General features: G+C 37.7%; 1 protein-coding gene across 1 annotated transcript; it reads left to right on the forward strand.

The window, feature by feature from the left end:
* The first annotated feature begins 33,630 nt into the window (after nucleotides 1-33,630).
* Nucleotides 33,631-53,369, forward strand: AGA (aspartylglucosaminidase). The gene is made up of 9 exons (XM_026667193.2): nucleotides 33,631-33,864; nucleotides 35,377-35,530; nucleotides 38,393-38,505; nucleotides 41,259-41,371; nucleotides 43,993-44,110; nucleotides 46,076-46,151; nucleotides 49,046-49,153; nucleotides 50,458-50,591; nucleotides 51,212-53,369. The coding sequence occupies exons 1-9, from the start codon at nucleotides 33,720-33,722 to the stop codon at nucleotides 51,310-51,312; spliced, it is 1,062 nt and encodes a 353-aa protein (XP_026522978.1). The 5' UTR covers nucleotides 33,631-33,719; the 3' UTR covers nucleotides 51,313-53,369.
* Nucleotides 53,370-60,948: the final 7,579 nt, after the last annotated feature.

Consider the following 60,948-nt stretch of genomic DNA (forward strand, 5'->3'; position numbering starts at 1 on the left):
CGTGGTATCTAATTGGTAGGCAGTACAGAGATCTCTGTGCTGAAACATGCGGATGACCAGCTACTGTGCATACTTAAAATTACAGTAGTGAAATTACTCTCAATGCCATAGCCCTCAGGAGAGTGGACCAACTGATACCTGCAAGCTGTGAATTACAGTCATTCAAACAGACTGTCACAAAAGCACGAATTAACATTCTGGTATCTCTGCAAGACAAAAGCCTCAAACTTGCCACACTTCTAAGCTAATAATAGGACTTTTCTTCTCCTAGGATGCACGTGATCTCTAAAGAAAAGCCCTCAGTTAAAGCTTATTCCAGAACAGATCCCGAGTACAGCAAAAAAATAATAATAGAAAGATGGGGACTATCAGGCACCAGGTCAACAGTACTATTACCCTAACTATGAGAATTAGTTGGAATACATCACGGTTGATATATTTACAAATGGCCAGAAGAATGAAATTACATGTCAAAAATGTAAGTAGGACATCAGGAAAAAAATAAATCAGAATTTGAAACAGACAAAACTAACATTAGCTATTAGAGTACATATATTAGAAATAACACAGAGGACAAACAAAAAACTGCATGATAAAATGGATGCAAAACTTCAAAGTAAAAGTTACAACATACCAATGGAAAAATTATGGACTCAATATTGATTAAATTTACTTCAAATTTACTACTTTGAAAGGAAAATTGGTACAAAATATTTTACAGATGGTATACAACTCTATCAATATTTTATATACTAGCATCTAAGAAGAGGAGGGACTTAAATAAGATTGTAAAAATCTGTTGAAAAAAAGATTTGAAATCATTAATACGTTGTTTAACTCTAATGGTTTTTCTTCATCCTCTCTTGCTTTTTTCTTGCACTTTATTTCTTTCTTTCCTTTCAAATTTGCCTTTTATTCTATAAAAATATTTAATATAAATTCAAAATAATATTTAAGATAGCCAGATGGTAAAGTAATAAATGTCAGAAATGTCATGAAACAGAAGGAATGTTTTATCACATGTGATGAACATGTATAAAACCCAAAAGTACTGAAAAAACAAGAATAGTATAATATAGATAATGACTGAATTTAAATTTGAAATGAAACCACAGCTTTTCTGATTAGTTGTAATTTCAGAAAAAAAATACCGTGTTTCTCCAACAATACGGCCTCCCCCAATAGGAAGTCCCAGCATGTTTTATCGGCATAAAATCAAATTAAGCCCCTCCCCCCAAATTAAGGCCTATATTAAACATGTGAAATGGGGGGGAATGGCGGGGGGGGGCTTGCCATTAGGAAGTACTTTTGTTGCATACCCAGATATGGTGCTGCCTGCATTGACTTTGGCGTTGGTGGGGCACTTTGTATCAGGAGACCTTCCGCCACCGTTGCTTTCCCTTCTCCCCATGTTGCCGCGGCATTTAGAGCAACACCGCGGTGTTTGGCGCAGCCACACGCAGCCAGCCAGGGCTCCTCCCTGCAACCGGAGCCCAGCAGAGACACTCGGCTTCAGGCGCTCCTGTCGCCGCCTTCCCTTCGCCTTCAAAGGCAAAGCCAATTCTTTTAAAAACGATGCCCTACTACCGGTACGACAAAGCCTCCCCTGCCCAAGAGGGCAGCCCAACCCCACGTGGGGAAGCGAATCTCCCTGGACCACAGTGCAGGATCGGCCCACCCCGGGAGAAGTGCCCAGCCACCATCCCTGCCTGGCGCCAGGCAGAGCATGAAGAGGTTCACCTGGGGCACCCAGCGCAGCTGACTGGCAGGCCCTCTTGCCCGGCAGCAGAGCTCTTGCCAAGGCAGCGAGTGCCTCCCCGCCAGGCCCTCTGCTTATCCCGCCAGGGCCATGCCAGAGCCGTGCAGGCTAGGCAGAGCTGGGAAAGCGAGCTGCAGGTGCACACCTGCCTGCCAAGTGAAAGAGCCGGGCCAACCTGAGCTTGGCTTATTTCCCAAGTCCCTCCAGCCTGAACCCAAAGGGGCCACTGGGAGAGGCTGCCCAAGGCAGTGATAGTGCCCAACCATCCATGGACAGGGAGGCAAGGCGACGGCCTGCGCTACGTCCTCCTCCGAGCTGAGCCCCGCCGAGTCAGCGCCTCTGCCCAATGCCTGTGCTTCAGCTTTTGGAGCTGCCAGCGCATTTGGAGATGCGTGGGGATGGGGACAGGCTGGGCAAGAGGTGGAAAGGATGGGCGACTTCGGGCTCTCTCTGCCGGACCCACCAGCCAGGGAAGCAGCGCTGCCGTCACCTCGCCTCCCTGTCTGTGGATGGATAGGCGCTATCACTGCTTCGGGCAGCCTCTCCCAGTGGCCCCTTCAGGTTCGGGCTGGAGGGACTTGGGAAAGAAGCTTGGCAGGTGGGCGTGCACCAGCGGCTCACTTTCCCGGCTCTGCCCAGCCCGCACAGCTCTGGCGTGGCCCTGGAGGGATGAGCGGAGGGTCCAGCGGGGAGGCGCTCACTGCCTTGGGAAGAGCTCTGCTGCCAGGCAGGAGGGCCCGCCTGTCAGATGTGCTGGGTGCCCCAGGCGAAGCTCTTCATGCTCTGCCCGGCCCCAGGCAGGGATGGTGGCTGGGCGCTTCTCCCGGGGTGGGCCGATCCTGCACTGCGGCCCCAGGAGATTCGCCTCCCCACATGGGGTTGGGCTGTCCTCTTTGGCAGGGAAGGCTTTGTTGTACCGGTCGTAGGGCATCATTTTTAAAAGAATTGGCTTTGCCTTTGAAGGTGAAGGGAAGGTGGCGACAGGAGTGCCTGAAGCCGAATGTCTCCACCGGGCTCCATTTGCAGGGAGGAGCCCTGGCTGGCCGCACGTGGCTGCTCCAAATGCTGCGGCGTTGCTCTAAACGCCGCGGCAGCACGGGAGAAGGGAAAGCAACGGTGGCAGAAGGTCTCCCAACACGAAGTGCCCCACCAACCTCGAGGTCAACATGCAAGCCGTCGCTGCCCGCACACCCGAGGATGCAAGGGGGGGAATTAAGTCACCCCCGAAAAGACGGCCTTGCCGTTTTTTCGGGGGTCAAAAAATAATAAGGCCCGGACTTATTTTGTGAGAAACACGGTAACAATAAACATTTAACGACAGACATGCTTAAAGCAGTAAAAATTAATTTTGCTCAATATGGGAAGGAAGACCCAATTGCAACAATATATAATTAGCAACTTAAACCTGGAAAATATGCAGAAATGGAACTGTATTTGTTCATATTTGTATGTATAGGTTGGTATGGTATCGGTTATGGGAGGGAGAGAGAGAGAGAGAGAGAAGAGAGAAATACAAGTTTAATTAAATTTAAGCAAGAACGATTCCCATTATATACAACACATCACACAGTATGACAAATATAATCACTTCTAAAGGGTGATTACCAATCAGATTTTTTCGCTCTTTTTTTCTAATTTTTTGGTATTTAATTATTGTTCAATTCCCCCCCCCCCCCCCCCCCCCCCTTCCCCCCTTCTCCCCCCCCCCCTTCCCTCCTTCCTCCCCCCCTCCTTCCCCTTTCCACACCTTCATTCCTCCCCTCCCCCTTTCCCTCTTCACCCTCCCCCCCCCCCCCTCCTCCCGTTCCCCCCCCCTTCCCCCCCCCCCCTTTTCCCCCTTCCCCCCCCCCCCTCCCCCCTTTTCCCCTCCCACCTTCCCCCCCCGCCCCTCCCCTCCCCCCCCCCCCCCCCTTCCCCCTTCCCCCCCCTCCCCCACTTTCCCCCCCCTTTTCCCCCCCCCCCCCCCCCGCTTCCCCCCCCCCCCCCCCCCCCCCTCCCCGCGCCCGGGCCCCCCCCCCCCCCCCCCCCCCCCTTCCTTCCTCCCCCCCCGCCCCCGCCCCCCCCCCCCCCCCCCGCCCGCTCCCCCCCCCCCGCCTCTCCCCCCCCCCCCGCGCCTCCCCCCGCCCCCCCCCCTTTTCCCCCTCTCCCCCCCCCCCCCCCCCCCCGCCTCCCCTCCCCCTTTTCCCGCCCCCGCGCCGCCCCCCCCCCCCCCCGCGCCCCCCCCCCCCCCCCCCCCCCCCCCCCCCCCCCCCCCCCCCCCGCGCGCCCCCCCCCCCCCCCCCCCCCCCCCCCCCCCCCCCCCCCCCCCCCCCCCCCCCCCCCCCCCCCCCCCCCCCCCCCCCCCCCCCCCCCCCCCCCTCTTTTCTTTCTTAGTTTATGTATTTCTTTTCTTCCATTAACGTGTGTCCGTCCATATATATAAAATACGATAATTTTTTTAATATTAAGTAATGTTTAAGATTGGAACCTCTATTATACAACACATACTTCAAAGTGAGTCATACTGATTTTTTTCAGTGTTACACTCAACTTTTGACGATGAAGCCAAATAATTTTATTTTTGTAACAATGACATCCTAAATTGTAACTTGGATTGACAGAATATTTTTCTTTCTCTTCCCTATTCTCAGTACTCTGAGCTATCTGCATAACAGAATGTTAGTAATATTTAATCATATTGTATAAATGTCACTGTATTGAAACACTATGATGTATCAAGATATCTAACAGCATAATTACAATTTTAAAAAGCTATTAAGGCTTATATTTTCCTTTCCTGAGGCTATTTTCAGGTACAAAGAGCCTGAAAGTAATCAGTGTGTACAAGATAGGGGGAAACAGATGCTACTACTGCTTCTATAACAAAATAATTTTAACCATTATTTCTAGTATCAATGCCAATTTTTCCATTGGACTGCCTATATCTTTTCCTTCTCATCTATCCTGTCTACAATACCAAGACAAAAATATAGTAATCCAAAATTATAAAAAGCATCCAGTGAAGGTTTCATTACTCACTATTTTTTCTAACAAAAGACAGCAGCAATTGAATTATTCAGTGAAGTCTAGACAATAATGTCACCAAAAGAACAATTATTGAAGTGATCAGTTAATAATATTTCCTAAGCAAATCTGTGTTTCCTCACTTTCTCAATCACACACACAAACTTACTAAAATGCATATACAAAGGGATGGGAAGATTTCATTAGATAAGGGAAACAGATTTTTCACCTAAATCCTCTTATACAATAATTTATGGCAGTAACTATTTGCAAAAAAAAAATTATCTGGTCACATTTATTTGGCCCCAATTTGCACAACTTGTGATTCAAACCCTGGTGTCTATCATGTTAACGATGATGTTCTAACCATCACACCATCCACCTCTATATAACAAATTTGCTTTGTGGGAAGAATGAGTCTGCACTTGAATTTTATCTCATTACCATTATTGTTGTTGCTATTGTTAAAGGGAAGGCTAAAAACCCTCTTCTAATATCTTTATATTAAGATGCTAAAATCTAGAAGCATATAAGCCCCACCCACCCACCCCAGCAACCAGGCAGAGAACCTGTAGCTAAAATTTTTGAAGCCCAGCCCTGGCCTTTACCTATGCGTAGCATACCATGTCAAGCTTGAGAACACATGCTCCATATGCAAAATATTAGGATTGTAGCGAAATTCATGTCCACACTGGGCTGTGCATCAAGACCTCTGCTGCTTCCTTTATTACCAATCCAAAAAAACCAAGATCTCTATTAGGGCTGGGGCTTTTTACCTAATTAAAAAAGATTTCAGGCTTAAAGATGATATTTTTAGGAATAGGGGGAAAATGGAAAAAGCTCCAAAAATCTCTCCCTCAACTGGGTAGACAGACAAATACTATAATATTATCTCATCTTTCTGTCTAGAGTAATGTAATATGCAATTTAAGTATACATGGGGATAGCTATCACAAAACCAGTCCTACCTAATATAGACAATGAGCCAGATGTGAGTTTTCATTTGGCTGCTTATGCTATAAGAGAAGGTATTATATAACTAAACCTGAACCTATCAAGCTCTGCTTAAGGTCTTAATTGATTTTTATGATGTTTATCTTGTCTTTTCTCCAAGACTTCAAGGCAACATTCATTGTATTCCTTTTTTCAATTAAATTTCACAACATCAGTCATGTATGGTTAATTATTCTGAAACTGGCCCAATGAGCCAGGGAGCTTCTAAAGTTGAGTATGGAATTGAACTTAGTCCAACATACTTACACTCCAAGCCATCAAGAATATAAAAAATGTAAAAGTATTTTCCCCAGATGCCATTTACCAAGCTAGGAATCCTCCAACATATACTTGTACTTGAAAGTTTGGTTCCCTAACTGAAGAAATTGTAAATCGTTTCTCTTAAATCTTGTTCTACTAGTTTCTGTTCATTTTCTAATCTATCCAGATTAAATTTAGTTTAAACCTGTTGTTTAGGTTATTAGAATTATGATCAAGTTTTAAAACACCCATATTTTGTCAGGAAGGCAGCCAAGTGGAAATATGGCCATATTAGTCTCCACTAAATAGAAGGTATATCATAGCATTCTGGCTTTATTTAAGACAACATTAGCAGTCCTCATAAAGTTTAAATCCTCTTCTCTTGAGCTTATGTTTTTTAAAAATACAAGCAATCCTCATTTAATTCACTAAGTGTCACTAAATGACATGGTCATTAAGCAAAATGTCCCCTTAAAAACAGCAATTATGGCAATCCAAGTTGCTGTCATTGAGAGAATCTCATGCAGTCATTGAGGATCTACCCAAATCAAAGTGGTTCTTGGAAAACCTCCCTCTCCTTTATCTCTGTCCTTTTGCCCATCCACTTTCACATTGCTACAATCTGACCTCACTATTCAATCCTGCTGTACCTATTGGTACAGGTGAAGACTACCTGTACCATCTGCTGTATTTAGGGCTACACCAACCAGGCCTGATGCACTGTGTGCCACTACCAGATGATCCTTTTCAGCTGCCTTTCTTTTTTTTTTTTTTGCCCCAACCAACCTCTGTTTGTGCACTGGTTGAGTCCTTCTTTCATACTTGCATAGCCAGGGCTTTCTTTCATAGCTAAGACTTATTTCATGTACTGGTTGCATCTTTCTTTTGCAAAAGGAGGCTCTGCCCAGCATGTGAAAGGAAGACTCAGGTGACATGTGAAAGAGGTTTGTGTATGAAAGAAGAATCTGTAGTGACACTTGAAATTGTTACTGAATGAATGGACATTGAGTACCTGTACCAACTGCTGTATTTAGGACTTACAGACAGAATCCATACTAAAGAGTTATGTTTCAGAAGAAGCACTTTAAATATATGATTGCCATCAAAAAGGAAAAGCTGCTTGTGTAGCCTGGGCTCAGCTGATAGTGGCAGGTAGGGTGAGATTCTGCCAAATATCAGAGGACAAATTGTCGTCATCATCACCACCATAATGGCACATTCATCCTTTTGACTGTACTGTGGAGAACAGAGTTTTCTACAAAGTACTGTTAAATCTTTATGCTATTTTCTCATTATTTTTTATTTATTCTTTTATCTGTCTTATTGTATTTAATCTGATTGTTTGGGTATGAATGTTGGGTCTCTGACCTATAATAAAGAAATTGAATTGCTTAACTGGTTAGTTCCCTTGTGGGTCATTTGCACATCTGCTCAGCTTTTCATCTACCAAATGATCCAAGTCATTATTAAAAAAATATTAAATAGTACAAATGGCCATCTACGAGCATGGGAATAGAGGCTCCAGCTCCTCAGCAGTTGCTCATCATTGAGCAAAAGACATTTTCCACATAGTGATAAAGAGCTGCTGAAAGAAAAAAGTCAAGGAGCATAGCATCCCAATGGGTGATTTTCTCCGTTCAGTCCCACCCTGACTGAATGAGAAAATAGAACAATGGAGGGTCAATTCCAGACAGAGTGAGACCTCTTTCTTGCAACAGTATGAAAAAGGACCAAGACGAATACTAGGACTGACTTTTGTTACTGATATTATTGGACTGTTGAAAAAGACTAATCCTGAGTTTTCTGAACCCAAAGGTAAGGTACTCACTTTTTAAAAAAATTATTATTATTATTATTATTATTTTATTGGTTTTTAAAACAAACATAAACAAACAAAACATAAAAACATCAAGCCATCTTCCATATATATATACATACAGTGTGCCGGTTGGTTTACAAATTGTTTTGTGCTTCCATTTCGTAGTCTTCAATTACAATTACATTGTATATAATCTCGTATTGTCAATCAAACATTAAATACATTAATATCATTATTAATCAATCATTTGACTATATTTTTATTCATTCCTGTTTTACATAATCATATTTTACTTAATTTGTTTTATGACAGTTCATATTATCATCCCAAATCTATTCTAGAATCATTTTGTAGATATAATAAGAAAAGAATACATCTTTATATATTTATTATTTTTTAAAAGTCATCCGCACAAATCCACCACATATGGTAATATGAGCCAGGTGTCTGATGACATTTCCAACATTTTTCGGATTTATTCTTGAACATTTTTGCTATTCTTGTTGGGGGAAAATGCCACCTGTAAAACATCTTATACAAATTTTCTTTATATGTTGTTGACATTGTCATTTTATAATTTTGAGACCACAATTTTTGAACATTTTTGCTATTCTTGTTGGGGGAAAATGCCACCTGTAAAACATCTTATACAAATTTTCTTTATATGTTGTTGACATTGTCATTTTATAATTTTGAGACCACAATTTTTGCCATTTCTCTAGATCAATCCCATATCCAAAATTCTTCCCCCAAGCAATCATAGTTTCTTTAACATGTTCTTCTTCTAGTTTAATTTCTAATAGATATCCATACAATTTTTTAATCACCTTTTCATCAGTACCTGTCAAAATCTTATCTAAATCGATCAATTTATCATAGAAACCTTCCATTATAGAATCTTTATCATACCTTGAATGTATTTGCGCATATGAAAACCAATTCATCTTTATACCTTGTTCCTCTAGTTTTTGTATAGATTTGAGTTCACCCCTTTCATTCAATATTTCACCATATCTAACTGTTCCTTTTTGTATATTATAGGATAAGAAAATGCTTCAATAGTCAATAGTCAGACTGGAATTTTCAAATAACATTGTCTTTTAATCTTCTCCCAGTTTAACCACAGAGACTCCCGTATATAATGTCTTCTAAAATACCCCTGTGTTTTAGTTCCTTTATACCATAGAAAAGCATGTCACACCAACAACAGATCATGTCCTTCTAATGTCAACAATCTAGTATTTCTTAATGTTATCCATTCCTTAACCCACATCAAATTTGTAGCTTGGTAATACAACTCCCAATTAGGCAAACCAAATCCTCCTCTTATTCTAGCATCTTGCAAAAGTTTTAACTTTATTCTCGCTTTCTTACCTTGCCATATATATTTCAACACAATTTCATTTAAATCTTCAAAGTAGTCTTTTCCAAGCCTAATTGGAATTGTTTGAAACAAATATAAAATTCTGGGTAATATATTCATCTTGATTGTTGATATTCTCCCTATTAATGACAGTTCTAGATTTTCCCATTTCGCCAGATCTAGCATTATCTGCTGTTTAAGTTTGATATAATTATTCTCTTTTAGTGTACTGCACCTTGCTGTCAAGTATATCCCCAAGTACTTGATCTTATTTGTGACCTGAATTTTCAATAGGTCTGCCAGTTCTTCCTTTTGTCTTGATAGCATATTCTTTGTCAAGATCTTTGTCTTATCTTTATTTATTTTCAAACCAGCCACCTTTCCATATGTCTCTATCTTTTCTATCAATTTTGATGTTGTTTCTCGTGGGTCTTCTAAGATGAAAACCAGATCACCTGCAAATGCTTGCAACTTAAATTCTTCCTTTTTAATTTTCATAATATTCATAATATTCTTTAATATTCTTTTCATCTCTAATATTTCTATTTTGCACTTCCAAAGTTAACACAAACAACAGAGGTGATAGTGGGCACTCTTGTCTTGTTTCTTTTCTTATATCGATAGAGTCTGTCAGTTCTCCCTCTATCATTACCTTTGCCGTTTGCTTATGATATATAGCTTCTATTGCTTGAATAAATTTTCTAGCAAAGCCCATCTGTTCCAGCAGTAATAACATGAATCCCCAATTCACATTATCAAATGCCTTCTGTGCATCTAGAAATATCAGAGCCATTTGTTTTTCAGGATGTGCCTCGTAGTATTCCAAAGTGTCCAAAATTACTCTCATATTATCTTTGTCTCTTCGGCAGAAATCCATTTTGATCAGGATGGATAAAATTCTTTAAGTTTTTTTTTAAAAAAAACAAGTTTTATTTTCAAGACAAACAATACATAGATACACATAAAACAAAACATAAAAGCATAAAAAATCTCTTATCTGAAAGTTGATTAGTCCCGGGTTAAAACTCTTGGTACAGACACAAATTCAAATTCATATTCATTTTACATACCATTTCATATCTTATTAACATTTTCAGTTTTCTATATGTCTTCTCCTCTCCTTTAAATTTTCTCAATTTTATTTTATTTTATTTATCTCCTCTCAGTTCATATCATAATATTTATTATTCTTTGTCTGTTCTATTCCAACCAGCCCTTTATTTTCCTTCTTTAAAAAAAGAAAAAACTTCTCCTGCACACTATATGGAGTATGATGCCTTTATCTCTTTCCCTACATTTATAATACTTAATATAAAACACATAACATATATTGGGATTCTGTCTGGTACATTCTAAAATTATACTATATTATCAAAAATAATACAAATCTATTCATTAGTATTAATATTCATTCATATCTTAAACATTTAAATCATTACTTTTCAGTTAAATCACATACTTTTATGGGAGCCCTATTTTCCATAGTTATATATTATATCCCTCATCATATATTATAACTCATTATTTCATTAAAAAGTACCTCCTTCTTCTACTTCAATTCTCATTTCACAAAAAATTTCGCTAGTATACCATATTCTAATCATTAATATTAACAATCATTTATATCTTAAACATTTTATCCATTTCAATTAAATATCATGCCTTTGTGGGAACACTTATGCTTTTCAAAGATTATTACCCCCCACATCACAATCTTGAATTATGTTTCGTTACAGTACTCCCTTTTCTTAACCAAAAATTTCACTAATTTATGTTAAATATTTTATCACATTTTAGGTTACATATTGTTTCTAATTTTCTGTGTTTACTTCTAAATACAAGTATAAAAATGCAGTCTTATGTACCTTTCTAGAATCCCTTTAACCATAAAGCTTATCCATTATCTCTAAAAAAAATTGCTTCTTAACATCTTGCTCCCCACCATTAGGACTTCTCATCCCTTCCTTTCTTTCTTGTTTCTTCTTCTCCTTATCCTCTTTAACCCCTTGTCTCTCCACCTCCCTTTTATTCTGCTTTCCCCCTTTCTGTTGTTTCTTAACATAATATCCCCTTTTCACCTTATTCTTCTCTTTTTGGGCTATTTTTCCAGATCTTAAAGACCTTTTCCCCCTTTTCTCTTGCTTTTTCTCTTCTCCAGTCAAAGTAATTCGTTCATCAAAGATGGCTTCTCCTTCTTCTTTGTCCCCATCATCCTCATTCTGGTTCACATAAATATAAACCGCCATTTCCAAGTATTGAAAAATAGTGTCAAGACCATCTTCCCCTCCTTGTTTTTCTCTTTCAAATTTTTGATATATAAGTTCCAATTCATCCATAGATGATGCCATTGTGTAGAGAAAAAGTTTTTCCAAACAACCACCCAGATGATTTAATCAGAAGTAATTTCCAAAGGTTCCAAAGTCACCAAACAATCCAAACAGACTATTTCTTTTAGATACCTTCTTCTTCTTCTTCACTTTCTCTTTCTGGGGTTAAAGTAATCACAAATCCTTTTCAAATATATTTTTTGGAAGTTTTTAAACTCTTTGTAATTCTAGGCAATCTTCTCCTTATTTTCTTCTCCTTAAGTATTTTTTAAGTCTTTCTGCCAATATTGAAGCAAAAATTTTATAATCTGCGTTTTGTAAGAAAATAGGTCTATAGTTCTTGATTTGTAATGGATCAGCCTCCTCTTTTGGGACAAGTGTAATATAAGCTTCTGACCATGATTTAGGTATCCTCTTCTTTAACATAACTTCATTCATAACTTCTAACAATGGAAGGTTCAACGATTCTTGTAATGTTTTGTAAAATTCTGCCTGAAGTCCATCTGGGCCTGGTGCCTTTCCATTATTTTGCTTCTTGAGTGCTTCAGTTAACTCCATCATCGTTATATTGCTTTCTAATATTGTTTCAATCTCTTTAGGTATCTGGGGTAAATTAGCATTCTGTAAATACTGTTTAACTCTTTCCTCATCAATATTCTCTTGTGTGTATAGTTTCCCAAAATAGACTCATATGATTTCCTTCTTCTCTTTACTACCATAGCAAACTTGGCCTTGGTCATCTATTAATTGCAATATTTTCCTTGATTCTTTCTCCTTTCTCAATTTATATGCTAACCATCTACCTGGTTTATTTGCATCTTCAAAGTAGTTCTGTTTAGCACCTCTGATTTTCTGTGCTAATTCTTCTTTTTCTATTAGACCCTTTCTCAATTGAGTCAATTCTATATCTCTGTTCTTGCCATGTGAACATTAAACCTTCTGGAATCATCCATCTATAGTTCACCTCTTTTTTAAGTAACAATTTGGTCAAGAATCGGTATTCTCTTCTCATCTCTCTCACTCTTCTGGGTACTTGTTTCAAGACCACAATCTCCTTATCTTTGTATTTCAATGTTTTCTCTCTTGCCACTTGCAATATTTGCGTTTTAATGGCTTTCTTTGTAAATCTGATGTGAACTTCTCTTGGTAAGCTATTTCTCATCACATATCTTGTGAAGACTTGATAAACCTCATCTATTCCATCCATCATCTTCTCTTCAGTTATTTCCAAGGCTTCAGCTAATATTTCTATCATTATCTCAGCTAGATTTTGTCCTTTTTCTTCCTCTATGTTTTGGAATCTAAGATAAAATTCTGATCTGTCCATCTCCCATCTCAGCATACCACTTTTATCTTGTTCAACCACAGTTAATCTGTTATCAATGTTTCCAATCTTCTTGTCTCTTTGTTTATCTTCTTCAATTTTTTGGAGTCTCTCATCATACTTCATCATCATTTGTTGGATCTTCTCCACTTTTTCATCGGTTTTCCCTGTTCTTTGTTCAATGATTTCTGTTCTTTGTTCAATGTTCTCTATTCTCTTTTCAATATTCTCTGATCTTGTTTGAATATTTTGAATTCCTTGCATAATCATCTGCAGGGTCACTTTTTCTTGTTCTTTTTCTTGCCTTAACATTGTCTGTATTGAATATTGTCCTCCAGATGGTGGAGAGGAAGAAGTGGAAGTTGAAGAACCAGGAGCTGTTAATTTCCTACTCATTTTGAGGAGTTCAAGATCTTCAGGTTCTTCTAGACCTTAATCCAGTTGTAAAATAACCAGTTGCAGTTCCAAATAAAAATAGTAGGAAAAAAGTAGGAGAATAGTAAGAAAAGAGAAACCAAATAGTAATAATAATAGAAAAAGAAAAAAAATCTTCAGGTTCTTGTATACCTTAATCCAATCGATTGGTTAGATAACAGTAAAAATTCAAAAATGAAGGAAAAGACCATAAACACACACAAAAAAGAAAAAGTTGTAAAATCCTAAAAAAAGGCAGAAAAGTGAAGAATAAAAAGCTAAAAAAAGAAAGGAAAAATTATTCAGGTTCTTCAACACCTTAATCCAATTAAGAGGTCTCAAATATAAAAGGATGCATAAGAGAAAAAAAAGGCCAGAAAAATAAACAAAAAAGAAACCAATGTGGAAGGTAGATGGAAAGACAAAAATACCAGGAAGGGAGAGAGAGAAAAAGGCTACTCCCTTAAAAAGAAAAGGGAGGGAATCATTAATACTAAAGCTTTTCCTTTAAAATAAAAAGCAAGCATAGAGATTTAACTTCCAAAAACAAGAAAAAAAACAAAGACAAGTTCCAAAGAGCCAAAAATCCAAATAGCTATTACAAAAAGTAAACTGATGAGGAGGGGTAGTGCAGCATAGAAAAAATAAAAAGAGCACACTGCACTTTGTTTAATTATCCAAGGCTCTTGTTATAACTCTCTTCTCCAGAGACTTATCACCTTTTCTTTTCCTATAAGCTTCAACACCAGACTCCAGCTGTTGATAGAAACCCAGAAGAGCACCTGCAATAATACTCTCCCATGCTCTTCCCTCTATCTTATCAAATAGCAATGTCCTTGAAAAGAAGTCTCAGTTCTTTCTCAGCTTTGTCTGGTCAAAAGAGAAATAGAATATTTCCAAGTGTCTAGTTGGCAGTGTTACAAAGTTTCTTTTGCTTTCACTTTCCCCCTCCTTTTCCAAGCAAAATATAATAAGAATTAATTAAAAAAAGAAAAAGATATTTTTTAAAAAATAACTAAAAGGGAATCTCTGGCCTAAAATATTATAAAATCAAAAAGGAGAAAAAGAAGAGATGAAAGAAGAGAAAAAAACTAATCCAGTTTCAAAATATAAGATCATGTGTAGAAAATCCAGCAATGAGAAAAAAAAATTACTTTGACATTTCTGTTTAAAATCGCCGCTTAATCACTTCTGTCATAACTTTTACAGATTCTTTCTTTTCCTTAGGGTGTCCTTTCAAAACTTAGAATAAAGAAAAAGTTCTCACCAAGCTGGCCCACTCTCTCTTTCTGTTCCCCTCCATTTCGGAGCTGTCCCAACTTCAGCAGCTTTAATGGCTGCCTCTTTGCCACTGGCAAAAAGAGCTTCTCCCGGATCTACCAGGGACTTTGCAGTATCCCTGGGATCGACAGGGTGCACTCTTTACATTCACCATCTCTTCGGGACAGTTTAGATCCAATTGGACCGTCCAGGAGCAAAGATATCGGCAGCGATCTCAGACCTCCAAGATCGCATGCCCTATCGTCACGAAGCCAGCTCCGCCCCACGGTAAGGTACTCACTTTTGGAGAGGAAGAGTTTCCAGAGTGGAGGGGGAAAATGCTAGGTATCATTTTAGTCATGCACAAAATAAGGCAGATGCTATTGTGCATATACACAAAGAATAACTAGTCTCTTTATCCTACACCCCCTCCATCAATCCTGCAGATTCTATAGTTCACATGAAGTGGAAATATGTTTGTGAAGTCCTAATAAACCTTTTAAAGCTACTTTTCATGATATTGGACATTACTGGCAAAAATGTTAGGGGAATTAAAATCCAGAATACTCAGCAACTGCACAACTTTTATAAAAGGTTAAGTACAAATAGCTTTAAACCATTATATTTCTAAAAGAACTGATCAATAAGCACTGGAAACTTGATCATGTATCACAAGCCTAGTCTAACAGTAATTAACGGGCCAGACACATCAAGGCCACTGAGGAATTAAAGCTTCATTTGACAATTGCAATAGGGACTCAATTCACCAATGTAATATAGGCCTAATGAAACAATTTGACAAAGCATTAATTCCAAACTAACACTGGGACAAGCAGAATGGAAAACCAATGTTGTAAAGTCCCAAAATAGCTTCTAAACATAAACACTATGTTTGTGTTGTCTTAGAATCAGAAATGTGTAATTTAAAACAACCGTTTAACCAGCAAAATCACATATTTCAAAAAAAAACAACAGAAAAATAGTTACAGAAGCATAACCAATCATTTATTTTCCTACAAATCTAAATTTAAAACAAAAACAACCTGCAAACAATTTTTACATCTGTTGCTCCTGCAACATTTTATATTATACATAATATCAAAAAGGAATCTTGGAAAATAAATCTGCACTTTAATGCAACAGTGTAATGATTTGGGTTGCTACAGAAAAGCTCATGATGTTGAATCATTGCAATCAGAAGAATTCAATATAATTAACTGAAGTTGATTTCCAAATGAGCACATTATAATTATGGGATGGAAGCACACTTATAATTGAATTACATTTTAGCCTGCTGTATTTCTTTTTCAGGATGTTCCTTTCACTTTACCCACAGTTTATCATTTTTCTTCCTAACAGATACTATACATGGTGGCTACCAACCATGTGCAGCCTTCAACAGGTTATTTCTTTAGCTTGAGGCTGTTCCTTAAATATTACATATTTCTCTCTTGCCTCCCAGGAAGTTTTTGTCTAAATTGCAGTTCTTTAGCTTCAAAAGGGTTAGGGTTGCTCAGGGTTGAATTGTGTAATTCCTGGTGCTTTCTGAGTTTGGTTATTTGTTTGCAGACATTTCATTGCCAGGTAACATTATCAGTGTGAGTATGTATGGAGTTTACACTTTGTTTTTATAGAATTGCTTACCCTACCAGTGTTGGTGGGAATGTGGTTTATTCCTTGGTAGATTCTTGATTAAAGTATTGGTGCCCTGTTCACCGAATAAGAATTGATTCATTGAAAGGAGTACATTCTCACACACTGATAATGTTACTTGATCAGGTAGTGAAATGTCTGCAAACAAACAACCAAGCTTAAAGAACGCCAAGGATTTCACAGTTCCTTTGGTTCTTCTCAGCTACATTTGTAATTAATGATAAGGCAGTATAAAAGGTGAAACATAATTGCATAATCCAGGGATGATCAAAGTCCTCAAAGGAGTCATGCCCACGCCTCATCAGTCTGGAGCATTATGGTGGCTCAAATGATGGACTTGGTAGAACCTATCTAGAAGTACCAACAACACAAGTCTTATATGGTCCACTGATAGAGGAAATTCTGGAATTATAGCAGAATATTTTTATTTCAAATGCTATTTGAACCAACAAAACTAGGGAAAAATTTCTAGAAAAAAGAGTAATATGCTATTTGATAATAAATGCAGCAGAAATTGACTGAAAAAACTGCATAGAAGTGTAATGACCTTAATTATATCATACAGCATTCTACTGCACTATATATGTATATGCCATTCAACATAGCATTATGGTTATATCGATTTGAATGCAAATCAGTTTGATATCCAAATAACTTGTGCATATATAGTCTTTATTATTTTCATTAATGTAAACTAAAATGATTTTTTCTTCAGCAAGTTTTACCACATTATATTATCCTCATATTTAAATAATCTAAGAATCAGTTCCAATTCAGAGAAGTTACTCTACAAAAAAAGTGAATTTCCCTCCTTCCCCCTAAATAAAATTTCTGGAGCAGAGTTGATTACTAAGTTTTTTATGAACAATGAATGGAAATATTCAGCCAAGCAGAGATGCACTTTCTGTTCATATTAAAATGCCACTCAATGAGAAATCCCAGTGGGGTGATTTGAGTGGAATAATATGCACCCCTCTATTTTAGTTGTCAGGGGTAGATATGAATTCAAACTCTCCAGCTGAGATTTAGTCAAGCAGAACCAGGCACCAGATGGTTATCTGTGTAATATCCTGACATATGTGTTCCTGGTTACACAGCTGTTCTTGAAATTTGAAAGGAATATTTAAAAAGCACAAATATAGAATATTAAAAAGGTAACTAAAGAGACAGAGTAGTGGCTGTCTTCAAGTCCTCAATAATAATATACCTACTGGTCCTGTCTACAAGGCTTTTTCCCATCGTAGAAGTGTACTAAATCTCAGTAATATACTACAGCTTCCATTTGCAATGGTCCCTCTGGGTAATCATTATGCTATGGTTTTCCCCACAGATGAATGAGAAGAGCGCTGCTTCTATTTTAAAGCCTGAGTCTTTTGAAAATGAATCCTAATAGATTTCAAAGCCGAGCGTGAGTGATGGGATTTTTCAAAAGCAGCATATAAGTTATCTTCAATGATTCTGACAAGCCTGTGGGCTTTTTCTGAATCCCACATGCTGAATACCCAAATATGTATAGCATTATATTTAACCATTTTTAATCAATAGATTTTCTTGACCTTATTTGTATAAGAAAGTAGTTACAGACATTGAAATCCATTTCTAAATAGAAACAAATTCTGTGTGGTTTCCTTCAGACACATCCAAGACACTTTCTATTCAGAAGAAAGCATATTCAGATGGCAAAGTATGTTCTATACAGCACTGTAACTGGCATAATAGTAAATAAGTACTGTATGTTTCTCTGATTCTCTATGTACACACACAAACACTTCTATAGAGAATGGATCTTTCTAGAAGATACTTCAGAAACATGGTGCATAGCAAACTGATGTGATTAAGCCTAAGGCTGCAATTCTAAGCATAGTTATTTATGAATATTCCTATGAACTCAATGACACTTAAAGAAAATATGCCTAGAAGAAAATTGTATCATTATGGAAAATATGTTTTCCAGTCTTAAAGCATTTTCTTTACAATCTATAAGCAAGAAAAACAGGTGCCAAACCAACTTATCAGTATCAGTTTAAAATACTTCTATATGTCAATCAGATTTAGCCTTTTGATTTTTGAGAGGGCAGAAACAACCAAGCCCTATGAAACTAAATATTAAATATCCAACTAGGGATATGAAGATACTCTCCAAAGAAAGTTTTTAAAAAGCAGGGGCTTCTCCATTTGGCCTCTTTCTGCCTTTTCTCTCATGAGAGGGACTTAGCATATTTTTCCCTTCCAACTTACAGGCAGAAAAAGCAGTGTCCTAGTCTCCTGGAATCGGAGCATAGAGATCTGTTAAAAATATAGCAACTAGGGAATAGTAGAGTAGATGTGCAATACACTTGGGGGAATGGGGATTTTTATTTTATGGATATGGTTTCAATTGTATGCTTTTGTTATGCATTGTAATTATTTATTTGCTCTGCCATTGTTTCCCTACAAGTCATATCCCTGATTTTCTCCAATAATAGATCTTGGTTGAAGTCTCTGAGAATTTCATTAAATATTAAACAGGCTCCAATTTTATAAAGGGGAGCTGTCCTTTTTGCCTACTATCATGCTACTATAAAAGAGCAAGCTTCTGTTTTCAGAAGAAATTAATGAGATGAAAGTTTGTTTCACCAGTTCAAATAAAAACTGGCTGGATCAGTCCAACTGTTTATTGTGACACATTACAAGTTTTATTAGACCCACATTATTACCAATAGTACAGCCTCAGAAGAAAACAGACTGTGGCCATTATAACCTCTATATATCGCAATTTGCTGTACAATGAGATTTATCTGTAGAATTGCCTGGGCAATGGAAAATAGAAGATATCATTCTTAGAACTTGAAATAAGTCCTAAGTAAATATTTACATAAACTTCTAACCACAACACAAACAAGTCCTTTTCCATTTTACCTTCTATTTCTTCATGACATGTGCCTCATCTTATCACTGTCTCATACTCCAGCCAAATCATCTTCAGATGCCCTGCTCTTAAAACTTTCCCCCCTTTTGTCATGAAACAAGCAGAATAGCAGAATAACAGAGCTGGAAAGGACCATGGAGGTCTTCTAGTCCAAACTCCTGATTGGGCAGGAAACCCTGTGCCATTTTAGAGAAATAGTTATCCAATCTCTTCTTTAAAAATTCCAGTGTCGGAGCACCACAATTTCTGGAGGCAAGTCATTCCGCTGATATATTGTTCTGTCAGGAAATTTCTCCTTAGTTCTAGGTTGCTCCTTTTCTTGTTTCCAACCATCGCTTCTTGCCTTGCGTTCAGGTGCTTTGGAGAATAGGTTGACCCCCTCTTCTTTGTGGCAGCCCCTGAAATATTGGAACATTGCTATAATGCTAGCCCTAGCCCTTCTTTTCACTAAACACGCTCAATTCCTGCAACCATTTTTTATTTGTTTTAGTCTCCGTTCCTCTAATCATCTTTGCCACTTTTCTCTGTACTCTAGGACAGGGGTCCCCAACCACCTGGCCCTGGACCGGTACTGGTCCGTGGATCACTTTGTACTGGGCCGCAAAGAAATAAAAATAAAAAATAAAATAAAAATGGCGGCTTTCTTTTGCCTTCGGTGAATGCTGCTGGGATCAGGGATCAAGAACACAAAGGAGAGAAGGAGAGGGAGGAAGCAACCAAAGCCTGTCCTGCTCTCCGGCTCAGCGGCCGGTTCCTCCAGCCTCGTTCCTCTCTCAGTCGCTCTCTCGCTCCTCCACCAGCCCAGAAAAAACAGGGTGGCTTCCTGTTGGCGCAGCTCCTCCGAAGCGCCCGTTCACCCACACACAGCCGCCCGCGGTTCAATCCATTCTGCCTGCCTGCCTGCCTTCGTTTCTGGTTGTTTCGGAGCAGCTTTGGCTGAGAATAATAACTATTCGCCTCTTTTTCTCAGCGAACGGGCTGCTCCAAAACAACCAGAAACGAAGGAAGGCAGGCAGGCAGAATGGATTGAACCGTGGCGGCTGTGTTGGGGTGAACGGGCGCTTCGGGAGGAGTTGCGCCGACAGGAAGCCACCCTGTTTCTTCCTGGGCTGGTGGAGGAGCGAGAGAGTGACTGAGAGTGGAACAAGGCAGACACCTGAGGGATGAGGCTGAGGGAGGCAGGGCCGAGAGGCGGGGCTTCTCAGCCGTCCTGCAGGGACTTGTCCTGAGCCGCGGAGACAGCCGTGGGCCACCACCGCCCAGCGCTCAGTTTTGAAGGCGCTCCTCAGCCAGGCGCAGTTCCTGAATCTGCAGCTGAAACCCTCCGTTTTAAATGTCCCAATAGAAGAGAATATCTGTCGCTCAGGGTTGCAATGAGGAGGCCTTGGCGCTCCCTGAAAAGAATAACTAGTCTCTTTATCCAATATCTTTTTACATGGCGAGTCCCCTCCATCAGTTGCAGCACACAGCTGGGTCATATTTCCATTAATCCTGCAGATTCTATAGTTCACATGAAGTGGAAATATGTTTGTGAAGTCCTAATAAACCTTTTAAAGCTACTTTTCATGATATTGGACATTACTGGCAAAAATGTTAGGGGAATTAAAATCCAGAATACTCAGCAACTGCACAACTTTTATAAAAGGTTAAGTACAAATAGCTTTAAACCATTATATTTCTAAAAGAACTGATCAATAAGCACTGGAAACTTGATCATGTATCACAAGCCTAGTCTAACAGTAATTAACGGGCCAGACACATCAAGGCCACTGAGGAATTAAAGCTTCATTTGACAATTGCAATAGGGACTCAATTCACCAATGTAATATAGGCCTAATGAAACAATTTGACAAAGCATTAATTCCAAACTAACACTGGGACAAGCAGAATGGAAAACCAATATTGTAAAGTCCCAAAATAGCTTCTAAACATAAACACTATGTTTGTGTTGTCTTAGAATCAGAAATGTGTAATTTAAAACAACCGTTTAACCAGCAAAATCACATATTTCAAAAAAACAGAAAAATAGTTACAGAAGCATAACCAATCATTTATTTTCCTACAAATCTAAATTTAAAACAAAAACAACCTGCAAACAATTTTTACATCTGTTGCTCCTGCAACATTTTATATTATACATAATATCAAAAAGGAATCTAGGAAAATAAATCTGCACTTTAATGCAACAGTGTAATGATTTGGGTTGCTACAGAAAAGCTCATGATGTTGAATCATTGCAATCAGAAGAATTCAATATAATTAACTGAAGTTGATTTCCAAATGAGCACATTATAATTATGGGATGGAAGCACACTCATAATTGAATTACATTTTAGCCTGCTGTATTTCTTTTTCAGGATGTTCCTTTCACTCTACCCACAGTTTATCATTTTTCTTCCTAACAGATACTATACATGGTGGCTACCAACCATGTGCAGCCTTCAACAGGTTATTTCTTTAGCTTGAGGCTGTTCCTTAAATATTACATATTTCTCTCTTGCCTCCCAGGAAGTTTTTGTCTAAATTGCAGTTCTTTAGCTTCAAAAGGGTTAGGGTTGCTCAGGGTTGAATTGTGTAATTCCTGGTGCTTTCTGAGTTTGGTTATTTGTTTGCAGACATTTCATTGCCAGGTAACATTATCAGTGTGAGTATGTATGGAGTTTACACTTTGTTTTTATAGAATTGCTTACCCTACCAGTGTTGGTGGGAATGTGGTTTATTTCTTGGTAGATTCTTGATTAAAGTATTGGTGCCCTGTTCACCGAATAAGAATTGATTCATTGAAAGGAGTACATTCTCACACACTGATAATGTTACTTGATCAGGTAGTGAAATGTCTGCAAACAAACAACCAAGCTTAAAGAACGCCAAGGATTTCACAGTTCCTTTGGTTCTTCTCAGCTACATTTGTAATTAATGATAAGGCAGTATAAAAGGTGAAACATAATTGCATAATCCAGGGATGATCAAAGTCCTCAAAGGAGTCATGCCCACGCCTCATCAGTCTGGAGCATTATGGTGGCTCAAATGATGGACTTGGTAGAACCTATCTAGAAGTACCAACAACACAAGTCTTATATGGTCCACTGATAGAGGAAATTCTGGAATTATAGCAGAATATTTTTATTTCAAATGCTATTTGAACCAACAAAACTAGGGAAAAATTTCTAGAAAAAAGAGTAATATGCTATTTGATAATAAATGCAGCAGAAATTGACTGAAAAAACTGCATAGAAGTGTAATGACCTTAATTATATCATACAGCATTCTACTGCACTATATATGTATATGCCATTCAACATAGCATTATGGTTATATCGATTTGAATGCAAATCAGTTTGATATCCAAATAACTTGTGCATATATAGTCTTTATTATTTTCATTAATGTAAACTAAAATGATTTTTCTTCAGCAAGTTTTACCACATTATATTATCCTCCCATATTTAAATAATCTAAGAATCAGTTCCAATTCAGAGAAGTTACTCTACAAAAAAGTGAATTTCCTCCTTCCCCTAAATAAAATTTCTGGAGCAGAGTTGATTACTAAGTTTTTATGAACAATGAATGGAAATATTCAGCCAAGCAGAGATGCACTTTCTGTTCATATTAAAATGCCACTCAATGAGAAATCCCAGTGGGGTGATTTGAGTGGAATAATATGCACCCTCTATTTTAGTTGTCAGGGGTAGATATGAATTCAAACTCTCCAGCTGAGATTTAGTCAAGCAGAACCAGGCACCAGATGGTTATCTGTGTAATATCCTGACATATGTGTTCCTGGTTACACAGCTGTTCTTGAAATTTGAAAGGAATATTTAAAAAGCACAAATATAGAATATTAAAAGGTAACTAAAGAGACAGAGTAGTGGCTGTCTTCAAGTCCTCAATAATAATATACCTACTGGTCCTGTCTACAAGGCTTTTTCCCATCGTAGAAGTGTACTAAATCTCAGTAATATACTACAGCTTCCATTTGCAATGGTCCCTCTGGGTAATCATTATGCTATGGTTTTCCCCACAGATGAATGAGAAGAGCGCTGCTTCTATTTTAAAGCCTGAGTCTTTTGAAAATGAATCCTAATAGATTTCAAAGCCGAGCGTGAGTGATGGGATTTTTCAAAAGCAGCATATAAGTTATCTTCAATGATTCTGACAAGCCTGTGGGCTTTTTCTGAATCCCACATGCTGAATACCCAAATATGTATAGCATTATATTTAACCATTTTTAATCAATAGATTTTCTTGACCTTATTTGTATAAGAAAGTAGTTACAGACATTGAAATCCATTTCTAAATAGAAACAAATTCTGTGTGGTTTCCTTCAGACACATCCAAGACACTTTCTATTCAGAAGAAAGCATATTCAGATGGCAAAGTATGTTCTATACAGCACTGTAACTGGCATAATAGTAAATAAGTACTGTATGTATTCTCTGACTCTCTATGTACACACACAAACACTTCTATAGAGAATGGATCTTTCTAGAAGATCCTTCAGAAACATGGTGCATAGCAAACTGATGTGATTAAGCCTAAGGCTGCAATTCTAAGCATAATTTATAAATATTCCTATGAATTCAATGACACTTAAAGAAAATATGCCTAGAACTAAATTGTATCATTATGGAAAATATGTTTTCCAGTCTTAAAGCATTTTCTTTACAATCTATAAGCAAGAAAAACAGGTGCCAAACCAACTTATCAGTATCAAGTTAAAATACTCCTATATGTCAATCAGATTTAGCCTTTTGATTTTTGAGAGGGCAGAAACAATCAACCCCTATGAAACTAAATATTAAATATCCAACTAGGGATATGAAGATACTCTCCAAAGAAAGTTTTGAAAAAGCAGGGGCTTCTCCATTTGGCCTCTTTCTGCCTTTTCTCTCATAAGAGGGACTTAGCACATTTTTCCCTTCCAACTTACAGGCAGAAAAAGCAGTGTCCTAGTCTCCTGGAATCGAAGCATAGAGATCTGTTAAAAATATAGCAACTAGGGAATAGTAGAGTAGATGTGCAATACACTTGGGGGAATGGGGATTTTTATTTTATGGATATGGTTTCAATTGTATGCTTTTGTTATGCATTGTAATTATTTATTTGCTCTGCCATTGTTTCCCTACAAGTCATATCCCTGATTTTCTCCAATAATAGATCTTGGTTGAAGTCTCTGAGAATTTCATTAAATATTAAACAGGCTCCAATTTTATAAAGGGGAGCTGTCCTTTTTGCCTACTATCATGTTACTATAAAAGAGCAAGATTCTGTTTTCAGAAGAAATTAATGAGATGAAAGTTTGTTTCACCAGTTCAAATAAAAACTGGCTGGATCAGTCCAACTGTTTATTGTGACACATTACAAGTTTTATTAGACCCACATTATTACCAATAGTACAGCCTCAGAAGAAAATAGACTGTGGCCATTATAACCTCTATATATCGCAATTTGCTGTACAATGAGATTTATCTGTAGAATTGCCTGGGCAATGGAAAATAGAAGATATCATTCTTAGAACTTGAAATAAGTCCTAAGTAAATATTTACATAAACTTCTAACCACAACACAAACAAGTCCTTTTCCATTTTACCTTCTATTTCTTCATGACATGTGCCTCATCTTATCACTGTCTCATACTCCAGCCAAATCATCTTCAGATGCCCTGCTCTTAAAACTTTCCCCCCTTTTGTCATGAAACAAGCAGAATAGCAGAATAAAGGAACTGGAAAGGACCATGGAGGTCTTCTAGTCCAAACCCCTGATTGGGCAGGAAACCCCGTGCCATTTTAGAGAAATAGTTATCCAATCTCTTCTTTAAAAATTCCATGGATAAAGGAATGGGTGAATTTAACTAACAAAAGAACATTAATATTAGAAGGCCATGATATGCAGAAAGGATGGCATGCCTTTCTGTGGGAAACTGGGAAACCCAGGCAATCATATTTCCATAGGCATCTTATCAGGGACTCTCTATTAACCAATTGGAAAAAAATACGTAAAAAACTTTATCTAAAAATACCGATTTGGCTATCTCCAATGGAAGCGATAGTACACCCTAATAATTTGGATATAACTAAAATGATTAAGTACGAAAATTTATTAGACCCACAAGGAAAACTGAAAACCCGACAAGAATTACAAGAGCGAGGATTTAAAATTGATCAGTGGGTGTACCTTCAAATTCATAGTAGATATAAACAAGATATTAAGGAATTTGGAATCTACAATAAATTACAGACTTTAGACAAAATTCTATTAGGACCGAGCAAAAGAAATATATCTAAATTTTACAAACATTTATTAGAAACTGAATTAGAACAAGAAATTGTCAAAGGAAATATGATTGCGTGGAGCAGAAACGTGGGACGGAGCATTACTCTAGCAGAATGGGAAAGGATCTGGAACAGGAACATTAAGATCACGAAATCAGCAGCTTATAAAGAAAATGCATATAAAATGTTTTATAGATGGCACCTGCCCCCTTCGAGATTGGCGAAGATGCACCCCAACACGAGCCCCAATTGTTGGAAATGTCAAAGCATAGAAGGTACCTTCTTCCATTTGTGGTGGTCATGCAAGGAAACTCAGAAGTACTGGCAAAAAATTAGGCGCTGGCTAGAAGAAATAACCAAGGAACAAATAGAGTACAAACCAGAGTCCTTCCTTCTAGGAATTTTCGATAAACAAATACCCAAAAAATCAAAGTATATTGTAATTCATATCTTAACCGCAGCCAGACTGGCATTTGCCCAGTGCTGGAAATTATCTTCCATTCCCACTGAACATATGGTTATTCAGAAAATTTTACAATGCGCCGAAATGGACAAACTAACCCAAGCACTAAAAAATAAAGAATCCTCATCCTATTACAACAATTGGAATCCTTTGTATAATTGGCTAAACCAAAGATAGATCACCTCTAGGAAAATTATGGCCGAGGGCCTCCGAAGCAGAGATAAAGAAAAGCACCACCGATGATACTTTTGAAGAAGAAAGGATCTTACAGACAGTCACAAAATATGGTTTTATTTTAACTGTTTTCCCTACTCTATCCTTCCCCTCCCTTACTCTTCCCTTTCCCCTCTCTTAGGCTTTCCTCTCTCTCCCTCTTGGTCTATGCCAAGGCCTATTTGTTTTTTTGTTGTACATAATTTGTAGTTGTGTTGTTCTTTTAAAGGTAAAACTAATAAAGTATTTTTCCAAAAAAAATAAATAAATCCAGTGTCGGAGCACCACAATTTCTGGAGGCAAGTCATTCCGCTGATATATTGTTCTGTCAGGAAATTTCTCCTTAGTTCTAGGTTGCTCCTCTTCTTGTTTCCAACCATTGCTTCTTGCCTTGCCTTCAGGTGCTTTGGAGAATAGGTTGACCCCCTCTTCTTTGTGGCAGCCCCTGAAATATTGGAACACTGCTATAATGCTAGCCCTAGCCCTTCTTTTCACTAAACACACTCAATTCCTGCAACCGTTTTTTATTTGTTTTAGCCTCCATTCCTCTAATCATCTTTGCCACTTTTCTCTGTACTCTAGGAGTCTCAATATCTTTTTTACATTGTGGCGAGTCTGGTGACCAAAACTGGATGCAGTATTCCAAATGTGCTCTTACCAAGGCATTATAAAATGGTATTAACACAATCTTGATTCTATCTGCTAATGCAGTCTAGGATTGCATTGGCTTTTTTGGGGGGGTGGCAGTTGCAGCACACAGCTGGGTCATATTTAAGTGACTGTCCATTAAGACTCCCAAGGTCCCTCTTATAATTGCTACTTTTTTTTTTTTTACTCTGGATTCAATCAGATGTACTTCACCAGACATTTTGGGTTGGGGCAAAAGAACCCACTAGGTGGACTCAGCCCAGCATCAATTAGCCATTTTAGGCTGGTATAGGTAGATATACACTTTCTCCTTTCTGGTCTCTTCCAGAGTGATTCTGTTGTAGACAGTGGAAGTTCAGCAGCTGTCTGAGTTGGTAAGGAGCCACATTTATCTCTGCCACTTCATGGCACCACTTCCCAGGTTTTTGATGCTAAACAAATTATAAAGAAACCTGAGACTGATAGCATTCCTGTGCACAGCTATGGCAATTCCCAAGTTCTGTTCTTTTGGTAAGTTTATGTAGCATTGCCAAATAAACAATTCCCTCCCCCCCCCTTTATTTAAAATTTAAATGCACTCATCATTTCCACTAGGAATTTTCTATTACTCATATTTCAGTAAAGCAGAGATACTCAGTCATAGGATGGATACAGATGCAAATTCCTTTTATTTGATTCAGAATCTTACTCAGATTATACCATAAGGATACTCATTTGGCAGTACATTGCGTACATGACATACATCGATCGGCATGGGGACCAATACTAGTCTGACCATGACCTGATCTCAGCAATTGGTGATGGGACGAACAAGGGTGAAGCGGTGGAGTGGACTACCCAACTGACTGCGCAATTGTATGCCCAAACTCAGTTGAATCCTTCATTTGGCAGAAAAAAAAAAGAAATTAATGGGTTGACTAGAAATTTAAATGTATTCCCCTAAATATTAAAAAATGATTAATTAAAAACACATGTCCACCAGAATCAAGAGTAAAAGAAATAGCCAAAATATTGTCTGGTAAGTTTACAATGTACTGCAATTACCCATGTTTTCCCAAAAATAAGACTGTCTTTTTTGCCATCAAAAAAGGCACCAGGTCTTATTTTCAGGAGGGGATATCTTCCACTGACTCACCTCACTTGTGGACATTGCCCCTGGACTTTTTTGCTGTGAGAGACCTTCAGGAACTTCTTCTGTGGCCAGCAAAGCTTTCCCGAAGGCATCTGCAGCTGATAACAGAGCTCTAGATCGATCTGGAGCTCTGTTATCAGCTGCAGATGTCTTCGGGAAAGCCTTGCCTGCTGCAGAAGACATGGGCCAGCAAGGCAGGTGTTGGGGTGTGCTAGGCCTGGCTGCAACTGCCCAAAGGTAAGTTGTAGGGCAGCTCCACAAACCCCATCCCCACCCTAGCTTAATTTTTACCTGTGCACCCTGGAGTGGGTGGGGTCTTAATTAGGGCTTATGTTGAGAGTAGGGATTATATTGGATGTATGTGTAAAAATCAAGCTAGGACTTACTTTTGGAGTAGGTCATATTTTGGGGGAAACACAGAATCAAAATTTCTTTAGTCCTTGGAGACTATTAAAAAGAGTGTGTAATTTTTGTGGCCATAAAAACATTTTCCCAGTCTAGAGAAAGGCTATGAAAATTGTATGCACAAGAGACTTAAGTATGGTTTGGATACTATATATAATACAGTGGAACCACGCGTAGCGACCGTAATCTGTCCCAGGACTACGGTCGCAACCCAATTTGGTGACCGGAAGCACGATTGTCTGTGCATGCACAGACAAAAAAAATGGTGCCAAAGGGGAAATCGCTGTGGCAGGAAAAATCGCTGTGGTCACCACCTGAAGATGTGTTCGCGACAAAACTTTTCTGAAAATTCTGGTTGTCACCCAATTTGGTGTTGGACAGAAATGTTTGCGACCCAAGGTTCCACTGTACATAATTTTATATTGGGACAATGGTTTGCTGTGTCACAGTTACTTTCATGGATAGAGCTTTATAAGTCTCTGATTACATTGCAGGTTAGTCTTAGAAGAGACTGTTATAAAGCTTAACTACCTGCTTTAAGCAACTTTGTATTTCAATCAGATTTCAGGCAATACTTAAAACTACTTTCTTCATTCAAATACTATAGGAAAATAGCTTAACAAACCAGAAGATCTTAATGGCAAATGTCCAAGGGTCAGAAGGAAAACTCAGCTTCTACTAACTGGTATAAAATAAACTTTAAACTTTCACTAAATATTCAAAATGTCTTACAAATATGAATGTATAAGTTGGGTGATTTAACTGGAAAGATCTTCTCCAACTTGAAAAATAATTTTGAAGTCACATAAGATGTTATGAAACAAGTTGCAGCGGCTATCCAAGTTATTATTATTATAATGGATGACAAAAAAAAATCAATTGCAGCAGTATAAAGTGCTTGTTACAAGCTGGGTATGAAAACTTTGGAGTGGGCTATTCTTACAATTATTAAAGATAAATATATTAAACACTCTTGAAGCAAACAAAAGCAAGACACATTAAAGTACTATGATAAAAACATATTTTTATGAATATGTAAATCACACAGAATGATTCTCTATATGAAAAACACCAGTATATAATAACAGATACAAAGTATTATTCTTTATTGCAGTTCCAGACTTTTGGCTACAATTTTGTATTCACTTCCCTGAAACAAAATTATGTTGAACTTATGACTTAGTGAACATTACAAATTTTATAGTAATAAATATTCCAGTTATAAAATAAATCATGTGGCAGTACTTTCAGAATAAATAGCTGAATGAATTTAAATCATGTAGTCTTTTCTAATTACCAGCAAGGTAGAAATCAATGTCCCTGATACTTCTCAAGAAAAAGGTGTTAATATAGCATATTATTGCTGAAAAGCTCTTATCCTAATGAAGATCAGTCTTGTTTTCACAAATTACTATACCTGCACATATTCTTATATAGAATGAGAGCTAAAGTCTACTGGTTAATGAGAAGACAGGAGAGACTGGCCTAAATATTAAATTTGCTTCACCTCCCCCATTTTCCGTGACACTAGTTAACTTGTGGATTTTTTCAAATAAAAAAAATTATCCCCACTTTTAGTTTAAAACAGTGAAATTTCCACTGAAGACCCTAAGGCAATTTTATTCCTTTGGAATAAATTATACCCAATATCTATCACAAAAGAATAAGCTAATATCAAAATACAGCTGGCATGACAATAATTCTCAAATATGAATTGGATTAAGTTGCAGATTTGAATAACTGCTTATTGCTTAGAGAGTCAAACCTTACATTTTATGTTTAAAAAGTATTATTTACAGCTCCTATTATCCATTAGTGTTCCAAATTTTGGAAATCCTGTAATAAATTAAAACACATAAAACCATATAAATAGCATATATCTTGAAATCATTTCTTAAAGAAAGAATTTGGGGCGGGGGGAGTATTTTTTAAAATTAGTAAAACATGTGATAGGTCTAAGTGCTATTGTATTGCTATCTCCATAACCTGGACTGTAGTAGGCTATATCAGAGATTAGCAAACAAAATCCGCACTCATTCTGCAAATTGTTGCACAAATGCTAACAAAACAACTGTAAATAATTCATAGCAAAATATGAATCCAGCAGCATCAAATATATTAAATTTGAAGAAGATGATTTAGCTTGTGCTCATGAAATAACATATGAAAAACCCAGTGTTTTCGATTGGCTTAGGTTCCCTGCTTTTAGAAAAGGCATCTAGAGCTATATTTGCAGATGATTTTTCTGGTTCTTCAAACTAGAATGAACTACAAGCTTCCTTCCCAAGTAAAAAGGTTGTAAATAAACATTGTACTACCTATTCAGTAGACTTAACTGAGAAAATAGGAATGATTCAAAGGTCAGATATTATATACACATAGCCCTCAAATTATGCCCACTATTAGCCTGAAATTTCTGTTGCTAAGTGAGACATTTGTTAAATGATTTTTGCCCCATTTTACAACCTTTCTTGCCACAGTTGTTAAGTAAATCACTGCAGTTAAGCTAGTAACATGGTTGTCAAGTGAATTTGGCTTCCCCGTTGACTTTGCTTCTCCGAAGATCGCAGAAGGGGATCCCAGGACCCTGAGACACTGCAAGCATCATAAATGGGAGTCAGTTGCCAAGCACCTGAATTTGGATCATGTGATGCTGCAATTGTAGAAAGTGTGAAAAATGGTCATTTTTTTCAGTGCTGTTGTAACTTCGAATGGTCACTAAATGAACTGTAGTAAGTCTAGATCTACTTGTATGCTATCCACCAAAGACCACAGAAACCATTACATTTGTATTTATGAACTTTCAGGAAATCTTGGAAAGGTAGGGCGTCTTCTTAAGTAGCATATTCTTTATCTGTACCATGTTCAAACAGGAAATATAAACAAGGTTTTGCTGTATTTTTAGTGCCAGTTAATCAGCAATTAAATTTATTTTAGAGTTGGTTCAGATTGATTTCTGTAAAAGGTATCTAACTATTTCATCACATAGACCTTTGGTGTCTTCTCAATAATGGTTTCTGTTGAAAAGGGTAGATAATTTTATTTGGTAAATGGTATCCTTAGCTAAAATAATGTTTGAATATAACAATATAAACAATATATAAACAATATATCTTTTTATGTTTGACAGAAATCACAGCATATTGTAAGTCCTTTTTAAAGACCAAGACTAGAATACAATGGATTAGTACAACCAGTATATTTACCCAAAGGGATAGCAAATTATTCCAGACTCACATTAAGGCAAAATATAAATTATATAAATATATAAAATATAAGTAACATGCAGGTAATCCTCATCGAGCAACCACAATTGGAACCCACAACTTGTTCCTCAAGACACACTGTTAAGTGGAAAAATCAGCAACTGTGCTTAGGATTTTACTCACTCAGGTGCTGGGATAATTCGCAAAAAGGGAAATAATGCTTGTATTTGTATTCATTAAGAGAAAGCGATCACAAAAGAGAGACACACACACTGATGGTCGTAAATGTAGACATTGGCCATAAAATTATTTTTTCATTACTATCTTAACTTCAAATGGTTGCTGTCTGGGATAGTCACTAAACAAGGTAATCAATAATCATTAATAATCAATATAATTATAATTTATTACAATAACAAACATGTAGAATCCATCCACAAGTGATTGCAGGTGGCTTCAAAATAAACCAAAGCCATTTTTCCATATGCTTTTCTCTTTATAGGGATTGAAATTATTTCATCAGTTCTGCTTTAGCTGTTGTAATTGGAAGCTGACTGTTGAAACTGCAGTGTTATCTTTTGAATTTTCCTCTCTAGACCAGTTCAATTATAGTCCTATTGCTATTGCTTAGGTCTTCAGATGACCGACTAAATAAATGGCCATCCTGTAACTCTATGTGCCAAATGCATTCATATGCACAACACAATTTTCTCAGTAGGTATGCAGCTTTACAGCCTAACAGAACACTATTTGGTTCACAGATCAACTAAACTGTAACTTATTTTGGTTGATATTGGCTTAGCATGCTGTGTGGATTCAGTCAGAATTGATGTTTTAGTTATTCAAAGGTGGTTAATATAAGGCATAGTTGAGCCATTATGGCTTAATTAGTAGTGCATCAATTCAATTACAATCCAATCTTTGCTCCAATCTGCAATGGTTGTCAGTCTGTTTTCAGGTCCAATTCAAGATGTTGATTTTAATGTTTAAAATCCTTCACTGGGCTATCCGAGACACTGCTTCTCTCCGTTTATTTCAGCCCACCTTATTAGATTGAGCAGAGAAGGCGTACTGTAAGTACTAGCAGCTGGGGGTCTACGCTTGGTTGATCCCAGGAGACTGCCCTCTCTGCTGTGGCACTCACCGTTAGATTAGCTCCATTCCTTTTGATAGTCCTGAAAGGAGTCAAGATCTGGCTATACCATTAGGCCTGAGGCTCCCAGGGAACCAGAGATATCCTTGGATGTCTCCATCACTTAGAATGGTTGTACCTTCTCTTTGCCTAGTATATCGTATATATCAGGGGTCCCCAACCTGTGGACCATAGCCCAGTACTGGACCACGGCCTATTCGCAAGCAGGCTGCATGAGAGCCTGCCTGGCATGTGCGCATGAGTGTGCATGCACAGCCCCACTTGTGCAAACATTGCAAGGGTTCACGGCCCCACTCACATGAGCATTGCGGGCACCTGGGGCCTCACTTGTGTGAATGCCACAGGGGTTCATTAACCAGTGGAACGGCTTGCCTTCAGAAGCTATTGGTGCTCCATCGCTGGAGGCTTTTAAGGAGAGACTTGTCTGGGTCTCCCGCTTGAACAGGGAGTTGGACTAGAAGACCTCCAAGATCCCTTCCAACTCTGTTATTCTGTTATTTCCTTATAAGAAATTGAAATTATAATACAAACTTCAAAGATGAGAAATGTAATTCATCCTACTGATAAGAATACTGGTACTTGTACTTGACTCTTAAGAGTAGATTGTACTCTAATCTTCCGTACTCTGATTCGTTTTTTCTAAGATATCATTCACCCCAGAAACTGCTACGGTACTGGTTCAATCACTCTTTGGACCGAGTTAAGCAAACCACGATTCAATTAAACAGGAGATGGGCCTGCAAACACAGCCAATGAGCTCTACAAATAGTTTAGAGCCGCATTCTCTCAATTTCCTACCCCCACCCCCACCCCGTCCCTACAATCAACTTCTTCCTTTCTGAAAGCTTGCTTGCTTGCTCGCTCCCACGACCCACTTCCGAACTAGGCTTCGCACAACCTCAGCCTGAGAAACATCAGAGGGAAAAAACCAGGATCGCTTCCGCCCTCCGTCCGTCTCAGGCTCGAAGCGGCTGCCGACGTTAACATCCCAACGCGCAACTCTACCGCGAACTCTTCCTGGTCTATTCCCCGCGCATGCGTCCCTCTTGCCCCTGGTCACGAGAAGCGGGAGAAAGGCGATAGGAAGCCGTTTGTCGCTGCGCGGCCGATTGTCGGTTCAATCCTCGGAGTTGGTTCTTTGCCATGGGAAGCGACGGCCGATGCCTGGAGTGCTGCTGGTTCTTAGTGTTGCTGCACGGGGTGGAGGGCCTGGCCGCAGCAAGCGCTGGGGCGCCTCAGCTGCCTTTGGTCATCAACACCTGGGCATTTAAGAATGCTAACGAAATAGGTGCCACTTCTTTTTCTTCTGTCCTTGGTGGCGGGGGCATCAACGTGGGTCTATTTGTCACCGTAATCTGGACTCTCCGAAAGTTTTGTATCCTCGTTTGTCTCCTTCCTACTGCATTTAGGTTCCCTCTGGGCTGATGCAGTTAATAGTGTAATATAACGTCCTCAAGCTGCCTCATGAGTGACTTACCCTATACTTCAGGGAGAAAGTTTTTTTTTTCTTTTCCGTATTACTTGGCATGTGTTTGGTTTGCACTGAAAATAGATTTCATGCTTAAACACCTGCATCTTTATATGCTGAGCAAAATGCTACTGATTATTGCTCTCTTTAGAGCCTGTTTGATTAGTGGTTAAGATACCTGGCTAGAAATTGGGAGACTGCCAGTTCTAATGCTGCCTTAGGCACAAAGCCACTGAGTGACCTTTAGCTAGTCATTTTCTCTTAGCCCTAAGAAGGCAGCAGTGGTAAATCACTGCTGAATAGCCTTGCCAAGAAAACTGAGGGAACTTTCCAGACAGTCTCCGAGAATTGGACACAATTGAAAGGAGAGGTTTAAAGTCCATCAATGTAATACATATTGACAACTCTTAGGGATAATGCCCCCATTCCCTGGCAGTTGCTAAAACAACTAGTGATGAATACACTAACTTGTACATTTGATGTGTGTATCTTTTGGTGAAATAAAATTGACCTTGGTTATTCTAAAAAAAGATAAGCAGCAGCATAGAATCTGCTTAATACTTAAAGGAAAAGCTATTAGAAAATCTGATCATTGGAAGATTTTAAAACACATCTCAGGAGATGATAACGGCAAGCCATTCCATATATTGTTGCCAAGAAATCAAGTTGTCGGGAATTGAGTTTCAAGCTTCAAGAAAACTTCTTAAATAAGATTTTACATTTTGATGAATTGAGCATTTTGATTTGCAGTTGTTGCTAATAGTAATTAGCAGGAAAAGCATAACTATCTTTGTAAACCTTAATGAATATATGAGACCTACTTTGGAGTGAATATCTCAAGGATTGTGCTGTTGTTAATATGAGTAATGTTGGGGTGTTCCTGGATCTAAATTTAGCTTAGCATGTGTTCTGTAACAAAGCTGAAAGAGAAAAAAAGTGATTCCATAAAACCAAAAAACCCTTTTTAATTCTATTTTACTAATGCCAGATTTTAAAGAGAATATAGTATAAGTAGCCAACAAGTTATAAAAAACTTTCTTTAATTAGGCTACTTTTTTATGACATGAGACTGAAGTGCTTTGAAATGGTTATTCCTTAGAATCAGAGTATAAATTTGTGCTTACTTACCTTGGAATAGTACTTATAAGAAAAATCCTGCACATTTCTATTAACAACTTTTGATGAATTCATATGTTTGACATGTGCACATATTTATATTGAGCCAGTCGAATGTTGTAAGAATGGGTGTGAAATTTGCATGTACTTTTCTTGTTGGAGAAATGACATGCATCCAACCAGCTGTAATAGGTGTTTATGTGCTTTTGATTGCAGCTTGGAATACCTTACAAGCAGGAGGTTCTGAACTTGATGCAGTAGAGAAAGGTTGTGGGCAGTGCGAAATAGAACAGTGTGATGGAAGTGTAGGATATGGCGGAAGTCCAGATGAACACGGAGAAACAACTTTGGATGCCATGATTATGGATGGGTAAGACATCCTACAAACAGTAGAGATTTTTTCCGAATCCAGCAATTTCTGAAAGGAGGAAAGGAGAGCCTGAGGGCTTTAGACTCTTCTGCATGATGAAGCAATTTCTTGCCATATCTCGATTTTTAAAAAAATGAAATTGTCCATGCCCATTATCCATAAGAGTGATATGGTCCTACCTACTTCTGTGGTCTTCTGTAAATACTTATTAAGCAAATCTCTTGCTTGTTTACCAATAGGTTTCCCATTCCTTTTTTACAGTTTTAAAACTGAACTGTAGATAATACAGCAACCAATTCTATATTAATGGCCAACTCCATTGAACAGTATGGTAGCAAAAGCTACTGAGATCAGACATTCTAGTATGCATCTAAGAATCAGGATATTGTGCTTGGTATTATAAAATTAAAAGAAAAATAGAGGGCAATTGGATGACTGAGACATGCTGCTATTTATTGACATAGCTCATGGTGTTCTGCTTATGCAAACATGCCAAGGGGAGTATTTAGATTTGATTTATACTGTATAGTAAATCCCTACTCTTTACCTAAACTTTGATTATGTGCCACCAAGTTCAGTGTAGAGCCTTAATAACCACATAGATTTTTTTCCCCCATGATAATCTGTTCTTAACCTTGTCTTTCCAACAGTGCCCATCACAATAACTGATTTGGTCTTTGCTGCTGGCCATCCTCTTTGTCCTTTTACCTTTCCCAGCATTATAGCCTTTTCCTAAGTAAGAATATCCAAAGTAGTATAACTTGAGCCAGGTTTGCTTGATGATTCATTTGCTTGATGATTCTTTTTTTTCCTTAACTATCCATGGTGTTATGATGAATTTCCCCCAACCCCCAGATTTTAAAAGCATTGGTTTTTTTTGTCCTGCTTCTTCAAAATCCAACTTTCACTTCCATAGTGTTACAAGGAATATCATTGCCCATAATATGATTTTTGTAGACATAAACACATCACAGTATCTATATATTTTTCAAGGCCTTCATGGCTATTGTACCAAGTGCTAGTTTGCAGAATATTTCTGGACTGCTTGTTCCTTTACTGTCAATAGTTCTTCCAAAAACTCAGAGGTTTTGTACCTGCTCAGTATCTTTGACAATTCTGGTTATTTTACCTGTTTGGTCTTTATATTGTAGTCTCACTTATTCACTGTCCTGCTTGACTTTAATGATGCTGCTGATTATCTACAGAACTGAAGATTCTTTGTATTTTTGGCTATTGGGATAATCTGATCAGCAAAGTTTCTGCAACTTTAAACTATGTTCATTTTTTTCCAATCCTGCTTAATGTATATGTTCAGTACATAGTTGAATAAATAAATGTTTTTAGGCTCCTTTTTCAGACACATACATAATGTATATGTTTAGTACATAGGTTGAATAAGTAAAAGAGTATATATATCTAGGACTCCTTTTCCAGAATATATCATTGTAATGCAAAACAGGTCAGGAACACCTATTATGGGCAGACCATGGTGAAACATGGCCTCCAGATTGGCAAAGTTTTCTTAGTAAAAATATAAGACTGATTTATCATTGACTGTTTCCAAACAGTGTGAATTGATGCCAATGCAATTATGATTAGATGTGAAAATCTGTTCCTATATTGTTGCTATGCTGTGCTTTAGATGGTTCCTTCCTTTAGCAGTGCTGCTGGATTGACCTCATGCCTTCATGATTCTGCTGGGATTATATATTCTTGGCATGTACAACTGGCGTTCTTCACTCATCCTTCCCAGGAGCAGACCTCCTGCAATGATGAAGTAGCACAGCAGGACTCAGGGAAGGGAGGTGCCCCAAATTAATCATTCTTCAAATCTATATTCCCTCATGCTAGCTACGCTTTGATCTGTGAAAGTGTAACAAGAATTTTTTTTCTTAAACAATCATACAAAACTATATTCAAGTTATTCTCCTCAGCCTTTGCTATAATAAAGTGATTCAACCATCTTTAACTTGTATCTTTGAAAACTGTTTCTACAAAAAGTTTCCTAGTAACACAGAGTCACACATAAATATTTAGTAGCACATTATGTGGTTTTAGATTGTGGTTATATTATGTACTGCATTCCATTACCATGCATGTTGGAACAAGATGGTTTTTCACTACAAAATGGTCCTCCCAAGTACCACATTACATAGGTACAGGTAGTATAATAATCTGAATTCTTGTTTTTTGACCCAAATATTCTTAAATTCTCTGTAAGTATTTTAAGAAATCCGAATAGTACCCCACAGGGCAAAAATCTTAAGTATCTTAAGGAGATAATCAACCAATAAGAGTATCTAGTTTAGAGTGCTTTGAATGGATATTACATCTTGGGTGGTAAAATTATATGTGAGAATACATGTGGTGCATAGCAAATATTTCTTCCTCTGATATATGTACTGGTGAGTTTCTATAAGGTATTTTAGAGAGGAGAAAGATAAACTTGTTTCATGGATGGCAGTCTTGCAGTTTTGAAAAGATCAAAGAAACCTGCTGCTGATATTAGCAAAATACTTTTTAATTTAAAGTTTCCAATCCAGTGTGGGATTTGTATACTCTGCTATTAAAACTGTTTTGGTTCTGGTTTATCCAAATGCTGCCATTTGGTTAGAGCTCCTAAACATGTTTTTTACTTGTAGCAAATGTCTGTAGCATGCAGTTATCCAGATTGCAGCCTACAAGCATAAGCTATTTATTAGCAGACTAGTAGCCTCAAAATGATTATTGAATATCAATATATCTATATACATTTTTGCATTAATACCTGTGGTTTGACATAGCTGATTTTGTTTTCTGTATTTTGAGGGTAGCACTTTAAATATTTGTTCCTTCTTTTTTTTGTACATGTGTGTGATCTAGTAACACAATGCAGGTTGGAGCAGTAGCAGATCTCAGGCGCATTAAAAATGCTATTGGTGTCGCACGGAAAGTGATAGAACATACTAAACACACTTTTCTAGTTGGCGAGTCAGGTAATTATTTTTGTTTTGTTTTGTTATCCTATTTGTAAATATTAGTTCCCGTGATAGAAACTCAGAACTGGAGCCAAGAAGGCCTCAGAACCCCAGTGGACAAATGAATTGAACATAATGATCATGATTCTTTCATTTTTGTTCCAGTTTTCTGGCCAGATGACACACATAAAATAATAACCAACAGTAAAATATTTGTTCTTCTAGGTGAAAGCAAAATAACGAAAAAGAGGCCAGAAGCTACATGTAGCTCAGTTTAGGCTACTAGTACCTTGTTACCATTTCTGTTTGAATAATATTATTAAATTATATTATTATATAATTTGGAGGTGGAGCTTACAGAAGAGGCAAGTTTTGCCTGGTCTTTGTCGGCAGCTGGATCTGTGGAGCGTAGCAGGTTTCTGCTGGGATTTTCAGGAGATTAGATGACTTATGGGAGCTTTGAACTGTTTGAACTGCTGCTGGTCTCTATGTGCTGGCACTTCAAGAGATATTGTGGGACTGGACAGCTGCAAGAATACTCAGCGCAGCATAGCATGCCTTTAGGCTGCTCCTGTGCCTATTCCTTGAAATCTTTGGAATGTTTTATTATCTGACCTTGGGAGGGTGCTTGGGGGGACTTTGGGGCTGTGGGGGTAAAGTTGGGTGAGAGTCAGATGAGTGTGTTAGTCCCTTTTCTCTGGGTGAAAGTGGGGTGGGGGAGAGTCCCTGCTAGGGAGGAGTTAGAGCAACTGGGCAGTGTGCCTGTTTGTGTACTAAGTATGTATTGTGAGTGTTAGGGGCAGTTAGGGGCAATGCGTGTTTGAGGGCGCTGAGAGCAAGTGCTATAGTGCTTGTTGAGCTCATCTACTCCTGACTATAAGTTGGAGGAGATTCCCTTTTTATATCAAGAAAGAGTGTAGAAGATAGAATGGTTTGTAGGGAAGGCAGGGGAGAGCGGTTTATTTCAGGGTAGTCGGGTAATGGGAGACAAGGGGAGGCTACTCACAATCTTGGTATTTAGTACCGGTTTCATGTTCTGACCCCTTGCAGTCACTTCATTTACCTGGCCAGTAGATCTGTGGGAGCCCTGACTTCAGTCTGCTGCTTTTAAATATCAGATCGGCTTGTAAGAAGGCTTCCCTTATTGCTCATTTGATTTTTGAAGAGAAGTCTGGCCTAACTTATATCATTGAGACCTGGCTGGGTCCAGAGGGAGGTGTTCCCCTCTCAGAAATGTGCCCAGTGGGATATCAAGTATGGCACCAGCCTCAGGGCCAGGGAGGGGATGTGGCTGTAGTTATCCGAGATTCTCTGGCAACCTCTAGGGACATGGTTCTACAAGGGCCCTGCTGTTTTCTTAGGTTGGGCTCAAGGGATCAGGTGGCATTGCTGCTGCATCACAGCTTCCCTCCCTGAGTTCCTGGACCTTACCACAGGGCTGGAAGTAGGCTACCCCAAGCTTATAGTTCTGGGGGACTTATACCTGCCATTCCTGGGAGTGAAGTCAGCGGTAGCCCAGGATTTCATGGAAACCACGACTTCCATGGGCCTGTCCCAGGTTATCCAGGGCCCAACTAGAAAGTGCGGTCGCACACCCAATTTGGTGTTCTTGTTGGAGCAGTGCCTGTGTGACCTGGAATTGGTTGACCTGTCTTTGGTTCCCCCTGCCATGGTCAGATCATAATCTGGTGGCAATGAGTTTCTCAAGAGCTGTACCTCCCCCTACAAGGAGGCAGATTGGTCTGCCCCCAGTGAGCTAATGGACAAGGATGGGTTCCAGAAGGAACTGGGGGCTATAACCATGGATCTACTGTGCAGTCTTCCTGAGCAATTAATGGGTTTAAATTGGCAGCCATGGAACCTCAGGCAGGAACTTGTATGGTCTGGGTCTGTAATAGCTCATTACCTTTTGTTGTGTCTTTTCTGGGAGATAGAACATATAGTCTCTCAGCATCCATTAGTTTGTGACCAATAAATGAGAAGAAAATGTGCAACAGTATAACAATTTAAAACTCCTATACCAGTGGTCGCCAACCAGTGGGCTGGGGACCACTGGTGGTCCGTGAGAAAATTTTGGTGGTTCTCAGAGAAATGTCACCCCCAAAGCAATTAATCCAGGCTGCATGGAAACACAAGGCTGCAACGCCCACATGGCCTGTGGAAACACAAGGCTTGTGTCACTTGCATTGTGAACAACACGAGATAGTGAGGGGAGATGGGGAAAGGGCAGAAGGAGGGAACTTGCCCCACCTCGCCACCTCGCCACCTCTTTCCACTTCTTTCTTCTTCTGCTTTTGGCTGCACACAAGAAAAGCAGCAAAAGTCTTTCTTTCTCTCCCCCAAACTCTGCCAGAAATGAGTCTTTGGGACCCTGCATCCTGCTCCAAGAGGCTGTGCTGGCAAAGACTCATTTCTGGTGGAGTTTGGGGAGAGAAAGACTTCTGCTGCTTTCCTTGCATGAAGCCCCAAAAGTCTCTTCCCCCCACCCCACCCCCCACCCCCAAGAATGGAACTGGAGACTGTATTCTGCTATCCCAAATAAGGAATGATTGATCTGTAGGAAAACAGGGTGGGGAATTTTCCTGCAGACTTTTTTGGGGATTTTCCCAGGGTCTCTGGTCCGCAGGATTTAAAATTATGAGTTTGGTGGTCCCTGAAGTCCAAAAGGTTGGTGACCCGTTCTATACTATGGTTTCATATGCTGTACATTATGATTGTAGTCAAATGTTAACTACCAGAATACTTGCACATGTGTTTTTTTCCCTATAAAGCTTCACTTTTTGCAGAAAGCATGGGATTTCCAAGTGAAGATTTAACTACACAGAACTCTGTTTCAATGTATATAAAGTGGCTCAATCAAAACTGCCAGCCAAACTTCTGGAAGGTAAAATATTTAAATATAAATCTTAATGACTTGTTTGTCATAAAAAAAAATTCTTCATATTTCAAACCTCATGATCATCACTTGAAGACAAGATGACTAACTACAATGCACTTTGCTGAATATATTTCTGACTCACCAGAAAAGGCCATGTTGATGATATAATTTAATATTTTGTAGTAGTTTTTAAAATTTCAAACACTGCATATAGGAAATGAGAAGTCGGTGTAAAAGTGAAGCCAGTGCATTTAATATTTCTCAACAGCCATGTTGTATCATATCACAAAATCTATTTTGTATTTTTCAATGGTAGAAGATCAAGAAGATGAGAATAGAAGGGGGCAGGGACAAAAGGTTTATTCATTCAAATAATTGTGTATATGACTATGAAATGTTTGCAATGGTTTGTTGTGCTTGGTATGAACCAAAAGCATTTCTGCTTTGTTTTCTTTAATAGCAAGAAAGAAAGAAAAGAAATAAATTAAAAGTAGACTTTTTATCATAAGAGTAGTTCCAGAGTATATTGGGAAATTTTAAAGACTGAATGTGTAGAAGATTCCTACTGGATCAAGCAAAGGCCCTACGTTGATTTTCTCTTATCCTTGCACTACATTTTCATACTTTGAGCTATCATGCTTGCTGATGATTTTGATCATTGTAATTCAACAGAATATGGTAGAGATAAGAGCTGAGTCTGTCCGGGCATTATCTTTCTCACTAATAGGTAAAACACAAGGAAAAATTAGATATAACCCAGTTTTTCTTTCCTGCAATTGGCATTCAGAGTTCTTTTACCTTTGCTATTAAAGGTACAGTGTTAATTTCTTGACTAGGATCATACAAAGTTAAGCCAATACTTTAAATTGAGATACAAATAGTAACTTAAGTTTAGGAATGTTTCTGTACCTGCTCCATCTCCAATGAGCAGAACAACAGCAGGGTTATAAAAACACAACAGCATCAGACCATTTCAGCTGCCAAAATAAGGTTGCTTACAGAAATTCTGTTTTCTTTGGCAGGAGTAAACAATATAATCACTGGATAAAAATATGGCAAGTCTGTCTGTGTTCAAGAATGAGCAAACACTTTATTACCACTTTAACATGGAAACATGTAGAGTTAAAGCAACAGTATCTTGATTTTAGTTTACTGGAAGCTTCTCTTCTGATTGGTATTTTAATCTATTTTAAATATTCCCTGGAGTTACTTTAGATCACGGGTGTCAAACTTGTGGCATCATGTTGCTGTCATGTGATGTTTCATGACGTTTTTCTCTGCGGAGCTGGTGTGGGTGTGGCCTGGACATGATGCATCCGGCCCGCAGGCTGCCAGTTTGACATCCCTGCTTTAGATCCTGGATTTTATGATCATGTGGGAATGAGTGGAGGAGCTTTAGATGGCCACATATATTACTTTGCTAAAATGACTAAAATGACCAATCATTTCCAAGTAAGGTTGCACTTAATTGACTTTTTGTTTACTCAAAAAGGAGGGCTGGATGCTTTTAATATTTGAATGAGAAACCAAGATGCAGCTAGAGGGTTTTAAAAAATCCAGAACAAATCAAGGAAATTCACTTGTACTGCTACCCAGAAAATAACGTGAACATTTCTGACTTTTTATATCCCATCTCTTTTATTCTGAATGGCTGTTGCAGCAGGGCCAGCTTCATTAGGCCCTTGTAATGCAAACTCAGACTGGGTAGTACAAGTATATGCTATGCTGTACATGTATATGTTATAACTATGTTTAATGGATGAATTTTGACACCTAGATATTACTAGGATAGTCAATACCCGAGGGCCTTTTATGATCTTGAATTAGATGTCTTGCATCTAATCAGCTCCATGGGTAGTCTTGGCCAATATTGTTGAGTGTAACAAATGTCACATTGAGGCCATGTTCTGTAAGTTGCCCTTCAAAAAGCAGAAAGCAGTGCTGTATAGTGGAAATCTAGGTCGTATACTAAGGAAGTTAAGACACAAGAGCTTATAAATGTTGCAAGAGAACTTTGTGATTAAGCTAACCTCTTCATTATCTTCCTTATGAAAGCAGGAAAGTGGGGTATTGTATTTTGCATTTAGTACTTGAAATGCATGTAAAGTGGGAATAAAATATGCTGAATTATGAGGTTTAAATCTTACAGAAACTAGCACTATAGTTATATATGAAGTTGTCTCATCACAATCAGTAGGGATGCTCATAAGGTCTGGAAGGAGCTCATCTTAAATTATAGTTGTAGGGGCAAGACATATTATGCGGAGGTTTTTTTGCACATAGAATCTTGATATATTTCATTTCTCTTCTGGGTATTTGTCTTAGGACATATTTGCAAATCACAAAGCAACATGAGATCTGAACATTTTTGTAACTGAAGTGTTTTTAGTACTGAGTTGCTCCAATGGAGATACATGCTTTATCTGTTCTTTGTTTAATGCCTCTGAACTGCAATAATTTGCTTTAGATGAAAGTTCTTTGTCCTTGGCATATACAAGCCTATATTTTTCTTTTAGCAAGGTAATTTAGTTCTTTTCTCTTTTTCAAAGTCTAGGAAAAAATGCCATAGGTTTCTTTGAAATACCTCTTCATTAAAGATATTAATGTCAATAAAACTTTGATTACAGAATGTTACACCAGATGCTTCAAAATCATGTGGTCCCTACAAACAGACTGCAGAGTTGAGTAAAAAAGGACAAAGCACTTCAGTCAGAAGAATTGAAGTTCATGACCACGATACTATTGGTATAGCAACTATTCATACTTTTATACTTGTGTTTGTTGCAGCTAAAATCCTATGCACAATTAAATATCAATTATGTATAAAGTAATGGACATAATACAAAGGACACCTACCAAGAAATGGATGGTATTACTGATTTTGCAATTTATGTGTTGAAATCTGCTTGGTACTTATTGTAAGCATCTGGCATATTCTTCTCTAATTAGTTTTAGAATATTATATAGTATTTGGTTTTCAACCCTTAGCCTTCCCTCCTCAAATATAGTGATAATGGACTTTAGATCCACTTATTGGGGCATACAGATACACACAGCCTAAAGAGAAGCTTTTAGCAAAACTGGATTGTGGTCTTGAAATGTGAAATGTAGGTTCATTTTGAAGAGCAATTTTGTTGTTTTTGCCTGCTTAAAACATTCAACCAGAGTATCCTTTAAAACAAAATGAAAGATTTCTTAATGGGTATTCTCACACTCTGCAGCTAAATGAAACTTGGGGATTTGGACAGAATTAACCTCACATTTTAAAAAATTTCCTCAAATGAGTAGGAGGGGAACTATCTGTGTATTTGGCTTTAGCCTCTGCCATCTGCGTAGCAATTAAATATGAAATTTACAAAAGCACTGGAGTGACTTGGGAATGTACATCCCATTGCCAGACACTTAAGGCAACACTTCAAGTGTGATGATTACACTCGTCATCATTTAGCAATCAGCATTTTTAAAATGTCAAATGTTAAGTTTCTTACCAAGTAAAAGGCATGACCTCGTAAGCACTTCCACTTTGGCAGCTTACTGAGCCAGACATATTTTTCACTAGGCAGAGTGAAGTGTAGGAAAAGTAGCAGAAATAGGGTATCTTAAATTAGATGTTTTGTCTACTTTAGGCGAGTTGCCCACTTGGCAGATAGGATGTGATTAGATTCTTGTATTCATTCAGTAGTTTGACATGATGCTCTCACTGCTTGTTATATGAGCAACATATTAGTAGAAATGAAGAAAGTCCCTTAAACTCTGTATTTTCACAAAGAGGTAAAGCAAATTATTAGAATTATTCCTTTAAAAAATATCAAGCTTTAAGTCTACTACAGGGATATTGGCCACAATGTGAATTTAAGTTGTTTGTTAGAGGGAAAAAACATCAAAGCGTTAGATTCATCATCTCGTGTGCTCCTAAAAACTAAGTGTAGAACTAAAATAAGAAATGTCAAATGTATTTGAATATACGGAAATACCAGGAGACACATTAGAAACCGAAGCAGCTCTACCTATAGGGGGATAGTAAATTATAAATCAAAATAAGTTACAACAAAAATAAGTTAGATCCTACAAAGCCTAAAATATATATAACACGAAATTATGCGATATACATCAAAGAAATCCATCATCCAGACAACACCAGAAATTATAAATCCCAATTCAGTTTATTAAAATTTAATAATTATTTCAATCTTCTCCCCCCAGCCCTGGATCATTTCTAGAGCTACCTCCAACATTTCCCAATTATTGGAGCAGAATATATTAGGTGATTTATTTAGAGAATGTAAAATCATCTAATCATTCCATTGTACCCATAATAAAAAAATATTGTAAGCAGAAATCTATCTTCAGATAATCTTGATGGAGTTAAATGTTTCTAACTTAATTGGGCAGAACTTGAAGATGAAACAATCTTAATGGTCATGTGTCTTCTCTGATGGAAGATTCCCTTTTGGCTAGAGCAAACCTATTTGAAAAGTAAAATGTCTTTTGCATCATTTTTCTTAGAAGCCTCTAGAAGAAAGATAATTTCCAAGTGTGATCAATCCAATCAAGCATTTTGAAAAAAATTGTAGCTGCAATCTAATGTTCTGTTATATAACTCGAAAAATAATGGAAATCCTCTCCAATTTGAAGGATTGACAGCTTAGTATCCATATTAAATGAGGAAAAGCTTCAAAATGCTTCTAACCAATTCTTTTTCATTTGTAGGTATGATTGTAATTGGTCAGAGTGGAAATATTGCTGCAGGGACATCTACAAATGGTGCAAATCACAAAATCCGGGGGTTTGTATAATTGTCTATAAATCTTGGCTCTATAAATATAAAGTATGTTTTATTTAGTGTGATGCAAATATTTTCCAACAAAGTGTTTATCAACTATTAGTGTAACAGGGATCACTTTTATTTGGTGATCTAAGCTAGAGGTTGGGTTTTTCCTATGTTGTCATCTTTTATTTACTTGTTATTAATACATTTTAATAGTGAACGCTTTAAATAAAACTGCTACTCCCTAATGATGAATAAATACTTGAGATAAACATCTCCAGTTCTCAAACCTTGATATTATTAGATCAGCATGACCATAGAAATGTTATGTTTTTAACTATAGACCATCCACCTCAACATCCTTTTTCTTGAAATATATATTTAAAACTTATAAAACTGTCATAAAACTTACTTTATGACAGTTGGATTTGAAATAGAAGTGTATTCCTGTCAAGATTAGGTAATACTATTGTAAATAAATTGTGAGATATAGTCAGATGATGATACGTTATTTATTTATATAATTTATTGGCCACCCATCTTACAACAGAGTATCTCTGGGCAGCTTACAATTACATCTAAGCTAAAACATAAAAAGCTAAAATCAAACCTTATAGCCAAAGGCACATAGGTGTGAGGGGAGGTGGGATCTGTTATTTCTCAATCAACCATCTCCATTGCGCTTTTCCCTCACTGGGGCCCCAAGTCATAGTTACATCTTTTGGCCCTTACAAGAAGTTAGGACTGTTGGGGCAAATCTCATACCAGGGGGCAAGATATACACCAGACATGTCAAACTCAAGGCCCATGGGCCATATCTGGCCTGTGATTAATTTAGATCTGGCCCATGGGGTCGCCCTGGAGATGGTGAGGCACCGGCCCCCACAGCCTCGGCTCCAGCCCACCCCAACCTGGCTGAGTTCTCCCCCTGGACCTCTACACCCCACCCCTTCCTCAACAGCCCCACTCCGCCAAATAAGCTTGGAACCCCACTTTATTTCCCCCTGACAACTGTCCCGATAGTGCCTCTCCTGCTGGTGCCTCTGTGGGGCGGGTGGATGCATTGACAACCCCAACCACTGCTGGCCTGCCTGCCTGCTTTACCATCTCCCTCAAGCTGGGCCAAGGCTGCTGGGGGTGGCTTGAAGAGGAGGAGGAACAGCTTGGCAAGGTGTCTGAGCCCAGCTCCTGCAGGACTGGTGGTACTGGCACTGCTGCTGGGCCCCCAAAAAGGGGAGTTGGAGAAATTGAGGTCACCGCAATTTTTATCCCTTCCCCGTCTTAGCCATGTCTTGGGATGGTGGCAGCTGGGAAGAGTAATGAGTGGTAGCCAGAGAGAACCAGATGGGATGCCAAAAGAGCACCATTGCCATCCTTTTAATCTCTTCCACTCTCCCTCCAGCGAGCACTTGGCTCCCTAGGTGGCCCTGCTGAGGGTGTTCAACCGCCACACAGTTGAATGCAGAGGTGTCAACGGGGAGCGTAAGCAGGGCATGTGTGCACTTTCCAGACCACGTTCCATCCTTCATTCACCAGCCTCCTCCATCTTCCAGCCTGTCCCAGAATGGTCTCCAGGTCTTTTGGGCTGCAGATTTTTCTTACCCCCACCATCCCCATCCCCAAGCAGCAAAGCTGACTCTTGCATGCAGGTATTCTTAAACGCTTTCCATGTTTATATTGCAAAATAAAATGGCATCTCCAGGTGTCTGCCTCAGCTCCTTCCTTCTTTCCCTCCCTCCTTCTTTTCTTCCTTCATTTCTTTCCTTCTTTTCATTTCCTTTCTTCTTTTCCTACTTCTTTCCTTCCTTTCTTCTTTCCTCCCTTTTTCCCTTCCCTCTCCCAACAACTCTCTTGTTCAGCTGCTGCGGAGAAAGGCCCCACCATACGCCTCCAGCCCGGGAAGCCCTCACACATGCACCCACCCCATTCCAAGCTTGGAGACTTTTATCCACATCTGAGCTTGCAAACTGCCAATCATGCCTGGGCTTGGGGAGAAGGACCTCTCCTTTCTCTGTGGATAAAAGTCCTCAAACTTGGAATGTGGGGTAAGTGTGTGTGTGTGTGTGTGTATGCTTGCATGCGCTTGGCTACCAGCAGTTTGGATAGGTAGGGAACTTGTGGGGCAATGAATTGTCCCCACATTGAGTTAGTTAGCCAATGAGACTTGTTCCATTCCGGAACATTAAGGAAATGTCCTTTAAAAAAATCTGTATTTTAGAATATACTGTACATTCTAAAATGGGTTGGGGGGACGAGCGGTCTGCCACCTTCAAGTGGTGTCCCCTGGATGCGCGAAGCCGTTAAACGCTGACCGTAACTGAGAGCAGACCCTCCGACGACAGGCCCACGCGACAGGCCGGCTGGAGTATTCAAATGCCGCATCAACATGGTGGAAACGTCCACTACAGAACACACGCCCAACATCGATCGCGTCAGGAACGAAGAAGTTCAACGTCGTGCCCATCCCCACGGTCATGAGGCAGTCCGGCTACGATGGTTCGGCCATGTGAGTCGCGCCAAGGAAGAATCCATCATCAAATCTGAGATGAAGGTGACTGTCGGAGGCGCAAGACGCGTGGTAGACCTAAGCAACGCTGGATGGACACGATCAAGGCCGACCTAGAGATCGCGAAGGCAGACCCGACATACGTGGCAGACAGAGAGGCGTGGAAGCAATACTCAGGACGTTAGCGGACCTCGCCAGAGCACGAGACAAACGCTGAAGAAAAAAAGAAGAAGAAGATTCTAAAATGGGTTGGAATAATATAAATAAATATCCCCAAGTGCTTTCCAAAATCCTTTCATCAAGGCCCCACCTATGATTTTTCAATAAACTAGTTGTTCCTTTGCTCAGAATAACGCTGCTTTTATATTTTAAAAATTAACGTATTGCATGATATTTTCTTCCTTAGTCGTGTAGGAGACTCCCCAATAGTTGGAGCAGGGGCATATGCTGACACTACAGCTGGAGCTGCAGCTGCTACTGGTAATGGAGATATCATGATGCGCTTCTTGCCCAGGTTTTTAAACATTATTAACCTTTGAATGTAGTTTTGAGTATGCTTGAATACTTTGCATTTGCTACCTGTGTAAAAAAAATAAATACAAGTGGAAAGGAATCAAATCACTTTAATTTATAAATTTAGAACATTTTAATTAAGAATTAATAGATTGCTTTTAAAATAGCATTCTTTCTTGATCATGTTTATATCCTGCCACATCTAAATTGACTTTGGGGCATGTTTTAAAGTGAAGTCAACCTAAATCAGTTTGTTATAGTGCTGCCTCTGTGCTGAAGATCTGGTTCACTATTCTACAGTATCTTACTTTGGAAAGAGGCATATTTAATAGCAATAGCATTTAGATTTATATATCGTTTCACAGTGCTTTACAGTTCTCTCTAAGCAATTTACAGAGTTAGCCTATTGCCACCACAATCTGGATCCTCATTTAATATTTGTGATAGTTACAGCACCATTCTTTTTCATATTATATTGAATTATTCCTTCATTTTCAGATAGGAAGTACAGAAACAAACTTAGATCAAATTGTAGCAAAATTGAATTGCTGTCATCATTAAACATCAGTCAATTTAGAAATATTGGGTGCAGTAGTTACTCTTAATGGGGCCCCATTAAAAGAGTTGGTTTAGGGTTTGTGATCCACCTAGAAGGAAACTGCTGAAGCAGATAGAAAGTGAGGCCAAAGCTCCCTTGCCCAGCTTTTGCTGGTATGCCAATTATGATCCTACCTGGACTACTAGACTGGCAATAGTATTTAATGCCATGATTGCCAGTCAGCTGCAGTACTGTAAAAGTTGCTCTGTATAAAATTGCCTTTGACTTGGAACAAGCAACTAATAACAAAATGTGGCAATGGACACCAGGTTCTCAGCAAGCAATGAAAAATGAAAATGTATTATAAATACTTCAATAACAAAAACTAGTACAATTATACTATTCATATCCTTAAATACGATAATGTTCAAACAGTTACACTGAATGGTTAAAAGCAAGGCAGATAATTTAAATACTGTTCACAATAAGATGTTAGTTTATTTAAAAATAGTTTTAACAGATATAACTATTTATTTGATGTCAAAATGGGTGGGTTCCAAAGATAGAATACCCATGCAAATTTAGGTGTAGTTCTGGTTGCTATTGCTTCATTTGTCAGAAGAGGAGAGGATTGGAAGAATAATTTCCTTGTTGTAGGGGGAAATTCTCAATGAAGAAATATTTGAAAACATTCTTTTCTCAGCTAAAATGCACTTATTTGTACACTAAAGGATGTGGATTGTCAGTTCAATTTTCTGTCTTTGTAGTTATCAAGCAGTGGAATATATGCGACTGGGACTAGACCCAATGATGGCATGTCAGAAGGTTATTTCTAGAATCCAGAAATATCACCCCTACTTCTTTGGTGCTGTTATTTGTGCCAACACAAGTGGAAGCTATGGTACTACTTTTAGTTTTTCTTGTATGTTTCTTTTAGCATAGAAGAATTTCTAAGTTCATATAGGTATGGTTGTGTTTACAATATCTATTGGTTATGCTAGCTTTGATATGAATAAGTTTCCTATGAAAATGGCTAAGTGAAATGTTCTTTTTCAGAAAGTAGCATCAGACTGAGGCCCACTTCAAAGCAATCAAAGATCAGTCATGCTGGGTGTCTCATTAATAAACCCTTGGATCACTGAGAAGAGTAATTTTGCTAATCAGTATGGCCTGTTGGGCTAGGTTGCTTAGTGCAGTTCTTTTATCTCTGATTTCCCGCAATTCATATTTGAAAGATTAAATATACAAAGGTTCATTAAATACACCAATATTAAGATGTAAATTGAAATAAAGTTGCAATTATACTTTAAAGAGATATGAAGTCTGTCGAACTGCTTTGAGGCAGATTCCTTTTTAAAAGTGAAAAGATTTATGAGAGAAAATTCAATAATGGTATAACTAAGTCTATAAAGACATCATTACAATAGAAAAGTAGAATCCCTAAATGTTAAAGATACCAGGAGGCAGATTAATGCAATAGCCATTGTTTATTCTCTCAACTTTTTTTTTTTCCTGCCACAGGCGCTGCATGCAATAGAGTCCCAGGATTCACACAGTTCCACTTTATGGCTTCTAACCCTATTCTGAAGCAGCCATCTGAGCAAATAGTAGACTGCATTTAACCTTTTTTTCCTCCCTTCTCTTAATGGAAGTCCCTAAACTCAACCCAGTGGAAGAAATGAAGACTCGCAATTTAATCCTAATATACTCTTGGAATTAAACTGCATTCAATAGAAATTATTTCTAAGTTTGTTATACAAATAAATGAATACATTAGGTTCAGTCAAGTTGAACAAAACCATAAAACAACTTTTCTCAATGTCTTTCTGAGCTACTTTTTTGCACTAATATTCATTTTTAAAGATACTTTGCAAAATTAGAAGCTTAATGATTTTCCCTCTAAGTTAACTCTCAGTTCTCTATTTCGCATAACATTCTAATGTAAGAGAAGCTAATCCTCAAATAGACAAAATGTAGCCATTGCTTAAATTGTGTACTATTTTACCCTTAAAATAAATTCTTGATTTTATTTTCAATAAACAAGATTCAATAAATTCCATTTTTCTTTACAATATCGTAGGAAATATTTTTCTTCTATTGAAGTTGGACCATGAACCCCATATCATCCTACCTTATTCCCATGCCTCTCAAATAACTACCAGTGCTTTCTTTAAACATGGTCTTGCCACAATCTATTTAATTACCATAATTTGTGTTGAGTAACCATGAATCAGTAATTATTGCTCAGCCTGATCTACACTGCAGTAATGGGCAAAATCAATGATGTTGGCTTGTGGCTTTCAAAAGAAAAGTATGGCCTGATTGTGGGAAAACCAGAAAATCTGGGAGAAGTCAATTGAGGGATTATATCCTAAGTGGTAAAACTTCTAGAAGATGTCTGGGGAAAAAAACACTCAAAGACATTCAACCATAATTCCAGGTTGATTAGAAGATGTCTGATCACTGTCATCCAGATGAGAAAGCCAAAGTACTAGCTTTTGTGTCACTCGCTGATTATGAGCTGAACCTGAAGGATCTCCTTTTTTCCAGAGTTTCTACCCATCAAACTAACATGCTGCAGATCCCAACAGCCAGAGAATGTCAGTCTGATGGGGACTAGAAGACTTTTTCTGCAGAGTCCTCTGCTCTATGGAACATCCTCCTTTTGGAGATTAGAATAGCTCCAACTCTGTTAACTTTTTATAAAGATCTAAAAACCTTGCTCAGCTTCATGCACCAAAGGCTATATTGTTAATGGGCCAGATATTTTGCTCTTTTACACACTTTGAATTAGATCTTTAAATGTTCTCTACTGTTTTTAATGTTTTTTATTGTTGTTGTTTTTTTTTAAAAAAAATTAGTAATATATGTTTTGAATTGTAAGCTACGTAAAGTAATTTACTGAGACAGCTGTAGAAATCAAATAAATAAAAACACTAGATACACTAGTGGATTTTTGTTTGTTTGTTTGTTTTGCCAATTGGTTGAATTATGAAACACAAAAAATAGAAAAGGACTGCATAAGCATCTTGTAGGATTTTTTTTTTCTCTTCAGCGCCTCAAATTGATCTTTTAAGAGTAGGCCTAACAATATTTCAATAGAAGAAACATTATTCAAAGGTCTTTGGGGACTATCAAAACAGATGCTTAGTAGAAACATACCTGCTAAAACACATTACAAGATTTTGGCCCAGCTATATCAATGGGATAATTATTTTGATTTTTTTTTTAAAGTAGACTCGTGCTTATAAATAATTGTCAAATATTGAATGAGATCGTAAGTTATAAGTAAACTGCATGCTGCTTGTTAGGAATGTAAGTCATCTAACAGTTGGGTTGGAAATATATAAACCAGGATAGACATTTTAATACTGTCTCTTTAAGGGAATGCTAAAATTGTAATTGGGTGTGGTTCCTCAAACGGCCATAAGATGGAGCCAGAAACCTAGTTTCCCAGAGAGTGTTGCCGTTCCTGCATTTCCCTATTGACTGTTGCTGATCGTCATTATTCTTGGATTTGATGTGAGTCTATTACTGAACTGTTTTTGATACTGGACTTTGTTATTGGATTATCCCTGGACTGAAAACTGACTGCTATAACTGTATGACTTGGACTGCTTGTTGGACTTTGCTTAACCATTTATTGGAAGTAAAAACCTACATTTTACTATACAGTGTATCTCTGTGCTGGTTGTGTGCTATTCCTCACCACTCTCACTATGTCTCCCTGTGTGCACTCATTCTCCTAACGGGGAATTACCTCAACACTGCTTTTCTTGGTTCTTTCCCATTAGTTGTTTTTATTGGAGTTCCTATTGCTTTAAGTGAAAATACCTGGATGATACCCTGTTAACTGTCTATCTTTAAGACTACTAATTTGGAGTTGGAAATGTGGCTTCTTTATAATTATATCCAATTATATATCTAAATAGTTCCCACTAATAGTCAACATTAAAAATGTATTAAATGTTCACTTTAAAATGGCTGAAAAAAATCACTTTACAATTTTAAAGAAAAAGTTTAGGTGATTTTTACATTTTTCCTTTTGTTGGTATGTTTCAATGAGACAAATAATTTTAACTAGAGTTTTTCTATCAGATAAAGGGCTTCAAGTGAGTGATTCTACTATATAGCTAATACTTGTATCTTTAAAACAAATTATGCTCTAACTATTATTCACAAAGAAAACAGTATAATAAATTGTAAAGAATGAATAGAGAATGATACTTCACATAATTATTATTTAGTAAGCCAAACTCATGTTTTCCTGAAACAATTTAACTTAAAAAACTCAAATTCTTATAATGAAAAGGTTGTTTTTCCATTTGTTTCAAAATTTTAATCAGGTCGTGAGCAGCTAATCACATTTTATTACACTAAACCTTAAAGCAGGTGTCCCCAAACTTGGCAATTTTAAGACTTGTTGCTGGACAATTCTGAGAGTTGAAGTCCGTAAGTCTTAAAGTTGCCAAGTTTGGAGACCTCTGCCTTAAAAGATACATTCAGATTTTAAAAACAAAAAACACCAGGGTTCAATATATGTATATTAATACTGAATGTAATCTTTCCCAACCTCACATTTTCTCTCAAGTATTGAGAGTACACTTCATTTGTGTTAATCTTTTGACTAGGACCTGATAAATCCATCGTTTTCAATGATTTTAGACAGCATTGTCTTATCTTGTTCGAAATAAGATTCTGTAATTTTGCTTTTTTTTTTTTGGTTATGATTTTATAGTACTTTGCCGGGGGTGGGGTGTCAAAAAGGTAATTTTTAAATATTTTTAATCGGTATAACCATGAATGTTAGTGAATGTTAGCACTTTAATAGAGACATTGTAGAAATAGATCATAATAGCCTTTATACATTTCTTGGAATTTTTTCTTTATGCACTTATGAACAGCAAACCTATTTGTAATTGTAGGTAAGCACATTCTTTTGAATTCACTGTATGGATTTGCCCCAAGGAGCCAATTATGTCAGTTACTTTGAATCTCCATTTTTATCTATTGTGGAATGGAAAAGGTTTAGGTTCTCTTGTATTAAAAAAGAAAAAGAACAAAATTGCCCTGTGTAAAATACTGAAGAAAATTATTGTTCATGAAGGCTTTTAAGGATGAGAAACTACCAATTTTATTATTACCCCTTATTCCTTTTAACCTTCCTGAAATAAGTACTTTTCAAGTAATACTTCATATTGTGGAACAATACAAATTTCTGTATCTCTTAATGGACTTTATGCCACAACTTTCACAATGCTACATTCAGTGATAATAATTTTGTCTTTGAGCCATAATTAATTACATTAGAATTTTGCTTCAGTGTGTTTTAGGGAACCAATTAAAGGAAAATAAGAATGGCTAGTGAAGTAAAGTTGTAATTTGTTTTTAATACTAAAGAAAAGCAAAAGTTTTATAACTAAGTGGTAGAATAGTTTGTATAAAAGAAATGCCACCCTCAATTTCTATTATTCCCATACTGGACTGGAAAAAATCTCCAGAAATGAACTTATTTAATGTTGCCAAGAAAACTTCAGGGACTTGTCCAGATAATCATCAGGAGTCAAGCCTGGCTCAAAAATACAATCAATGATTCAATTTCATTTAGTGTACACATTGGTCTAACTTAGTGTGATATTGATTTTCATAGTGAAAATATTTAATACGTATCAAGCATTGTATGCATATGTAGTTGATTTATAAATACATTTTTAACATGTTCTTCAAATGTGCATAGTATTTCAATCCTATCCACCATAACAAAATAAGATTGTGCTCATGGCGGCTGTCCAAGGTTTATGTTAAATCTGAGAATTAATGGAAATTTGAACCAGTTATTGTTGGTCGTATTCCGACTTCGAAAGGCATTGCCAAATATCATGTAATTGAATTTAGAAAGTGAGTTATTTGATGAAGCAACATGCCACACAAACTTTTTTATATTCATTTCTGATTTTGAATTCCATGTATTCAACACTAATACCTACTTATATAGATTTCCCTTGAATCCAGTGAGACTGAGGTTTAAGAGTTGGGAAAGCTTGTGAGCACAAAAGGTCTACACATAAGGTTTCAATTATGCATGACTAAAATTGGAGAAGTCACAAGGTATTTGGAATGTAATACTGGATCCTTTCATATATTGACTGCAGGTAAAATCATTAACATGAGAGACAAGATTTTTCTTCAGTTGACTTTTCCTCAGACTGGGGTCTTCTAATTTTTCTGAAGCTGTTGACATTTCTAAACTTCATTGCTATTTGAGGAATTTGGAGGAGCGAGATTGGAAAAAAATATAATTCCTATTTTAATCCTTATAATCCCACTACTATAGAGAGTATACGTTATAAAGCTACTGTATCATTGAATTTCAACAAAAACCATCCCAGCTGCCTCAGATACCAGAGGGAACCCATACTTTCATAGATTTTTTTGTTTGTTTGGTTGTTTCATTGAACTTAAATCAGTGTTGACTCTGGACAACAGTTTGGCTATGTCCTTGCAGTTTTTCTTAGCAAGATTTTGGAAGTTTCTTGCCATTGCCTCCTTTTCAGGGCTAGAGAGACCAGCCCAAGCTCACCCAGTGGCTTTGTTTCAGGGCAGGTTTCACGCTGTCCTGACTAATGTTGCTTTAACAACTCTACCAAACTGTCTCACATATATTTCTGGATATCCTGAATGGCTAGATATTATGAAATGCAATTGTATGTGTGGTGTTGAAGGAATGACATTACCTCAGACCTCTCTTCAATTTAAAGGCATAGTCTGTGGGATGCAAGAACCAATGTGTATTTTAATTCCCCTGTACCTTTCAATATTGAAGCAAAATAGATGTTTTGTCAATTGTGACTTCTATGTCTTTACCAGTGATTCTATGCAGTCCTTTTAAAAAAAAAAAAAAAGTTACACAACTGGATAAAATCTGTATTGCATCCTACCTCTAGTTTTGGGTAGCTTTTCTAAATTATTCAGCTCCAAAATGAATTTGAAATTAATATAACTTTTGCTGGAATGGATGTCCTTTATTAAGCATAGTATGGACTTATAGTACAGACTATCAGAGCTTAAATTCAACTTGTTCCTACAAAATTGGAAGGGACTTCACAGTTGTTTCCTGGTTAGTACAAATTGCACTTATGGATGAATGGCATGCTTAGCATGTCTTATTCACATTTTTAATTATACTTGTTGAGTGTTTTTCATTTATGATAGTTTTATTACATTTAAAATAGCAATTTAGGGAGACAAGCTTACATTTTCTTGGCAATAGATTCCTTCACAGGAAAAAAAAACCTAAATGAAGGTTAGAAATATTCTATAATTGAATCAATTATTTTTCATAGATAAACAGGCATTTTAAGCACAAAAATTGAAAATGGTTATATTTCATGCCAAGAATTTCATTTCTAGCAGTGATTCTTACTATTTGGGTGGCCATGGTTAAAATCATACTGGTATTTTAAGATGCACCATTATGGACAGAATGCACAGGTTGATTGTACAAAAATAAGATACTGTTCTCCTATAACTAAATTGCTCCACCTAAACTATACATTTGTAAAATTCTGACATTTTTTTAAAAATTCAAGCCATTTATAGTAATAGAACTCAAAAAGCCTCAAGGCTGTAATCTGGAAATTCAAGTACTGATAGTCCTCAATTTATGACTATTTAATAGTTTAAAATTATGACTCCTTGGAAAAATTGACATGATCTATACTTGCACTTAATGCACCACCTTTGTGGTCACATGATTGCAATTTGGGAGCTTAGCAATCCTGCTGTCAGCTGATTTTGCCCATTTCTGACAAAAAGAACAGCAGAAACCACTTATTGAGAAGAAGCTGGACTGGCTTAATGACAGTGGTGATTTGCTTAATGTCCACTATCAATTTTGTAAAATCAGATCTGACTTAACTTACAATTGCAACAAATTATGATGGAAATTCCAATGCCAATTGTGGTTGTAAATAGATGATCACCTGCACAATAGACAAATATGAGCATTTAAGATTATCTAACAATTTCTGAAATTTGTCTGTTTGATACAAAGACAATACTCAGGAATTTATATTTGTTTTAAATTCTTTTGTCAACTGACAAAAGTGATTTACAATAACGTCAAGCGTTTTTGCAAGTTTGATCTGTAAGTGTTTGAGCTCTGCATAAAACAAATACTAAAATGGATACGCAAGTAAAATAAAAGTCAGTCCCTGCCCTGGATAAAAAGGTGTTAAAGCAAATTAATTTGGCTTTGAGGTGTGCTCTATATGTTTTATTTCCCTTCTTCGATTTTCCTTCCTAAAAGAAAATGATGTGTCTAAAACAATTTGAACATAAGTAAATACTCTTGCAACCTGCTTTTCTACCAATAGTGTTGAAAAATGGCTAACATGCATTTTTCTGCCCTTTAAGCCACCGTATATAACCCAAATACCAGCAGGACTCCATGAGCCTTGAAAAACTTTGAAATTTGTTCCCAATCCTTCTAAAAATGGTTATAAAACTTATTTTAATATAGAAATATTGAATACATGGAACATAATCATGTTTGTTTTATTAACTTTATTCAATTTAAATCATAAATTTATTTTACATAGTTTTTGGCAGGCCACTATTTTGTAAATGGGGCTGTTGACCTGAAATTCCTTCAATAGCATTTATTTTATAACTGCCATATGAGAACAAATTATGCACTGTAAAGATCACTTGGAGGTGGGAGATATTTCCAATGAAATCTACCAGATCCCCTGCATGGGTTGTCCCTGTGACTGTGTAGAGGAAGAGGAGAGGAATCTGCTAACTTAGATAGCAGGAAAAGGAGAGCTCAGGTATTCTGTATACTGGGAAGATGGCTTATCTTATTTATTTCTCTGTGAGGAATACCTTTCCTGGAGAGCTGTGGCTGGCCTTCTCTTCCAGTAATTAGAATAACTTGTAGAATATATGTAGAAGCTGTTCTAAAATTATTTCCTCTACTAATTTTTCTTTGCTCATTTTACCTGGCTTCTATCATTTCTTGTTTAAGTCTTTCAATCCACAATTCACAAATCCATGTTTGTCATATGTGTAAGCTCCTGAACCTAAAAGCTCTCAAAGCCTTTCACATTAAAACATCGAGTTATTCTGGATATCCATTCACTTTCATGCCATTTACAAGTGGTTTCAAACATAATTCTGTGTCTTAAGGATTTTTATGTCTTTGGAGCCCCCTTCTCTCTATATATATTCTGAAAGTTTAGAGCGTGCGACTTCTGGTGACTGAACCCCCATAAGTGTTCTATCAACCCTTCAAACTGTTCTCTTCTTGCCTCTCTTTCACTCTTCTTCCATTCCAGCCTAACTTTCCTTTTTCTTTACAAAGCCACTCTTTTTCCTCTTTATTTGAAGCCTTTTATCCCTCTGTTCCTTTAATATTTTTGCAATTATATTTCCCCTAATATCTGAGTCTAGCCCCTTTTCTGGCTGGTCTATTATTTTCTTTGATTTTACCAGGGGCATAAGGTAGATAGCTGTGTCTACCAAAGTAGTAGTCTCTTTTGGGGGAGAATGTCTCATCTTCCCTTTTCGTGTCAGATTGTTCTCTGATTTTTGCAGGCAAATGTTGGCTATTTCCTGCAGAGTCTGAGCTCTGTAAGGGTCAAACTCCATTCCCTTTGCAACCAGGGTTTGTTTTCTTTTCCTGGAGTGCTTAATGAACTCCTTGAGTTTAAAGCACCTCAATTTGTATAGTTGCCACACTATATTGGATGTCCCACTATTGCCAGGTTCTTTTATCACAGGTTCTTTTACCTATGAATTACCTAATTCAGTGGGCTCAAGGCACAACAGAGCCAACACAGGTATTCACAAGCTACCACTCTCTTACTCTTCTCCACCGCCACTTCTACTGCTGCTACTCTTTGTGGGTCCTACTAGTTCCATTCATTGTAAGTATTGCTATTATCTCTTTCTAACTACTTCAGGCTGCTTTATTTTCCACCACCACCACACCCAGCTCTCTCTCTCTCTCTCAGCACAGCTTTTGTAGCTAATATTGTCATGGCTTTAAGAGGCCTTAAAGAGACAGGACAACAGCACAGGTGCTGGCCATTTTCTGGGCAATCTGTTCTCTCACAATATTATGCATGACATACATAAAAAGAAATAAATTTCTCTTTGGCAGACATTGAAGTTTTTTATAATTCCAATATACGTTTCCTGCATAACATGCAGGTGGTGATATTAAACGTTAAGTTTTAAACAGCTTAGAGCTGTTTAAAGGACCACTTTTGCTGTTTTGCATCTGTTAACTTAGATGAGCACGAAAAGGACACTCCTTATTCAAAGTTAAAAGATGGCTTCTCTTATGTACTTTTCTATAAAAATACTTTTATTGGAAACCTGTGTTTGTCCTTCTCTCTTTCATTAAAAGAATAGCAAAAAATGTATTTTTTTCACCAAGCCTTTAGCTGTTACCGACTTTAAGGATACATGTTTTAATTCTGTTCATTATTTGTCTTTCCCATTGAGTTTTCTTGTGGGAAGCTGGCAAGGAGCATCATGAATTCCTCCCTCCCTTCCTATCTCATGTTGAATTCCATCATTGTGGAGTATGCCCATTCTCTGTTCTAAGTTGTCTTGGGGATCCATGAAATAAATTTGAATAAATTTGGCATGCTGGTTGGTGTCTGGCATTAAATGTCTAGTTGAATCATGGATTTGACATTGAATAAGCACCAAAGGATTCCATCTGACTCTCATTGGAATGACTTCTTTGATACACAAGAATGTCATTTAAAAGAGACAGTTGTAGTGTCTGATGTTTATCCTGAACTTGTTTGCAATAGATCCATAATGGTTATATAAATTGAGGAGCTCATTAAGTTGGGATTGCAAATTACCTATCCTCACCTTTTTCTTAATACAGCAGAAATTGTCAGTTTCTCCAGGGAACAGTAATGCACATTAATGAGTGCAGACTTTGACCATGGTACTAACATCAGCAGATAATAGATAATCAGAGTTGGAAGGAACCTTGTAGGTCATCTAATCCAACCCCCCCCCCGTCCAACCGGAAGACCCTACACCATTTCTGACAAATGGCAGTCCAATATCTTCTTGAAGGTCTCAAGTGATGGCACTCCCACAACTTCCGAGGACAAGGTGTTCCATTGGTTGATTATTCTCACTGTCAGAAAGTTTATTCTTATTTCCAGGTTAAATCTCTCCTTGTTCAGTTTCCATCCATTATTCCTTGTCTGGCCTACAGGCGTTTT

Source organism: Notechis scutatus, chromosome 4, assembly GCF_049901735.1.
Source record: "Notechis scutatus isolate UNSWTSFEM ecotype Mainland chromosome 4, rNotScu1.2, whole genome shotgun sequence".
Taxonomy (NCBI): domain Eukaryota; kingdom Metazoa; phylum Chordata; class Lepidosauria; order Squamata; family Elapidae; genus Notechis; species Notechis scutatus.

Bases quoted from the DNA above. Each gene is read 5' to 3' on its own strand.
- AGA (XM_026667193.2), top strand. From the start codon at position 33,720: ATGGGAAGCGACGGCCGATGCCTGGAGTGCTGCTGGTTCTTAGTGTTG. The intron at 35,531-38,392 runs GTAAGACATCCT...TGTGTGATCTAG, and splicing joins GATGCCATGATTATGGATGG to TAACACAATGCAGGTTGGAG. The intron at 50,592-51,211 runs GTACTACTTTTA...TTCCTGCCACAG, and splicing joins CAACACAAGTGGAAGCTATG to GCGCTGCATGCAATAGAGTC.